The sequence below is a fragment of the Ipomoea nil genome, unplaced genomic scaffold, assembly GCF_001879475.1.
Source record: "Ipomoea nil cultivar Tokyo-kokei standard unplaced genomic scaffold, Asagao_1.1 scaffold0688, whole genome shotgun sequence".
Taxonomy (NCBI): domain Eukaryota; kingdom Viridiplantae; phylum Streptophyta; class Magnoliopsida; order Solanales; family Convolvulaceae; genus Ipomoea; species Ipomoea nil.
The window spans coordinates 2,631,973-2,703,734 of NW_017617116.1; the positions used below are offsets into that span (position 1 = coordinate 2,631,973).

Consider the following 71,762-nt stretch of genomic DNA (forward strand, 5'->3'; position numbering starts at 1 on the left):
ACCGTTGTCGTTTGTCCACCAATCTTAGTCGTCGTCAAGCATTTAATAATATGTCTGAATTAATGAACGAAAAAATAGAAAATGTGCGCAAAGCTAGAGCAGCAAACATGATTTGAACATATGACTTCCAAGGTAAAACACTATAGAAACACATTTCTAAAATTTGAGGTCCTGTGCTGGTGCACAGCTTGCATAGCCCAAAATTCGGCCCTGATAATAAATAACACATGAAAATTTCCGTACACTTAAAATATTAAAGATGATATAATATACTAAACATTAGTTTATAATAAGTAGAAAGTGACTCATGATTTTGTCAACTTAAAGACGTGGTTAGGTGTAATTATGTAACTCAATTCCACGTACCCCCTTTGAAAACTAAGCACATTATCTAACTTAATTGTTTAACACTAAAAATTTCCAAACTATTTGATTAGCATAGGATCACTATATTATAAATTTATAATACACATGAAATGATGATCAACCTAGTTAGGTCAAATGATAATGTTATTTCGTCTTATCTTGAATTGTTTCTATATTAAAAGTAAAAATCCAAATAATAAAAGTAAATAAAAATCCAAATAAAATATTGTATCAGTTACGGATTTAAATTTTGTAAAAGTTAATTGTGCCATGTTTCTCATTAAGAATTGAAAGATATGCTTTGTGCCTTCGTTTCAATTAAAAATTTAAAATAATAGTAAATTACAATTTTATATTTTGTATACGTTCAATATGCCACCTCACACGTGTGGTTTGAATATCTTTTGATGGACCAATTAAGACAAATTATATCATACATCTCGGAATCCACCTTGTAAGGTGTACGATGATACATATTTATTTTAGTATGTCTATTATATATATATTTTTTTTTATTACAAAAAAAAGGAGATACCCATACAATCTATGCCTACACTGAGGCTTGAAACCTAGACCTCCCACATAGGGGAGCAATCCAATACCAGTGGACCACAAGCCACCAGTAGTATGTCTATTATATTTAGATGAATCTATAACATACTAAAAATGTATTTACAATATATAAAAAAAATAAACATTTTAAGAGTTCATCTTACTCTGTGAATCCTGATTTATGATATAAGCATTGGTCAACTGATACACAGACATATTTTGGTGCCAATTTAAATAATTTGTTTTGTATCAATTACAATTTTAAATTGATAATGATATTATAACTTATATGCTATTTTTTAAAACTAAACATTTCATGTGACACCTATTCGTTAGGATTCTTCTTGTCATTATATATATGTATTTAAAAATTATAGAATTATTTGTAAATTTTAATATTTTAGGTTATTTGATTGACCATATTACATATAATTCCAGGGAAAAAAATACTAAATTATTTGTAATGTTATTATTTAAAGTTTAAATATAACGGAATGGGAAAAGAACAAAGGTGTGGTGCCAAATGGTCTCTTTAGAAGCGTGACGTGAAGGGATCTGAGTTGGCAATTTGGAGGGAAGTGGGCCCATAATGGTTCCAGCTGCCGTGTGAAGGATAGGCCCCATTCGCAAGTCGTAATTCAAGACTCTGATTTGGCTTAAGAACAATCACAGTAGTATAATTTTTTCAAGAATTTTTAAGAGCCAAGTATGAGAGAAAATAAGGGGTGAAAAAAAGAAAATATAAAAATACGGAAGCTTATTACAAAAGAAAAATAATGAAAAATATTGTCCTTATTACGAGCACGCGACCGTTGGGTGTGCTTTTGTGAGTAGCACGTGCAAATTTTCTTTTTATTTTCTTCTTTTCTTGGGTTTCACAAAAAACTATATTTATTGCAAATTTATTTCCATCTCTCATCTCTCCTCTCTATTTCATATCATCACTTTTCTCATCCATATCTTATAAAAAATCCACAAAAAATTACTATGGGCATCCCCAATAGGGGAATTTTACATGGTTTTAACAAGTGTGAGTGTATATGTGGAGGAGAGAAAAGGAAGAGGGAGAATATGTTGGGGTGTTGCAGGAGAACCTTGATTTTTTCAGAATTGTGGGTCCCGCTAAAACAAAAAACAGCTGCCTCAAGGTATCCCAAATAGGGGTTTTTGCATAGATTTTGGAACAGTGAACACTTTAATGCTTAATTTTTAACAAATGTAGAGGTTGATTTTTGTGAGGTTTTTCTTTCTTTCTTTTTTCCTGCAAATATAGATTTTTATTGAGACCCACTTGCAGAGCTAAAAAGTGGAAAAGCAGTCGCAGGTGCGCGCCAAGCGCACATGCTGCGCCTAGTTGGCGCGTACACTGCACGCGCCAGCTGGGTGCGTGAAACAGTGATTTGTTATTTTTTTTTAATTTTTTTTCGATGTCAGGTTTTTTTTGTTTTTTTTGTTTTTTGCTTTTTGCTTTTTTCTCTTCCCTCTACCCTATCTCTTCTACATGACTATGACAAAAACCAACTTAAAAACCTTACTATTGAGGGTGCTCTCGCTGCAGCATGAGCTACACAACGCCCGGTCAGGCGCGTGTACTACACGACCCATTGGGCGAGTTAAACTTAAGTTTTTTTTTTTTTTAAAAAAAAAAAAACTATTTTTCAGATATTGGTTTTTTTTTTCCTTTTTCTTTTGCCCTCCCATCTTCTATTTTCTAGTCACACTTGTAAAAATTTCTCAAAAACTACAACTATTGAGAATGCTCTAATGGGCTTGCTAGGACATGCCAGCGGACCCCATTTACCTATCCAATGGGAGACCGCCACCTAATTCTTCTACGTGGTAACTAGTCACTCCGCCAACGGCTATGTCACTCCATGCGCAACCCAATCTACACCTCTACGCGTATGTCACGGAGAGAACGAGTACCCTTGTTGTCGTCATGCTGACCAAATTTTTCCACTTCAATTTGAAAATAAAATCATAAATAATTTGCCTTTTAATTAATTAACAATTATATTTTTGAGGAAAATATATTTATACTTTACAATCTTTTAGGCTCATAAAATAATACAAGAGTTTGTGTTGCTATCAAAAAGTTTAAAATAAACTCAAACAATAAAATTTCTTTTAATATATAAAAATTTCAATTAAAAAACTCTTGATCTTAAGTTTAAACTATTAAAATCCTTTATGTTTAAGTTGGTGACTTTTGAAAGTGAAAATCAATCATAAATTATTTTGAACAAATAGAATAATCATATGAATAAACTAATTCATCACGTTTTATGTTTTTTTTTTCTAATTAAAATAAGAAAAAAAAAAGAGAGAAAAATGTTAAACAAAGATCTAGAGAAGAAAAGTAAGCGGTTCAGAGCATAAAAAAAGAGCATGTGAGAAACAACACTTAGGTACTAAATAGACAGATGAAAGTGGGAGGAAAAGAGACATAATTGTTTTTCGAATGGCAGCCGAACTCCAGAAAAGGGGATAAAGAAGGAAATGTCAACAGACAATTAATATATTCTTCACTGTCTTTCTTCAAATACATATTTATCTATTTATACATGATAATAAAACTACTCACCACCTTAAAGTGCATGTAACTACCTAAGAAAGTGGTCACCTCATGCACTACTACTACTACTATAATAATAATAATAATAATAATAATAATAATAATAATAATAATAATAATAATAATAATAATAATAATAATAATAATAATAATAATAATAATAATAATAATAATAATAATAATAATATTAATATTAATATTAATATTAATATTAATTGCAGCAACATTACATCATGGGTGTATCACACCCATTGCCCGACCCGACCCGTTTCAATTTTATTTCGTTTTCAGCACTACATTTTTGTCCACCAATTTAACAACACTAAAGTGACTAAACTATCAAACCAATACAACAATTTGCCTCGTTAAGTTGGTTAAGATATTGATGATGATTTTGACTAATTATTTCCAACATTTTGGCGCAATTCAACCATAAACAATTCACCAAACACGGACAACTAGTAATCTAGTACCCCATATTTCTTTTCTAAAATATAATTTAAACACAAATTATTTTATAAGATAATACTACACTTCTATTTTTTTTTTAGTTTTATTTTTATTACTTATTAATGTGCGTAACAAGTTTAGATTGATTCAGATAAATGGATTAGTTTTTTTTCCCCTTTTATTCTTCCAATATATCACCACTTGTGAGGAGTCCTCTCATTTTTTTTTTTTTAGATAGTTAATTTTGAGTCTATATCTTAACCCTGGCCCTTTTCTAGTAAATCTCATTTTCCAATTTTTTTGGACCCAACTGCCATATAGTGTGATGATATCTCGATTACTATTTTAAATGGAGACTTAAATTCTTGGACCGAAAATGTTTGAGAAAGTATAAAATATATAATACCTTATAAAAAATTATGAGTATGACCAGAAAAATTCACAACTAATATCTTATCTGAAGGTGTGCATTGGGTCTAATGCGAAAAGTAGTGAGATTGTACTAACATAAATCTCATTTTTTTGAATGACGAGAAAAACTTGTAAGTTTACACTTGATAAACTCTACTTCTATATAATAGTTATACGTGACTAATGCGAAAGGTAGCGGGTTCGTATAGTAGTAACATAAATCTCATTTTTCAATTCTCTACTACTCGAAAGTATGCACGATGTAAACTCTCATTCTCATGTATAATAGTTGCCCAACTACATGGGAGATAGGTAAATTGTACTAGAAAGACTATGCATATAGACTTGACCAAAAAAATATTAATCAGAACTAAACTTGTGAAATTCAGTTACAAGAATCATACTTCACTTCACTTAACTACTTGGCCCTGTTTGGTAAAAAATAGGCCTATAGGCCAATTTTGTCTTATTTGACCACTATTAATTGTTTGATTTAGTTAAAATATCAATATAAGTGTTTGGTTAATTAGCTTTTTGCAACTTCAAAATGCTAAAATTCAAAAAGCTACTCTAACCAACTTTTTCAATTAGCTTTTTCAGGAAAAAAAAAATTATACCAAACAACTATCAGCTAATTTACCAAACACTTTTCTACAACAACTAATGTTAACACAATCAGCTATCAGTTAACAGTCATTTACCAATCAGGGCCAAAACTCATTTTCTTAATAGGAATGAAGGATTACCTTGGCATATACCAAAAATCCTGAAGTGTAGGTGAAAATGGGATTAGACAGATTGATGGATTGAAGCTAAATCTCTAACAAGAGTTAGAATAACAGCACCCCATTATATATGCCATACATGACGAAGAAGATAAGAAAAGAATTGAAGGCCTCAGCTCATAGCTGAGGGTTTGAATTGGGTCACTCTTCTGGGAACTAAAAAAACATAAAAAGCTGAAACAACAAACGTAACGAAAGAAAGAACATAATATAGTGGGAACACACAAAAAAAAAAAAAAAAAAACAGTCAATTTGGTAATCAGATCCAAATACGAAAGTTTTGAAGTGTGATGTGTGATGTATGGTGCATGGGGTTGGGTTAACGTTATCTAATCTTAATGTAAAGCAGATCGATGTCCATCTATCATCAATCTAATCTAATCTAATATATATATAATCGAATCTAATCTAATCTCTTCTCTGCAAATTTACGTACGGACATACAATACATTCGTAGTACTTATGCTATACCCATTGGAAAAGGAATTGTATTGCCAACACTATAATCATTGTACTTATCACCATTTATGCAATGCTTTTATTTTCATCTCTTCCAATAATATATGTTTTAACTTTTAAGCAGGGTTGTTTTTGTACTATGAATCAATAATAATGGGAAGGTTTTGAACCTTAACCACTTTCAATAAGTTAATTTTTAAAAGAGTTAATTCCATTTTTTATTCTTCTTCTCCCAAAAGGTTGAATTTCCAATCCCAAGAGCCCCTCATACCCCGGTCCCACAGAGCATTTGGGAGGATGTAAGTCACGGTGACCCAATGATAGTCCACTTTAAGGTTTTTTTTTTTTTTTTTTATCATAACATCTACTTTTGATCAATGTATTATTGTGACATGACCATTTTTTATCTTTTATTAACAAAACAATTTAAATATTGATAAATACAAGGGTATTTCGGTTTTCAATTATGAATTTTTTTATAAAAAAAAGATAGACATAAAAATATAGTGGGTCAGCCTACTTTGTATTAAAAAAAAAAGATCGAAATGTATTTGTATTTAACGACATTTCAACGATTTTGTTAACAGACAACTAAAAATGATCATGCCACAATAATACTAAGACCAAATGATGATGTTCTAATAAAAAGAACTAAAAGTAAACCGTAACTTATAAATCTTGGACCAAATGGAATTAACTCTTTTTAAAAGTAATGAAGTTCGATATAAGTTGTTAAAATGTTTATGGCGACTCAAAATAAGGTTTAACTTGTCTTACTTTAATTAACATGTATACGAGTCAAATTTGTGATATAAATTGATTTGGATTGGATAATTCGGGTTAGACTCTCCAGGAATGAGGTTGTTAGGGTTATGCCTTCTACATTTTGGTGCAAATACCCCTTTTGATGTCATTATGTACTTTTAAGGAAAAAAAAAAAAAAAAAGGCAATTTCAGAAAGAATCATACTTATGAGAATTGCAAACATATAATGTAACAATTATAAGTGAAATCATTTATATGTAAATGTGCAATCAAAATTAAGATTTTATAAGTGCATTACACAATTACACATATCAAGGATTGCACTATGAACACTTTAAATTTGAAATATTTTATCAAATTATCAGTATATTATTTTTCTTATTTTACATTCCTTTGATCAACACATACTGAGAATCAATTTAATCTACGATTTTTACCTGGAAAAAAGTTCTCATTTGATATTTTCCTATACATATAGAATTATTAATATATGGCAGTTAAGTAAGCATAACATCTAATTTTGTCTGACGTATTTGAAATCGTCCAAAAGTCAAGCAACGCATTAATTTGTCAGTTATAGCGAAGAATTGGAGTGCTATTTGTTAATTGTAGTACAAGCAACGTGAATGGCTTTGGCAATTGGCATACAGAAATGGGGAATGTGGCCCATTTTAGTAGACAAAGAATGACCTACACCAACCCATGTGTAGCCCAACTATATTTTTCTCAATCTTCAATGTTGTTATACCACAATTATTATATCGTGCACAGGGCGCACAATAATCTCTTATTTCGTAGGTACATAATTGTATAATAGAATACATATAAATTCTTAATATAATACATATAAATTTTTAGAGCACACAATACATTGTACACCCTGATACACGATATAATTTGCCGTTATACCATGGACTAGGGTCCACCTTGCAATGTGGATCCAACTATAGTATTTGAAAGTTAATATTGTGTATTCGTATTTCATAGTATATAAATTGTAAACATTTAGTATGTAAATTATGAACATTTGAACTGAAGTTCACCTTGTAAGGTGGACCCGTGTCCACGGTATAATTTGCAGTGGTGGCAAGGGCTGTTAAAAAATAAATAAATAAATAAATAAAAATATGAAGACACTTCAAATAAGAAATGAGTAGGTAACAAGTAACATCCTACATTTCCCTTTAAAATGACAATATGCAATTCATCTGTAAAAGTATATGGTGTTAGAATATCAAATATTAAACTTTTGCAACTTCCATACAGATCCTAATATGCATAGAATACCACCAGTCTTTCCTCATCAGAAGATTACATAATTTTCAACAATACATTCTATGGTTAATGGTGGGGGCTATAAATAATGTGCCAACCAGCAACTTTCGTTTGCTCAGACGATCCCACAAGGCACAACCCAAAGCAAGTCAAACAAAACCACAGTGGACCTACTGTCCAAAATCATGAAGCTAAGAACAAACAAGTGAACAACTTCATCTATCTACATCACCGCTTTACTTGCCTCCGAACGTTGCCAACTGTACTCGTAGTTTGAGACATAGTTTTGACAATTCGAAGAGTAACTCGCACTGTTGACTTGTCGTTGATTCCGACTGCTTTGATGGTCTGGGGTCAGCTAGCAATTGTTGGAGTTGTGAACATAACACCAGTGCATCTTGATCATGTTGGCATGATTTCATGAGCAACTGGACTAATTTACAACTTTGCTCTTGTGGGAAAGATGGTTGAGTTGGAATGGGCGGAACTAAAAAAGGGTGTTGGAGTAGCTGTGGAATCCTCCATCTTTCATTTCTGTCCCATGCAAGACAATTCTTCATAAGATCAAGGAGCCATGGGTTGGAAACTGGTTCAAATGTTATTTCATGGTTCGGATCTGTTATAACCTTAAATTTTGCCCAGAATGTTCTGTGTTCTGAAAATGGTGTCCGACCATAAACCATTTGGTAAAGGATGCAACCAAGTGACCAAATGTCTGATGGACGACCACATTTTATGATGTTCCCATTTGCATCTGTCTCGTTGCACAAAAATGCTTCGGGAGACATGTAACTTAAAGTGCCCACCTGCACATATATTAACATGCAATAAGAAATATGGGCAGTAGACATGCATGATATCATTGACTAAGCTCCGGCTTCTATCTTAAATAAGCCAATCCTAAATATCACCAAAAAGGTTAAAGTAACTGCAGAATGACCGCCAAGGACCTTGTGGTCCAATCGCACCAAGTTGTTCCCTCATAGGGGAGGTTGTGGGTTCGAGCCTCAGTGGAGGCGATATTGGCTCTTTGTGCTTTATTTGGTTGAGAAAGTAGTTATGAACAGATACTACATTGTAATAGAGTCAATAGTATTCAAAAAAAAAAAAAAAAAACTGCAGAATGACCTGTGCATCCCTCTGAATGTTTGTGGTGTCACTCATTATAGCCTTGGCGATGCCAAAATCAATCAACTTCAGTGAACCTCTCACAAGCAGGAAGTTAGCTGGCTTTAGGTCTGAGTGCACAATCCGTTCTTCATGTATAGTGTTCACGGCAAGAAGTATTTGCTGCAACATGTTATAAAAGTATGAGTACATTTTAGATCTTTCCCATTACAGAAATAGAGGCTTACATGAGCCAATAGACTCGATAATAAAATGACCAGTCTTTCCTTGGTTATTAGATAGAAGGTCAAGCGGTATTGCCTTTATATCTCCAAAGGAAAGTTCTCCAAATTATTACCAACATGAGAAAAAGTGAGGGGAGTATAACAAGGAACTAATGATCATAGTAAATGAGCAACTGAATAACTGCAATATTAGAAAACAAAAGACTCTTACTTAGCTGGAATATACTACAATAGAAAACATAAATGGCTTTAACAAAATTTAAATCATAAACAGCTGACCACAATTAGCTACCATGTAAAGCAAAACGCCAAAAAGGGAGAGACATTAATATTGTTAAGAGTCCCACATTGATAAAATAAGAGAGAACATATGGGTTCATAAGGCCATGGGTTAGACTAGCTACCAGGTTGGCCCAATCTTAGTTTCTAACATATATTACAACCAAATGTCCTACATTGGGAATGCCCAACCAACTCCCCAATGTGCATATTGCACATTGGAGCTTATGTGGCATCCCAATGTCCTACCTTCAGTACATTGGGAATGCCTTTAAAGGGAGACATTAGTGTTTATGTCAGAAAAAAAGTTGTCTAATTTTGTTTCTCAAAGGTCAAGACAATTTAATTTTGACCAATGCTTTAAGACATATTTCTTTAACATTTAGAGTTGAATTATTGAAATAAGTAGTATTTATTAGCAGTTTCTTAATATCTTATTTTTAATTTTCAAAGGGTAAACTTAAAGAGTATCAAAATTTAAAATGGAAAATGACCAAGAAAACAGTAAACATGACCATCAAAATGGTATGAAGAAAGTAGTATATATGGTTGGAAAAGAACCTGCCAGTAAAATCTTAGCCAGTTTTCATCAATGGTTGCATTACAGTCATCTAGCTCCCTCCATTTCTGGGACAGCATGTGAGCCAAATCAATTTCTCCATATTCAAGAACCATGTATATAAAGCCATCTTCTTTGACCCTGCCGTCTTTATTACTCATGGAACCATTCATGACTTCCTGAAGCAAGTTCTTGTCTGTCACCTAAAAATTAGGGAAAGAATTCAGTAGCTATCTGAAGTACATAGCTATCTAAATTTGTAGCTTTCTAAAGCACTAAACCAGACCAAGCACTGAGAACAGATATGGAAGTGGCAAGTGGGGAGTCTTCTGCTCAGGACCTAGCACTTTGCATAGTGAAAGTCCACAGACAATGATATTGATGTCAAACCATTAAGTAAAGTAATCAAGCACACTTGTTACATGGCAGAACATTAGTTAAGACATCACAGTTTCTCTTGGCTAAGTTTACTAGATACTCTATTTCAGTCAGGTATAGAATGAAACTTGCTCTATTTTAATATATGTATACATAAAAACATTGGAATGTAGAGATAGTTCATTTTAATAACCCTAAGCTGACATATATGTGTTTTTGTATTTGGAAATTTCCGAAAAACAAGAAAAATGTGTTTTCAAATTCATTTGTTAAGTTGGAAAAATGGAAAACAATGCTAAAAAAAAAACATATTTTAAGTTTTCCATTTTTCCAGAGAAATGGAAAACCTTTCCAGTTACTAAACATTTGCCCCTCTGATGGTGAACTAAGTTGAGCCTTCTTGGTCCATGGTCAAGAGCTCAACCTCAATCCTTATTCTCTTGTATTCTTCAAATAATATGCACAAGTTAGGTACAAACACATGCTACAAACACAAGTTAGGTACAAACACATGCAACATTCTTCAAATAATATGCACAATTTAGGCATAAACACTTATATACTTAGTTTTGCTTAATCTTCTATTCTTCCAATAGCAGCTAATTTGAAAATTATCTTAGAGAAGCTTATGTCTCCCCAGCTATACAGATCCCTCCCACCCTACCCCTCAAAACCTAATAATAATAATAATAATAATAATAATAATAATAATAATAATAATAATAATAATAATAATAATAATAATAATAATAATAATAATAATAATAATAATAATAATAATAATAATAATTATTATTATTATTATTATTATTATTATTATTATTATTATTATTATTATTATTATTATTATTATTATTATTATTATTATTATTATAGAGAGAGAGAGAGAAAATTATGTCTTCCCACCTAAAAAAATAAAAAGAATGGCAAAAAAATAATATAAAACACTATCAGGCCTCACCATAAAAGCCTATCACATCAAAAAGTTTTTTAAGAGAATTAATCTAATTGGACAAGTGGACAATAGTTTACATTTACCTAGATACAAAAGAAAATTGACATAATAAATAACCCAATTATATATTTTGCGCATGAATCCAAAACAGCAATTGTATTTCTATTTGCTGATGGTCATGCTTTCTAATAACAGTCATAGTATTTTATTGTGAATTAATTTATTAAGATATTAAGCTCTGAATAGTATATGTGTAGGCATACTAATGTTTCTAAATTTATTCAATTATTATACATTTTGGAATGCTATGTCAATATACCTTTGGCCCCCCCTTAAAAAGTTTCTAGCTCCGCCCCTAAGTCTCTCAACTTAACTTAGTTACATATGCAGCTCTTCATGTGAAAAACAAAACGAAAAACAAAACAAAACAAAAACAAACAAACAACTTGGAAAACATTTTGTGCAGAGGAATAAGCAATGTATAAGATCCAATGCACCAGAATCTATAAACATTGACTTGTAGTGCATACCTCGTAGTCAATGAGTTGAATAATGTTGTTCTTCCCCTTCAATGTCTTTAAATACTCAATTTCTTGGCAAAACCCATAAGCAGTCGCATAATCTCGACCTTTAAGCTTGATTCTTTTCAAGGCATAAATTGTGCAATCTGATGAAATGACTTTATGGACCTCACTACTTCCACCACTACCTATCTTCCCAAGCCTCTGGTAAAGCTTTCCATTAACTTTGAAAAACAGATCAGGATCATAAGTTTTTCGTCTAGATGAAGATGTGACTTTACTGCTTGCAACTTTCTCTGGTTTCTCCAATTTGGAAGGCTCTGCTTTCAAGCCCAATGATGAAACTTTTGGCAAGGCATCCTCAGATTGCATATCTGCAACATCCCCTTTGGCAGAATTTCCATCAAGAGGGGAAGGACCATTGGAGGTGTCACCCAACTTAGGTATAGTGCTATGTTGCTCCTTACTTGGGATACAACTCTTAGCTTCCAGTTCAGTTTCAGCGCTAGAGTTAGGAGCTGTAAGGGCTTCCTGACCGGCTAATGCTACATTTTCATTCTTGGATGAAGGATGCAAAAGCTGCATAAAATCTTTTTGGGGCACCAGTTCATAATTCAGTTTAGACTCTCCTATGGGTTCCGCAACTAAATGAGAATTGCCCATTTTATGCGATTGTGAACAATAGGTTGTTGAATTAAGCATGGGAGCAGAAGTAGAGTTAATCAATGTTGTTGTGATGCAAGATGACCCATTAACTGAAGATTGAGTCATTGGGTGGCTAAAATCACTTTGTAGAAAGTTACTAAATTGATGAGGCTGATCAGAGACCGCCGCAGTTCTTTTATTCAGCAAAGAAATCCCAGCCTCAGACCTTAAATTACCATCCATATCTGAATGTGGAACATTTTGATTCCTCATGTCCTGACTAACAACAGTCGGAGCCTCTATTTGGCTGCTTGTGTACCATTCAGTTCCTGTCAATGCAAGTGAATTCATATGAGACAACAAATCATCCCTTTGAGTGGCCATTTGGCCATCAGCCCCTGCATGGAGAATTTTTTTTGCATGTTACACTTGCACTTACGCTAAGCCTCTTTTGCACCACATATAATCAATACTACAAATAAATTTTCAGTTATGTCTTGGGAGATAATATTTCATCATGCATTGAAGGATATGGAATTAATTATTTGAGAATTTTTGTGTTACCCTGAGATCTGGAATTGTAATCTGTGGCATAATGGACTTTCTTCTGACCCTCAACCAGTGGAATGTCCACACTTCTTGCAACTGTGGACTCAAGTGTAATATTGCTTTGACACCCCTCAAAGGACCTAATTTGATCACGCTGAGCATTCATTGATCTAAAATCCTGTTCATGTGTATTCACAGTCGAATTCCAACCAGAAGGTGGAGTGACTAATTCATCCTCATGGGTTTCTCTGACAACAGAGGCTGTGTTCTTTGGTTGTGAAATGCAACCCTGCAGTCTGTGACTAGCCAAAATATCATCATGTGCCTTCTTCATATCACACATAGGATCTACACTTTTGGTTGAGCTGTTTGAAACTTCCCTTCGAGGAAGCAGTTGTCTCCTAGGCCTTATATTATTTGATTGTATATTGCCTGTAAGTTGCTCAAAGTTAGATGTAGTTCCAAACCAAAATAATGGGGGGAAAACCCTACTATACAGATGTTACTTGATTACTCAATTTCCAGTAACATTCTTCTTTCTTCTAGGAACAATGTTCACTCTCACTCATATACATATAGCCAAAAAAAAATTTAATCTGAAGTGAGGTTTCTGAGTATAATATTTTTAATGAAAAAAACGTTCCACGGATCCAGGAATTAATGCCATAAGAAATCTACTCTCTTTGGACACAGTACAAACTTCGAGCATACTGTACAAATTCCCAATTTCTTTATTAAAAAAAAATAGAGAAAAAGAAACAGGAAAATCAAAAGTTTCTCAGCTCAGCAAAAAAATAGAAAATCAAAACCCCCCAAATAATTATCCCGGAGCCCTATAAATCTAATCATCTCAGTTGAAAATCAATTACATACCGTAAGAAGTGTCAGTAGTCTTACCTAGAGGCCGGTGGCGCTTGAAGGCGGCCTGAACGTCGCGGAGAAAGTCCGGCGGCGACGAGGAGGAGGAGGAGTAGGAGGAGCGAGTGACGTTGGCGGAGTCAGGGTTTATCGGACGGACAGGAACGCCGCTGGTAGCCGCTGCCGGTGGGACCGGGAGGTTAGCTTCCCTTTCCATGGCTTTTCATCTTATTAGTTTATTCACATCTCTCTGCAGACAAAGCTAATCGAATCTGAATCTGAAGAAGAAGAAGAAGAGAGAGAGAGAGGATAGCAACAGGAGAAATGTTTGAATGGCGGTGTTGGCGCTCCTCAATTCTCAAATCAGTAACAGTGGGCGCTTATGCTCCTTTTTTGTCTTTCTCAATAAAAAGCAAGAGACAGTAAGCAGTAGCCCATTTACTTATTTTGAAATTGGTATAACCTATAGTTATTGTGTGAATCGGGGTCCACACATAAATGACATTGTTTCGTGTAATTTTTTCACATGTCCTACTATAATATACGGAGTATATTTTTATAATTTATTCTAAAACATAATATACGTTATTTTAACTCATAACATATATTATCTTATCTTATAAGTTGCATTATTTTAACACATAAAGTACAATATTATAACATATAAAATACATTATTGTATCACATAATGTACATTTTTCTAACACATAACGTACATTATTCTAACTCAAAATGTACATTATTCTAACCCATAAAACTAAACGACATCATTTTGGACCGTGCTCCACACATAACCCATACGCCGTAAACAAAATAATAGGGAAAATTCTTTAAAAAAAAAAAAAAAAAAAAGACTAACGCTTTTGACCCCTTAATTGTTTTACTTTTGAAAATTTAGCACATATCAATTTATTTGAACAAATTTAATCTTTTAATTGTCTATACTATATCACATTTGATCCCTGATGTTATATAATTAAAAAAAATACTAATGTTTTCATGAGGGTTGTATTTGTCCATTCCTTTCAACCATTCAACTTTCGTCTCCTTCTCCTTCTCCTTACCTGCTTTTGCCAAAATTATGAGGAAGACTGTTTGGAGAAAGGCAATAGTGCAACCCACTATTAATGCATAAGGGATTTGTTGTTTCTCACACTTAACTTTTCCATTTCCTCTTTTAATCTCAGTAACAATCGGAGATCCATACACAATTATTTTAAAATTTGATGAAAGAATTGGTAACCCATTTTTTTTTTTTAATATAAGGTGATAAATCTTTATTAACACCATTACTTAGTATAGCCATAAACATGAGTATAAATCTATCATCAGCTAGACTTGCAATCAACCTTCTCTTCCAAGATTCCATCTTCCTAATGAAATGAATAATACTCCCTTTATCCCTAATTATACAAAAATTGATCCTCATAATCACTACATAAATTATCAGCTCAAATGTTTAGTAATCTAGTTATCTTGTGCTCTTGGAGGTATACCAATTCCAATTCTTATGCTTGCACCCACTATCTTCATATCTTCAACATAATGGATGCCAAAGGCGAGAAGGGATGCGACGGCGATGGAAGCGGTGGCACCAATAAAGAGTGATGCAACGAAAAAAACTTTGACTGACATGAGATTAGAACTGTCGACATAGCCTTTTCTAAAAGCAGATGTTAGTGTTTTAATTGCTCCAAAAAATCTCAACATATAATTGGCAATATTATTATGGCAAACTAAGATAGGGTTAGCTTGGTGTCGGTTTGTTTTACAGAAGACTGATTGATCAGATACAACAACAGGCGTACTGACACTGAAGATCTGTTTTAGGAAGATGTTTCCTTTTCACTGAACGCGGTATAAGAAGTCAGCTTTGGAAAGAATATCAGCGGATCGGTCTTGGAAAGGTATGGACCGAATCTTTAAGATTACATCCTTCACATATCGTACTACCATCTACAATCAAAGATATTTTTGGAGAGTGTTCTTGCTATGGAAGTATAAGTACCCTCATTCGGTCATGAATTAGGGTTACGTTTTTTGAGAAAAAAGAAACACTTCTAACTATACAGAAGATCACATCTTTGATTATCATGTCTCTTCTCAAGACAATTTGTTCTTGGTGATTATGATGAAGAACTTGAGAAGAGATATCGTTGCTTAAACGAAAGGACGCTAAGATCACACCGTTGTGGGAACAACATTGGACTACGTCACTTAAGTGGACTGCATCAGATTTAGCTCTCCAAGTGAAGGGACTTCATTGGACTTCTGTATGCACGGCTCTCCAACTTCAACAATCCATTAAACCTGTGTAGACTGGGTACGTACCTTGTGTGGGGCACTTGGGTGAGATTATTGTTTCTCAACCGTTGTACATTGGATTATGAGTTAGTGGATTGGACACCTCTGTGATCGTCCCCCAAATGTAGATACACACTGTATCGAACTGGGTAAACATCTTGTGTGTTGTTTTTGCTGTCTGCCTTAGTTTACTCTTTCTGCAAACAAATCAGTGATCTATCTATCTGACTGACATCATCGTTGAATCTGTCAGTCTAATCCATCAGTCATTTAACCCCATTAATATCCTTAAAGTGAGGAAATGCAAAATTACAGCAGAGATTCCCAATTCTAGTTGCCTGGTCTGCGTTATCGAAGTTGAAGCTTGTCGAAGTGACAAGATGGAGTCGAGGTCGAGGCCTACTTGGTCAGATGAGAAGATTGATTTCAAATTTAGTTACCAAAAGATAGATGTTACAATACTAAAGATGTTATGAAACGTAAACCTCTCATAACTAATAAACTAGTCTAAGTCAAACAATCTAACACCACACAATTATTAACCTATTACAATAATGAAATAATAATAAGAATAATAACATTATTAACACACCCCCTCAAGCACAAGGTGGGTGTAAAACTACGTTGAGGTTGTCCCGAAGAGCTGCAAAGCGTGGTCCTGACAGCGGTTTGGTGAAGATATTTGCAAGCTGATCCTTGGTAGACACAAAGTTAACGACGAAACCCCCGGAGGCAAATTTGTCCTGAACGAAGTGGTAGTCAATTTCAACGTGCTTTGTCCTGGCATGAAAGACCGGATTGGCGCAAAGATATGTAGCGCCGAGATTGTAGCACCACAGTGTAGAGGCTCTCCGGAATGCAACCCCAGCTCATGGAGTAGCGAAACCACCCAAGTTACCTCTGTCGAAACATTAGCCAAAGCCTTATATTCAGTCTCGGTTAAAGAACGTGCAATAGTGCGCTATTTCTGAGAGAGCCAAGAGATGACCTAATTATTTTCTCAGGTTACCTTCCGTGATCAATTTTGGCCCTTATTCCCTTTACTTTTCAAGTCTAAAACCCTCAACAAATAACTGCCAAGTCCCAATTGCGTGCGGGGTATTGGGAAATGTTAACTCCCCGATCACACTTTGCAGAGACTCCTTTTGCCAGAAGTGGCAATGCTGAAATTCTTACAACGGAGATTCATCCCTCGCGTTCCCTCCACACCCTCATACTACTTTCCGCACTCCTTTACTCAATCGCACGGTTCCAGTCACCGGCGGCGGCTGCACCATCTTCTCTGCCGTCCGGTGCCGCCGTCTTCTTTTGCTAGTGCTCCGCAATTTCTACCGCCGTTCCATGGAATTTCTTCCCCACGTTCTTTCTCCACTCGCGAGTCCGACTCCGCCGCAGGCTGTCCGCTCAAGGATGACAGCTTGACGGCTGCTCAACCCTTTGCGCGGCCAGACCCGTTTCTTGGCGGCGATGTGGATAGTAGCGGGAATATTGAAGATTTGTTTCTTCCCGTTAGCAAGATGATTTCGTTGGTAGATGGCTACCACGACCTCTCCGGGCTCCCTTGGTGAGTAGCAAAATGGACACTGCTTTAATTTTTGTCTTTTCAGTTTTAACCTTTTAAGTTCCCTAATCAAATTCCTCTTATTGTATTGTTATAAGAAATCTCTCGAAACTATAAACCATGTCTCATCATGACTCACAGAGGTTTTTTTTGCCTCAATTCATTTGTCTTGAATGGAAAATTGCCTGGAGATTTCCTCAGACTTTCTTTAATTTTTGAAATGTTTTAGCTATAATAAGATGTAATATGCCTTTATTTTATTTTATAAATACATTTTAGTACTTTACTTTTAGGGACTTTGGTATTGCATTTAGTCAGTAGTTATTTGATTTTGTAGGTGGGCGGTTATTGCTTCTGGGACATTGGCAATGAGGCTCGCATTATTTCCTTTTATAATATTGCTAATCCGCAAGATGACAAGGATTGGAGAGATACTTCCCAATTGTGAGGCTTTTTTCTCTATTATGATTGATCTTCATTCTTAATTATTTAGAACAAAATGCTCCTAAGGCAGGAGCAAGTGATTGGTGGGCTGTTTTACTTGCTTAGCTCTTATTGTTCAAAGGGAAAGACAAAAAAATGCAAAAGCTTGCAACTTTATAAATATTACTTCATAGACGTTGCTTTCGATTAACTGACTATGCTTAGGGTCTCTTGCAACATAATGGTAAAGAAATGAAAGTAAGGCAATGGTTTCACATGATTTTTTTCTCCATTCTTCAAGTGCCCTCTCCATTTGCACCCCCCAAGGCAGGAAAGAGTTACAAAGACCAAATTAAACTAATGTTGAGAAAGAGACGAGGAAGAACTTTCAAAGACCGACTTATAATCTTCCTGAAAGAGAAACGAGAAGCTGATTGCCCTTCATTTGTATGGTTCTTTGCAGCTATTCTCCAGGTGATATTTCTTTTACCTTAGTCTAGCATATTTTTTTCTCTTAGGTGATTGATTAATGAACCCGTTCTCTTAAGGCATAGTTGAGCTATTAATTGTTTATGGAATTATTTTCATTTTGTGTCTATATATTTATTTATCTACTTGAGAAACAAAAAACTTAGCAAATACTGTGAAGTATGGCTTAAAAGTAAATGCTTTTCGTCTGCTATTTCCATTGCAACATATTTAAATATTGTGAAATTTAAATACTTTGCGAGTCTGGCTGCTATTGCAACTAGCTATGGATTTGGAGATATACTTCTGATTAACATTATTTATCTGAACACCTAGATTTCTTGGACCAGATGACAAGGTATATAATATGATTCTTATGTTTTCTCACCTCAAAATGAAAAGAAATATGTATTAAGATTTAAGGAAGATAAATATGTTTTTACCTTTGAATTATGATCAGTTTGCAGAAAGTTGTTTTTGTTCACAATGATGATACTTTTGGATAACCAACAAATTCTAAGGCTATGTTTGCAAGCTTATAGCTTATTTAAAGCTATTAGCTCTGTTTGTAAATAGAGAAGAGATTAATTTCAGCTCTTGTTTTGAAATGCTATCCCCAATAGCGTTTCAAGAAATAAGCTTTGGGTTATTTTTTGTTCCTACTAATAACCTTGTGATTTTACAACAATGACACCCTTAGTCTGTCCCTCATTAAAATCTAATCTTTCTTGATACATTCTTGAAATAAAAAATTATCTTAAATTTTAGGTTTTTTAATTAAAAAAAGATTTTTATATAAATATTTTCAAAAGAAATAACATTACTTTTTTTTTTTTTTTAATGTAAAACATTTTGGAGCTGTGTGTATGTGTATATATATAGTGAATAAATACCATATAATACTAGTTATTTAGAATTATGAATTATGAATTAAAAATTATAATACCTTAAAAATAGATTGTTTAAATAGACTTTATTTTTCAAAAGCTAAGATAATGTATACTGGTTCATCATTGGATTGGTCATTCTTTTAAAAATAAAATTAACATATATAAAGATACCTTTTTATGTCTTTTACATATATTAGTTTATTCAACGACTAATTTTACCAAACATTTTTAAAACGATCAACTTTCAGCTTTTCAGCTTTTAGTTAGCTTTGCAGGCTTTCAACTAGGTATACTAAACAAAGCCTAAATGGGGATAAAAGGTGAGGAGGAATGGAAAGAGGTGACAATTATTTTGTCACTCTTGGATGTGGGGAAGGAAGGTTTCATCACATATAAACACGAGATCTGTAGAAAAACACATTAAATAGGAGGAGTTCAATAAAATATGAATTCTAAAGTATCTTCAGATGTTTGAGTTTGGGCTGGAGGTTTCCTTAAGTATGAAGTGTGGAACAGGATCAAAAGAAATACAATTGCTATGAGGGAAAGAGGGAAGTATATCTTGAATCTCAGTGTAGATGTTTTGTGCTTTGGAATTATTTTTATTGGATATAGTTTTATTTATTTATTGTAATTGCTTTTGTACTTTTATTCAACCTCCCTCAATGCAATTTGGTGAAATATACAATTAAGAAAAGAGAGAGACTTGAAGTTTAATGGTTTATGATTTTCTTTGAACAATCTGCAGCTAGCATTTTGATCAAAATTATGAAGCAGATTTATTCTTTTCCATCTGTAGTTGTAGTTACTTACTTACTTTATCATGTAGTGTTTCTGTACAGTGTTAATAATCTTTTTAAAAATGTTTTCTGCACTTAGTGTTTGGAGAAAAAGGTTGTTTTTCTTTTTAGTTTTTACCCTTTGTCATTTACACAAACCACCCTGGATGTTTGCTTTGGTTAATATCTTATGCAAACTGATTTTTCTATATGTAGTTAAGTGGTTAGCTTTATGGTTGAGAACTTGTATATTATTTGTCTTTGGTGTTGTTAGGAGTTAATAATTGAAAACTGTAATTACATCAAATATTTGACATATGATTGCATCCCCTCCTCCTTCTCCCTCTATAATTAGTTTGGACCAAACATTTATCACATATATTTTATCACTTTATTTTTTCAATATTCATGCACGCACACCAAGTAATACGTGTACAATTTATATCTACTCATATTAATTAATTAATACATATAGAATATGTATGTAAACATATTCAGTCAAAAAGTTTATGAACTTCTGTGTTTGGCAGGTGCCCTACTTTCTACTATGGCTCACAACTGTAAGAAGAATGTCACTTGATCATCATGATGGGTTTGATTGTGTAAGGCACGCTTATGTATATATGCATTGCTTGAGTAGATCTATGAATTATTGCGTATAGTCATATACTTCGCTGCCTTTTAAGTTCTATATTATAGTAGAAGTTATGCTTTAAATTCTGAAGCTTTTTGAAGTTTACATGTTACCTTTTGAGCAAATACTAATGGCTCAATATTCAACCTCTGCAGCAGCTTTTAGCTGTTGCTGTAGTCATTATTTAATCTGTTCTGGGCTGCTGTCTAGGTAGTTTCAGTTAGATGTTAGTTGACACTTGAAAGCTTGTCTTTTTGGTCTGGTAATGTTTTTCTTATGTCAGTTTTGAAACTTGTACAGGGAGGAATTCTATGGTTTCAGAATTTGTCGGAACTCCCAAATGGTACTTTAGGCTCCATCCTTCCTTTACTGGCTGCAGGCTTGTATTTTGCAAATGTTAAGGTATTTGTTGTTTTCTCCCACAATATGTCCACGACAATATTTAGAAATGAAATTTTAGTAACAGAATATTTAGAAAGTGATTTCAAAGTTCAATGGGCCAGTTAAGTAATTTGCAAACTTAACTGAATGGGTTCTTATTTTATTTTATATTTTTTTCTTTTGGCTTTGGTTTCTTCTGCTAGTTTGGGTTTACCTTGTTTGAATATATCTTTTGATGTCACTTGAATCTACCTTTTTCAGGTTTCCTATCAGAAGTCATCCATTCAAAAAATGAGCGAATTTGCCAAGGTCAACATATAATATTAACTTTTTTTTTTTTTTTTGGGGGGGGGGGGGGTGGGGGGTGGGGATTGCTATAGCTATGTATGCTAGTTGTGTATTTCTTGTGATTTTCTCCCAGTAAATTGCACAATTCCAATCTAATAATCGATTTCAGTTATTTGTCTAATTTTTGGAAGTATAGATAAACAAAGTATAGGCTGAATTCAATTCTACTGAAAATTAGATGTGCACTTAGAGAACATGAGATGTATCTATTAATTTTTGAAGTTTATTTAAACTTTTGAATTCAATCCTACAGAAAGCGAGCTGTGCAGTTGTAGAACTTGAGATGCATCCATTACTCCATCCCGTTTAATGTGTCTGGTAATTAACAAGGGTGGATACAAGCTGGCTGATTATTATTCAATTTTGTATGGATTATTAGCAAATAAAATTTACATATAATATATTTAAAACTGCATTAAAGGTTTTATTAAACACAGTCAGATTTAGAAATTATAAGAAAAAAAAAAAAAAGAACGAAAGAAGAGTTGGTTCGTTTTTCAGATAGCAAACATTACAGGTGAAATGGGATGGAGTGATATTATTCTTTCGTGGTAAATTGGGATGACATACTTACAAATCTATGCCTTGACACAGTGGTACAAGTTACATTTGGAAGTTATGACACTGCCAACAATGTTCATAGCATTCCATATTCCTCAGGTATCTATACATTCTTTCTCTATTTCTTATTGTCTTTGTTATTATTAATTCATTTGCTTGCGATTGGAATTCCCCCCTCCCCCACTACCCCAATGGCTGCTTGTGTTGTTGGCATGAAAAATGGAGTAAACTGTAAGCATAGGTTATGGGGGTAGGAGCAACTTAACCAACTTTTATGTGGATACTATGAGGGAAAGGGATAGAAAAGTTAATACCGATCATGATAGTTTTTTTTTTTTTTTTTAAAGATTTGAATTTGTATCAACTGTCTTGAATCTGCTATCAATTTCTTCATCCTATTGTTCCAGTGCTACCTAAGATCTTGAAATGACCCATTGTCTGACCTTTGATGGACTTGTATATGCTCTTTAAAGTCACAATGCAAGCTCTTGCCTTCTGATTTTTTTATTTTTTTTAAAATTATTTATTTATTTATTTTATTTCACCCCTCCAAATATTTTCATTGCTTCCTTCTCAAAATTATATTTTTATTGCTTCTCTTCCATGGGTTAGACACTCTGAATTTCACATGACAATGAAGTTTATTTCAGAAACTTCCAGTTTTAACTCATCTTGCATCAAAGCTGTCAACGGTTGAAGATTCTTTATGACAGCACTGTTCTTTCATCATTCCTTACCACGACATTAGACAGCTGTATTATCACCCAATGGAGCCACCAAGGCTTCTGCCTCTTCCAAGTTCTGGTAGAAAATAAATGTGGAGAAGAAATTGTGGCATAAACATGATTTCAAAAAAATAGTTTTCAAAGAGCAAATGTAAAAAGGAAAAAAACATGATTATTTTCCAATATCTAGTTATCTACTAGAAGTATGATGCCAATTTCAACTAGAAAAATAGATAGATAATATATAAAGAAAAAAAGAAAAACCTATGAAAAGATTGCTTGACCTAATTTTCTAAAATTATTTTGTTAACCATGGCATTGTAGGTTCGCAGAGATCACTGTACTGCCTTATTCACCTATAACTTAATTTTGACTACTGAAGAATTTTCTTAATGTTGTAATAAAAAAGTGGAAATTTTGGATTCAAGTGTTCAGTCCCAGTAAACTAATGCTTATTGAACTGCTAGAATGCTTAAAATATTAATTCTTGCTTGAGTTGGTCTATATGAAGCCATTATTTTTAACCATGATAGTTGCTGATTTCTTGATCATGCATAAGGCTACCTACTGTTTGCACACCTATATTTGCCAATGAATACAAATCATTGTTGCTAGCTATGAATTAGAATTAATAGAACATAACACTTGGCACATTTTCCATGTTTTGTGTTTGGTTTAGCATGCACTAACATTAAAACTGGGGTAAAGATTCTAATTGCAGTATTAATGTTAGGATTGTCAAATAATCCCAATATGGGGCTTCTTTCAGGCATCATTATATGCAGGGAAGTGAAAATGAGAATATGGAAGAAAAATATACAGTATCTGATATGTAACTATCTGAAGTACATTTTTCTCTGACGTATTTTTTGCCTTCTGTTCTTTAAAAAGATGCTGAGATGGTGAACTTTTGTACAGAGCTCATGTATTTGCTTTCTCTTTTGCAGGGGAGTTTAATATGTTGGGTTACGAATAGTTCATTTAGTCTTATTCAGGTATCTCTCATCTCTCATCTATGTATCACATATTCACATGGAAATAATTTCCCTTAAACTTCAAACATTGATCGAAACCTTGAGTCCTTGATTGAACTGAGGAAATTTTTTCCTTTGGTGCTACATCATCCTTAATTTTCATTCACAATGCCTCAATCCCCTATACTTTGCAACACTGGAGAAAAGTGAATGGAAGTTACGTATCTCTTAGTTTATGGCTACTTATTTAACAATTCAACCCTTTCCCCTTGCCATGCTCTCCCTTTATAGGAGCAAGGCATTCAATTCCATGCATTTAAAGACTCAGTTTCCCATCTCCTTATGGTCCTTGATGCCGGTCATGCAGCACATATTACTTAAACTAAATAATCCCAATTTAGTTAAGTGTCCGCCATATGGAGTTTAAATCTATATATTTAGCTATATTTCACACTAACGAGTTTTGAACTTCTTTAATTAACATGCCTTTCTTAACAATATCTATCTGGATATATTTAGGACTTGTACTAAACCATCTCTTTTCTATCTAAGAAGGCCTTCTACTTCCATATTATTGTTCTTCAAACCTGGGAATTCATAGACTTGTACTAAACCATCTACAAAATCCTGGTCATTAGATTTGACAATTTTATACTGGCTGTCAACATACTGCCATGCTCCTTGCGTCTGGGCTTTAAACTGTTGAAGTTAGGAACAATTTGTTTAGTATCTTTTCATGTATTGGTAACTGAATTCCTTTTATCTCTTTTTTTTACATTTTGATGTACAGCAAATAGCTTTAAGGAATCCATATGTTTGCAGAAAATTGGGTATACCTGACAGGGATGCTTCTGCATTAGCTGCAAAAGATAAAGATAACTCTACGGTGTGGGAAATGTATCTGCCAAGTGAGCTGCGTGAGATAGTTGCCCAGAATATATCATCTTCAGAAATGGTTAAAGTAAGTAGCTGTTCCTCTGCTCCATGGTTTGCACCCCCCCCCCCCCCCCCCCCCTCCCCCTCCTCCCACTTTTTTTTTTTTTTTTTTTTTTTTTTTTTTTTTTTCTTATTCAAATTTTAAGATTGGGAATTTAAACAGATTTCAACCAAACTCTTAGCAGAGGGTGAGAAAGATGTGGCTCTTCCACTACTGCGGTAACTTATATTTCTGAATATTGGTTTGGGCTTTATTCTGTTCATATTTTCACCATTTTGATGGCTGTAATGCATTTGTAAACATAAATTACAGACTTACTATTCATAAGGATCCCGAGAACATTAGAGCACTGGCTGTTTTGGGGCAGGCACTGTTGCATTATGGTTACTTAGTGGAAGCAACTGAATATTTAGAGCATGCTATATCCAAGGTTTGAAATTAATGCTATATCGTTAGTGTTCAGTTGTGCTTGTGAAATTTATATGCAAGTTTTTTCTCTTCTCCCGACCAAGTATTGAATTTTCTGCAAAATGTATTCAGCTGCTTCGAAATGGTAATCCAACGGGAGGTGACGACGTTGACCTTTTGATCCTATCATCTGAATGGGCAGGTGTAGCTTATATGCGGCAGGTAATGACAATCTCAGTATTTGACTCTGACTTCATCATTGAGTTAAAAATATGAACTGGTTCATATTAGAGACGTTAAATGGTGACTACCATACATTGATCAAAGAAATTTTTAAAAGCCGGAATGTTTTTGTGCTGCTGTTATATTGTTGGGAAAAGGGTCAAATAGGCGCATAAACTTTATACGAAAAGTCAATTAGGCCTTTGAACTTTTGTAGAGTGCAATTAAACACATGAACTCATCATTTTAGTGCATCTCACGCCTTCAGCAGGTTAACCACCCGGTAACCTTCGGTAAAAGCCTGTGGCAGCTGACTTTTCAATATTATTAATATTTGGTTTGCCACGTAAGCAAAGTAAACCGGGTGGTTAACCGGCTGAAGGGGTGAGATGCACTGAAATGGTGAGTTCAATTGCACTTTTTGAAAGTTGAAAGGCTTAATTGACTTTTCGTGTAAAGTTCATGGACCTATTTGACCCTTTTTCCTATATTGTTTAAACCTCCAATTCTAGTGTTATGGCATAATTATAAATAGGTTTTCTTGACTTGACACCATCCCATTCTTGTTTGCTCCTACATAAAGGGGTGTTTGGTAAATAGTTGTTAGCCGATTGGGTTAGTGGGTGTGACTAGTTGATAGCATTGGCTGACGGTAGCAAAATATTTGGTAAAATAGCTATTAGCTGATAGTTGATTACATGCAAAATGACTTTCTCAAAAAGCTTATTGAAAAAGCTGTTTTGAGTAGCTTTTTGAATTTTATGAACCTGGTTACCAAACAGAGCCAAAATCTCTTGTATATGAAAAGCTGAGTGTTTGAATTTGCAGCAAGGTATAAACCTGGTTTTACAACATAATTTCCTTTGTTTTTTCAGGGGAAATTTGACGAGGGTATGACACACCTTAAAAGAATAGCTACGATGAAGGAGCCCGAGGATCCAAATTCGAAAGCCAATTACTACGAGGGTTTGGTAGTATTCTCGAGGTATAGTTACATCAACGACTCATCATATCTTCAAGTGCAACAGAGTTTTGATAAATGAATACTGTAATTATCATTTAATCGAGGAGAAATCTGGGTTCTAAACCCACAAATGCTGTGTTTATAAAGGAAGTAATTTACTTTCAAAAAAGAAAAAATAAAGGAAGTAATTTGATTTGATATGATGATGATGTTGCAGTGGTTTGTGCAATGTGGGGCGTAAAGCTGAAGCTGCCAATTATTTGCGCATGGCAGCCGCTTATGATGATTCGTATAAAAGATTCCTAGAAGAATGCGAAGAGGATCTGTGTACAAAAGAAGATGAATTTGTCGACGACCTTGTCAATAGCCGGAGAGTTCATTATTGAGTTACCGTGATTTATATCCCCTCCCAAATGTTCTGTCGACTGGGAGTGACGGTTCTTGGGATTGAGGATTCAACATTTAGGGAGAAAGAAAGATTTTTTAATACCGTTTTTACGTGTATAATAGTAGCATAGGGAAACGTTACAATGCCAAAAAAGTGGTACATAAAAATGTCTTATTTCAAAAAATAGAAAGTAATGTATTTTGTTTTATTTATTTTCCTTTTTAATTTACTGCCCCGACAAAATTGTCACATGGATGTTTTCCTTATGAATCTTTGGGGCACAATTTGAAGAAGAAAAATGCTACAGTAAAAAAGTTGAGCTTTTTTTTTTACCGTTGATTTGAGAACTGTAATTGCGAAGCTAGTTAAAGTGGGAAGCTTTAATTTATTTTTGTGTAGTAATAGTGCTATGATTTTGAGACAAGGAACCAAATCAGCTTTTCTCCGTACCAAGCAATTTACAGCATTATTATATCACACAATTTTAGAAAACTAACATTATCTTGTCCGCAAAATGGTGAAATTCTCTTAACCTGACTCGACAGAATAGTGAGGGCAAATTATAAAGATTGGTGTATGATGTTCACAATGAGCCTATTCAATGCCCTAACATGATGGTGAAAGGATAAATTACGAGAATAAATGCATGGTGCTCAAAAGGATCTTACCCAGTGCCCCACACTCGACCTGACAAGATAGTGAATTGGTAAATCAGGAGGACCAGTACCTAGTGCTCACAAGGAGTTCATTACATTATGTGTAACTTCCACACTGCAGTTGTTAGGGTTTGACCCTGTGTTATTGCCTACAATCTATTATTTAAGAATCAATTGAACTGTCCGTGCGGGTGATAGATATATATATCATTATCTAAAACACTATCCAATTGTGACCTGTTTGTATGTATTGTATGAAAAAAGTTGTATACTAAAAATATTGTTGTGTGAGGTACATCATGCCGACAAATTTGTGAGAAAGTTTGGTGTGAGAGATTAGAGTCGCTTTCTAGTTTGTAGTATGTTATCAAGTTTGAACCCAGTTATCCCGTGGTTGATATGACATCTATTATAGGACTAATAATAATGGTTGTGTTGATTATATCCATAATTAAACCCAAATGGTACGTGATGATTGTATCAGTTTCCTACATTCCAAATAACAGAAGGGCCAACCCATGTGGTGTTGGATTTCCAAATCTTGATTCATGAACCAATAACATTCAATTCATACATTCCTATTCCTACAAAATAATAATAATACTATCTTAAAATAATAATAATAATAATAATAATAATATCTGACATGCCAATATTTATAGGGTATTCATGTTTCACAGTTTTTTTTTTTTTTTTTTTTTGGGAGATATTTTGGTCGATTTCCGAACAAGTCAAATAAATGAATAAATTTTCAGAAATTATTATTTTTAGATTAAATAGACCTTTAGTTTTTTTTTTTGGACTAATTAATGTTGTGACGAAAGTATATTACTTTAGAGTATATAATTATCATTTTTCTATTAGTAAACTGATACAGTGAATAGATTTGGCACGCAGCGCTAAAATTCAGGATCCATCTATACACCTTTGCCTCTTTTAGTTCACTCACTCTCTTCACCTCATTTCACCTCTCTTTTTGGTTCAATTTTTTTGGACCACAAGAAGTTTTAGATAGACTTTAACTATAAAAGATTATTTTAAACTAGTACTATATTGGCCGTGTTTGATAATATAATTAGCTTATCAATCAATTTTGACTTATTTGATCACTATTAGCTGTTTAACTTGGTTAAACAATAATATGAGGGTTTGATTAATTAGTTTTTGGTAATAGATTATTGCTCAAAAATGCTAAAATTTAAAGAAAGTCATTTTTCATGTAATCAATTATTAGCTAACAAGTTAATTTACCCAACACTTTTTTACAATTAGCTAATGTTATCAAGTAGTTAAATCCACTAACTCAATCATCAGTTAATTCCTGTTCAGACTTATCCAATTAAGGGGTAAAGTGGTGATCGTATTGATTTTTTCATACAAGAGAGAATTTTGAAATCCCCACCCCTCTTAAAGTATGAGAGTACATGGCCGCTCATACCAACCTGGTTAAATTTTTTTATTTATCTCCTCAATCAAAACCTAAAGAAAGATTATATTTATTTCTCAGTCCCATAAAAATCTGTGTTATATAACACACTACACCACCATTCAGATCTCTGATCTCTTCTTCTTCTTCCATGAAGAAATGGCCATAAACAAGAACTGCAAAAAGAACCCAAAACCCCAGACAAGATCTCACCATCTTCACAAGCCACACTCATGGGCAGTGGTGAGAAGCCTCTTCACCTGCAAACACCTGCAACCACACTTGGAGCAGCAGCCAAAGGAGCAGAGACACAGAAAGCCAAAACAGAAGCCCCCCCAAACCCTTGAAGAAATCAGCAAGGTGCGCAAGAAGATGGGGCCTCAACACCCTTCTAATTCTTCTTCTTCTTCCCCAACCTCCCCTTCCTCCATTGTTGGATCTCTCAGAGGCATGCCCTTCAGAAAGCTGTCTGGGTGCTATGAGTGCAGGATGGTGGTTGACCCTGTTCTTGGCCTCACCAGAGACCCTTCTCTCAGAACCACCGTCTGTTCTTGCCCTGTTTGTGGTCAGATCTTCATGAAACCTGACACCTTGGAGCTCCATCAGGCTGTCAGACATGCTGGTAATTAATCTTTTCTCTTTTTCATTCTGGGCTAAAGCCTAAGTTGATAGTGGATGGCACATTAATGGTTATATGCTCAACACGCCCCTCACCTGTGCGGTGGGCTCCAAGCAACACGTAGACCGTAGTCGCTACAAACCCATAACATTTTGTCTGACTTGATACCAAATTGAAACATGTACCCAGTAAAAACCTAAGCTGATAGTTGGATTGCATGACTATATGCTCAACAACTACAAGAGTAGCTTTTTGTTTCTTTTTTTCTCAAATTTCTAGCCAAAATGTTATCTTGATTGCTTGGAGGTGAGTGTTAGTTTCAATGGCTTTAATTATCTGGAATGACAGTGTCAGAACTGGGAGTAGAAGACACGAGCAGGAACGTTGTGGAGATCATATTCCAATCCAGCTGGCTCAAGAAACACAACCCAATCTGCACTATCGACAGAATCCTTAAAGTCCACAACACACCCAAAGTAATCTCGAGGTTTGAGGAGTACAGGGACGCCATTAAAGCAAAAGCCAACAAGCTTCCCAAAAAGCACCCACGTTGCGTGGCAGATGGGAATGAGCTCCTGAGGTTCCATTCCACCACCTTTATGTGTTCTCTGGGCTTAAATGGCTCTTCCAATCTCTGCAATTCAATCCCCAGTTGCAACGTGTGTGGGATCATCAAGAACGGGTTCAAGGGCGCCGGAGATATCGCCGGAAAAGGTATTCTGACGACGGCGACGAGTTGGAAGGCGCATGTTAGTAGTGGTGCTGCGGCGGATGAGGAGAAGAGGGCGATGTTGGTTTGCCGGGTGATCGCGGGGCGGGTGAAGAAGAGCTTGCAGGGGAGTTTGGAGGAGTATGACTCGGTGACTGGAGGCGCCGGCGCCGGCGCCGGAGGTTATGGTGATTTGGAAGAATTGTATGTGTTTAATCCTAAGGCTGTTTTGCCATGTTTCGTTGTAATTTATAGAGGGTTTTAGTACCTAGTATTCTGTTCTTATTAAATTTGTAATTATATTAAAATTATATTTATTACTCTCTAGTATTTAAAAAAAAAAAAAATCTTGTGACAAAAGTTGGAATTGTCCACGTCAAACATCCCTACATCATGTCCTGGACGATCAATTAAGCTATTCATGCGGGCAATTTTTTTTTCTTCGTGATCTTATTAGCCTATTAGGTATCCGTCTCCCTCGTTAGTACTTAGGTTTTCATACATACTGCCTATGCACGACTATCTCATGGAATTTTTTTGGAATAAGGTATAAATTGACCACTGAATGAAAATAAAAGTACAATTAGGCCACTGAACATCCTAAATATATGCAATTTCACCTGATAACAGGTTACCATTTATTTCGTCAAGTTGCCTGTTTACGTGGATGGCGAGTTGGCATTTTAATAATAATTTTTAATAATAAAATTTAAAAATAAAAATATAAAAATAAAACGTTGGGGTGGCCCCTCCCCCTCCTCCTTCGTCTCTGGTTGGAGATGAAGAGAAGCAACCACTGACGCTTTTTATTTTTTATTTTTATTTTTAAAGTTTATTATTAAAAATTATTTAAAATGTTAACTCACCTTCCACACAAGCATGCAACTTTATGAAATGAAGGGTAATCTGCTATTAGATGAAATTGCATACATTTGGAGTGTTTAGTGACTTAATTGTATTTTTTTTTTGTTCAATGACTTAATTGCATTCTCAAGTTACGTTCAGTGGCTAATTTGAACCTTATTCTAATATTCTTTTTAGCAAAACTCGAATCCTATACTATTATGGAGTGTTTAGTTGGTATGAATTGTAATTCATTTGTAATGAAATTCAACATAGGTGAAAAATACATTATTTGGTTGGAGAGAAATGAAAAGAAAAAGTGACCTTTTTGCCATTAATGATGATAATGATGATTATTATTACATAAGGACATTTTAATCTTTATATCACTTATTTCATTTCCATCCTTAATAATTCAATTTCTCTCTATCAAATAATGTAATTTAGCTTTTAAAAAAAATAATGTAATTTAAATTACTACTTTATTCCATCTTATTCTTTTTCTTACCAAATTACAATTCAATTCTTTACACTAATTCCTCCTCCCAATCAAACGTCCTGTTATTGAGGTAAGATTTTAACGTGTTTGATCGAGTCAAATGAGTTAACTCGCAAATTTTGTAGTAAACTTTAGCAGTTCTATGTAGATCTACATTCTAGGGCCCAGAGACAAAGGAATGGGAGTTCGACAGCAACGTTTTGTATCTCTTAGGATTTAAAGGGTGGGATTTCATATGAACAAAATTGTTGGGAGGTTGATTTGGACTACTCGTTGCCTCATCCATCGTTAGACATCATCCGTGACTTGTTTAATTATTAGAATTGAAGTTGAGCGATATATATATATATATATATATATATATATATATATATATATATATATATATATATATATATAGAAAAACGCTCATATGTGGTCATGTCATTAGGTGTGGTCGTGTGGTTGTATCTGTGTCGTTGAATCAGTTTAATCTAAAGGCAGTGGTAATTCTGAGAATTTTCGCGCGTTTTAGTAAGTGGGGGTGTTATGGTAATTACAGTGACCATTTATAGCGGGCGGGTTCCAGAATACACCAATAGTGTTGACAACATACACCAATAGTGCAATAAAACACACCACAGTGAAACACACCAATGGTGTATTCCCGTGTTATGCTAATTACAGTGGCCATTTATAGCGATCGGGTTCCAGAATACACCAACAGTGTTGACAACATGCACCAATAGTGTAATAAAACACACAACAATGTGATTTTCCTTATTCCGGTGTTTTATGACAAGTTTACCCTTATAGTTCGCTGGGTAGTAGAATGTGCGCGAAAATACTGGAAAAAATCTTGATTAATATGATTCATTAGATCTATCTAATCTAATGGTCTATAATTGACCATATGACCACACCTAACAACATGGCCACATGTGATCACTCCTCTATATATATATATATATATATATATATATATATATATATATATATATAGAAGAAGCATGGGCATGCGTGGATCAGCCTACGTTGTTAGTTTCCAAATACCTAATAACAATTTCGGTGCTTCATTTCAAAAAAAAAAAAAAAAATGCAAATTTGATAGTGTGGGTTTCATTTTAAATTTGTTTATTTTGTGATAATTCTCTCTATTATATTTAAAAGGAATAAGGTTCAAATTGGCCACTAAACGTAATACGAAAATGTAATTAGGCCACTGAACGGAGAAAAAGTGCAATTAGGCCACTGAACACACAAAAAATGTGCAATTTCACCTGGTACCAGGTTACCCTCAATTTTAGCAGATTATCTGCTTACGTGGCAGCTGAGTTGACATTTTTAATAATTTTTTAATAATTTTTAATAAATTTTAATAATAATTTTTTATATATAAAAAATAAAAACCACTGTTTTTTGTTATTTATTTATTTATTTTTTATTTTTTAAATTTATTATTAAAATTAATTATTAAAATTTATTAAAAATTCTTTAAAAATTATTAAAAATGCCAACTCAGCTGCCAAGTAAGCAGGTAACCTGCTAAAATTGATGGTAACCTGCTATCCGGTGAAATTGCATACGTTTGGAGAGTTCAATGGCCTAATTGCACGTTTTACAGTGTTCAGTGACCTAATTACACTTTTTTTTTCGTTCAGTGGCCTAATTTCATTTTCAGATTACGTTCAGTGGCCAATTTGAACCTTATTCATATTTAAAAATGTATATCTAACGTCATGACTTTATTATGATAGTACAGAGTATTTATTTTGTAAATATTACAAATTACAAGCCCATCATGACAGTGGGAGAACAACTGAGGCCCAAAATTAACGTCGTTATGATTTTGATTCGTATTGGCTGGGCCCTGGGCCCTGGGGGTTATCTTCCTGGATCTGGATACACACGGCCCGCTTCTGCACGGCAAATTATGCTGTGCATCCGTATGCACCATGCATGGTGCATACGGATATGGTGCATACGGATACAAAAACGACGTCGTTTTAATAAAACGCGCGTCTCCCCTTAAAAAAAAAATCAGGTTCGATTCCCAACAACAACATATGAACTAAAATTCCATAATCGATGAACTATAATTTCAGAATCTAATCTATGAACTAAAAATTCCAGAATGAATGAACTAAAATTCCATAATCTATAAACTAAAATTTCAGAATCGATAAACTACAATTCCATAATCGATGAACTATAATTCCATAATCAATGAACTATAATTCCATAATCTATGAACTAAAATTCCAGAATGAATGAACAATATAATGTTGTTGTTGGGAATCGAACCTGAATTTTTTTTTAAAAAGAAATGCACGTTTTTTAATAAAACGACGTCGTCGTATGCACCATGCATGGTGCATACGGATGCACAGCATAACTATCCCTTCTGCACCCGTAATTAATTTCTGTTTTTATTTTTATTTTTATTTTATTTATATGGAACATTTTGAAATGAAAGTTTGTCAACCTTCGACAGTGGGGCCCAAAACAGAGTGTTTTGCGGCTGCAGTTAGAAGATTCCCTCCCGCCCTCCGCTTGGCTGGGCGGCTGGCTCACAAGCTGAAGCTCTTGCGTCGTCGCCATTCCCATCGCTGCATTTAAACCTCTCACGTCCATTCATATTTTATTCTCGACTTATCTTTTTTTCACTGAATTATAACTTATTCAGTTTTGTGAAATTAGTATGGTATTTTTATTTTTATTTTTATATAAAGAGAAAAAAGAGAAAAATACCACATTATCACCGCCTCCTTCCTTCACGTCGTCCACCGCCGGATCCGCCGCAACACTGCAACAGCTTCTGCCATACTGAGCCTCATTGACGGTGATCTTACGCCCCTCTATGCTCTCTCCGTTCATCCCCTCGATCGCATCTCTCATCTCATGGATTGCTAGCTAATCTTCGAAACTCACGAATCCCAAACCTCTAGATCTCCCACTCTCGCGATAATTCATAATCTTCGATCCAGCCGGAGTATCTCCCCCAGCTGAGAGAAAGTACCACCGAAGGTGCTTTCAGATACTCGAATTTAACTACAGACATACATATTTATTGTAAGCGGTTGTCCCTTTCTCGTCTCTCTCTTTCTATACTCCGGTATCTATCAGCTTTTCTTTGTCCTTTTTCTCGTAAAGTGCATTAAATTTATTAGTTTCCAAGTTAACTAAACAATAGAGAATCATGTGGTTGGTTCTGATGTGAATCCTGGGAGCTAATCTCTCTTTTAACTGCTGCAACTTTTGCTTTAGAAATCTATTATGCTTTCTGAACTTTTGAGTTTTCTCCGATTTGCTGAAATGCTTTGTTAGTGGGGTACACAGTTTTCTTTCCATCACAAATCTTTTAGTTTGGCACTTTGCTTAGAAGGCCCACTTTCAACTTCACAGGGCCACTCTTTAGTTCTTAATGCTAAAATAATACAAACATTTTGAACATATATGGACACCTCAGCTTTGAAGGGAACAAATTTTTCTACACTATTCTCTTTTATTTCACTTTTGTCTGTTATGTTCTTCTTTTTGCTAATTTAACTTTTTTGTATCAATAAAATTTTTAATTTTAATTAAATTAGATAAAGAAAATGAGCCAAAAGAGTATATGATATTGAACATCTACAGTATTACTGCATTAGAATAAGTTACCAACTTTCTGTGCACTGTTCATGATGCATATGTACATTTTGTTGATTGAAGCTGCAGTAAATTTTCAACTGCAGCAACTGAAGATCAAGTTGCTTGAGAAAGGCAACCATGGACCAAGGGGATAATGAATCAGAGCTTAGAAGAAGTGGATCTTTTGCACGGACTAGCAGTTCCTGTTCAATGCGGAGGAATTCTCGTACCTTATCATTTTCTTTTTCACCACAGCTGGAAAATGACGATGGAAGCGAATCAGTATCAGAAGCAGGAGATATTGGGGATAGGGCACTTTGCAGCAATAGGTACAGTGGGAGTGGTAGGCTAGTTTTATCTGCTGAAAGTGCTGCAGAAAGTGGAATGGTTGTGCCCATTGCAGAGGAAGGTATCTGCTCCCATGATCCAGTTTCTAATAATAATGTTTCTCCTGTATCACCATCTATTCTGGATATTGTATCACCTGTATCTAATGATGCATTCATAAAATCTGGAGACAAAATGAATGTGAGTTGTTACCTTTTCTTTTTGTTTTTAAACACACCCGTTCTTGTAATTAGTTGGATTGATTAAAGATAACTTTATGAAACTGCATGTCCGTTTAGTTGTTCTGAAGAAGTGTGATTTGCATGCAGGATTCTGAAAAGGAGGTGCCATGGTGGTTGGAATATTTTTCAAGCCTTTTGTTTCTCGCTGTTTTTGGAATATTAGGGGTAAACCCCTACATAATTGACCTTGTTAATATGTTTATTTAAAACTGCATTTTTTCCCATTCTATGGAATCATTATTTTGTTTTGTATACTGCTGCAATCGTCCACCCTCATCATGTAGCTGCTCTGTTCCTTGCCAACTTTGAACAGCAACATTGCTACTTCCAATAGGTCCAAAAGTCTGTTGCCCTGTGAAAACTGTTGTCTTGCGATTTATAATAATTTCACTCTAATTAAATGATTATTAAATATTTTTTGGATAAGTAATTTATTAAATCTGATATAGTCTATTATTAGAAACTATAGGACACTATGTAGGAAGGCTTAATTTATTTATCCTTTCCAAATATAAAGTGGTTCAGTAACATAATAGGTTACTTGTTAGAATTTTCATTGCATAATCCTGTTTGGAGAAGAACTTGGTTTAGTAGTCTATCAAAGATGCAAGAATTGTAGGATTAATCAGTTTATGTCTTCCAGGCATTAGAATACACAACATTTTCTTGAGAACTTTACTGTTCTAATTTTCTATTTGTATGTAGTCCAGGTGGGTATATTACATTCGTACATCCAGAATTTCTAGCTTTAATGGTGGTCTGTTTGATGAATTTGCTTACTCGGTCTCTGTGTTGGTTATTTATTGTGTACACTCCAGAAGTCATCCATTCCAGTTACATATTATCTGCAGGTTTTACTAAGGTATGGTCTTCAAAAATTGTTTGGACCAGGAAATGTTGGTGCCACAAGTGATCAAAGCTATATGTATCTTGACCTTCCTTCTAATATGGTAACCTCTACGCTAACGTATCCTTTGGAAATCATATTATGTACTAATTTATTGCTTAATATAAACAAATCACTTGCATGAATAGGAAGTGTATGTTGGTATCTTTATGCATAGACAAAAAAAAAGAGTAGAGAATCTTCATTAACTGAAATTGCATACATAGTTTACTTTGAACTTGGAATCAGGGTCTAGACGTAAGACAATGTTTTACTATTCGATTGATAATATGATAACTTCTTTGCTCTTTTGTTTGTTTCATGTGTTCTCATTTATGTCTTTGTCAATTCCATAGGTTGGTTCATTTTTAATGGGTTGGTTTGGGGTGGGTTTCAAAGGAGAGATTTCCAAAATTTCAGATCAGTTGGCCATGGGATTGACAACTGGTTTTCTGGGAAGCCTGACTACTTTTAGTGGTTGGAATCAGAAGATGCTTGAACTCAGCATTGAAGGTCGATGGGTTTTTGCAGTACTTGGCATTATTATAGGTATAGAATTATTATTTTTTGAACAAAGTTGAGTTGTGTTGACATTGCTGCATCTACTAGCTTCTCTTCTTTATTCAGTTATAAGATCAAGTCAACATTGACAACCATATATCTTCTTTAATTTAGTTTCTGCTATGGTTGATGAAGCTTGTGATTCTTGCAGGCTTGTTTCTTGTAGCCTACTCCATTATTTTTGGAATTGAGACTGCAAAGGGTGTTCGATGGATTGTTAGAAAAACAGCTACGAGTAAAAATTCCAGCTCTGAAAGCTCTTGGAAGACGAACAGTTTCAAACGCCGTTTGGTAGTTTCAGTAGCATTGCTACTTATTCTTGGTGCTCTATGGAGTACATGTATAGCACTGGAGGCACATGAATTCAAAAGAGGCAACATTAAAGCCCAGCTGTGGCTGGCTTGTCTCGTTGGACCATTTGGTGTCTGGATCAGATGGTTCTTAGCACGGTTAAATGGGCGTGGTTTGGGGAAATCTGGGTTGTTGAAATGGGTACCCTTTGGAACCTTGATTGCCAATGTCTCTGCAGCCTGTGTCATGGCAGCACTAGCAACCTTGAAGAAAGCGGTAAACTTCAAATGTTGCACACACAGACACACTCTTATCATTCTTAAACGAGCGACTCAAACCCCTTCCATTTGAATTAACACGTGAACTTGAATTCACTTTCGAGGTGTGTTGTGTGATGCAGGTGAAAACCAAGGATTGTGATACGGTTGTGGCGGGAATTCAGTTTGGGCTGCTGGGTTGTCTTAGTACTGTGTCTACCTTTGTTGCTGAATTTCATGCCATGAGAGAGAGCAAATACCCATGGAGGGCATATGCATATGCCTCAGCTACAATACTTATATCTTTCATATTTGGGACTCTAGTGTACTCTGTACCAGTGTGGACAAAGGGATATAAGTAGATGATAGATGATTATTTGTAGAAATTACACAAGATAATAGAGGTAGGTAGGTAGGTAAGTAGTAGAACGGCTAACTGAAGTGCAGTTTACTGAATTTGTGGTGTTCCTTTATTGATTCCACGCCATATCCTACTCCTTGTAATCTACATTCATGCTAAATATTATGGAAGAATAATGGATTCCAAATGCTTGTGTTTGGTGTTCTTCATTTGCTGGGTGGGGTTTTGAGTGAGTTAGACTGCAAACTGCAAATGATGTGACCATATGGGATTGGAATTATTGTCAAGGAAGTATACTTCTCATCTCGATTCTCAAATAATGTTAATTCCACATATTTCTGGTCTCAAACTTGAGACTTAACTTTTTAGAAAGCAACACTGATGCCAAAAGGTCAATAGACAGCTTATAAGAAGAGTAGTCGGCTAGACGGCGAAAGTGATCCTTTCGTGGCTGAGGCTCTTGCAGCCAAGGAAGCCTTGGCATGGCTAAAAGAGCAAAACCATAGTAACATTATTCTAGAGTCTTGTAATGCTGATTATTGTCTGTCGATTGCTATAGTGACATTGGGAGTTTTAATGTGTGGCTCATGAGTTAGCTCGGGCAACCAGTTCTATGTCTGTCTCAGGAGTGTGGACTGTTATCCCACTTGCGGAGTGTGGACTATTATCCCACTTGCTTATATTTCTGATTTATTAAGTCATTAGTGGAACTTTCTGCTTTGATTTCAAAAAAATAATAGCAAAGGGCCGCAATAATTCAACCATTAAAATAAAAAAGAGCATATTTAGTATAAGTTTATCAAGGAATGGAATACAAACAAGGCCAGTGTTTTATTAGACAAATGAAATATAATAAGGAGCTGAGGGACTTCAATTCATTACTGAGGAAGCTTGTTGAGCTTGCAATAAGCATAATCCTTGTACTTTTTGGTCTTATGTTTTGGTGGATTATTCTCATCAATAAGCTTTGGAATGGGCCCAACTTCAAATTCAGGTGGTGGCTCCAAGAAGACAGGCCAGGATATTCTTGTCTTTTCCTTGTCCACTGTTGTCCTGTGGTACACACTTTTATACTTCCCATTACTCAAAATCTGCAAAAATTATAAAACACAACTTCATCAATTTCATGTTCAAATAAAGTTTGTAACTTTTACTTTCTACTTTGTTGGTAATACCATACACTTAAGTACAATCCCCAAACCATAAACTATATGTTTAAAATTTTCCAAATATTTGTAATAAACTTTAAAAACTACTACACATATATGTAATATTCTAGTGCATACAATGCAACTAGCGGAAGGACATGCAGAGTACCTCAATTTGGTCACCGATATGGATGATGAGGGCATTTGGAATATACTTAACATCGTACCAATGCTCGTCCTTGAAAACTTGGAGCCCTTGGACCTCGTTGGGTACAAGAATGGTGATTGCTGACATGTCGGTGTGGGCCACCACTCCCAAGGCCAAATCTGGTCGAGGACATGGCGGGTAATAGTTGATTTTCAGCAAGTGAATTATATCTTCACCTCCTGCCGCTTCCTTTAACTCATGAGCCTCGAGGCCAAGACCGATGGATAAGCTCCTAAACAGTCTATCCCCCACTTCAAGTAGTTTCTTCGCGTACTCCTCATTTGCTTCCCTACAATATAATGTCAATTTTTGCCACCACACAACACAAACGTTTGTACCATGTAAAAATAGGTAAAAGCATGCATGGATGAAATAAGAATATATGTATATACCTATAAGAAGGAGGGTTTTTAGGCCAGAATTTGTAGTTAACCGCAGAAGGTGGCCAAATCCTATGAAACAAGTGGTCAACCCAACCCCTCTTCCCATCCACATCTTTTTGCAAACTGGTCCCATACCCCTCAATGCTCCCGCCGGCGGGGTCCTTAGCCACCGCCTCCTTCTCCGCCTGAGGGAGCTCGAAAAACTCCTTCCCCACCCTCTGCAACTCCCGGATCACCTCGTCGGGTATGCCGTGGTTCACCACCTGAAAGATCCCCCACCCTCTGCTCGCCTCCGCTATCATCTCCACCACCTTCTCCTCCTCCGGATCGCTCATGTCGATCACCGGCACTTCAAGAACCACGCCCTGGAGGGTCGTCGCCGCCGGCTGCTCCTTCTCCGACCGGATGTACTCCGCCGGGATAGTGTCCGCCGTCATCTTTGATAGGGAATTCGCCACGGCTTGCACTCTCTCCACCTCCATTTTTTTTTACTAATTTGTTTTAGGAAGATGGAGAAGAAGAGTATCAGATCGGAGGAGATCGAATTATTTCCTTTACAATTCTAGTTTAATTTGTGTGTGGAAATGTGGAATAATTCATGCCACCTTTGCTTGGTCCCCCTTTATAGAGTGAAATAATTCTACTATATTTTAGTTATTACTTTCGTGTGCATTACTATTTCGTGTGCATTACTTTATTATTATTATAATATATGATATGTTTTATTAATTATTTGTGGATTTCGTGTGCATTATTATTATTATTATTATTATTATTATTATTATTATTATTATTATTATTATGATGTTAAAAAAAGAAGAAGAGATTTTTGTAGCGTAAGAGCTGAGTTAGTTAGGATGGGTGGTAGGAAGTTTCAAAACAACGTGTGTAACTGTGGTTCACTGGATAGCTGCTACCTACTTACTAGGAAACAGAGACTTAGGTTACGTACTTGGCCTTTAATTTGCATGCTTCACAGTTCAAACTAACCATCAAACAAACTACCAGCCACTACGTTGCCAAACACGAAAAACAACTCTAGAAGCTTTGTTATTTGCGGAATAAGTTTGGAATGGAGTAGCGTTTCCTAAAAAAGATTTATTTCTTTGTTTGTTAATACGAGTAATTTTTATTTTCAAGAACAATGTTCTTGGAAGGGGAACAGCTATTACTGGCCCCTCCCATGGTATTAAGATATTTATGATGAGTTCTCAGGAATAAGTTAATTTTCTTCAAACATGTTGTTAGTAGCTTAGAGTAGTTAGTAAGCGAACTGTTAATGTAACTGTAAAATCAGAGGTTTAAACCTTGTAAAGTGTGCGCCAGGCTTTCACTTGAATAAGAGTCGAATTCTGCATGTGACTCGGGTCGAGTCTAAATTAATCTCACATATTGTGGTGAAGATACTAAATGTCTATGAAAAAAAAAAAGAAGAAGCTATTGGTGTATGAACAAATCTATTATTTTGTATTTCATGCTATGCTTTATTGTATTAAGGAAATCTTTTAAGCATGTCCGGTCCTATCATTCTTTAGGCTCGGGGCATAATAACAAAAATGGACCCTATATGAAATTAATATATATTTTTATAATAAAAATTTAAATTAAATAAGGAAGCAATACTAATGTCAAATAACTTAAATAACATTTATAAAGAACCAATAACGCCTCCACTGAGGCTTAAACTCATAATCTTCCAAATGGAAGTCCAACCCGAATACCATTAAACCACATAGTCTTGGTTATAGACAATGACATTATTATTATAATAAATAATAAAGTAATTATTAATAAAAATTTATAAAACAAAACTTACAAGTAAGAGCATAGAATAAAATCTTAATTATTAAAAACAATAGATCAAAACATTCAAACGTGATAAAAGATATTTATAATAAAATATGAAACATAATTAATTAGATAAAATAGATTGAATAAAAAACATGTAATAAATCACACATCTTATATATTGATATCATATTTATAAATACTCTTTTTTTAGTTAGATCACTTTCAAGTTTTTCTAGATTAATTTGAATGCAATGACTCACAATAGAACTTCTAAACTACATTGACTAGATAATTAATAAAAAAAATTAAATTATCTTTTAAAATATTTCTCATAACTAAATCACAAAATATATTACATATACATAACTAATTATAAAGTTCACAAAATAGCAAATATTCTAAATATAAGTAGTAAATTAGTCGAATAATAGATTCAAAATTTGATATGAATTACAAATCAATCTATATTATAAAATCTCACTATAATTATTGAAAGACAAAAAAAATCACAAAGTTACAAATTAAATTTAAAAAACTACAAATTAGAAATAAATAAATTGTAGGAAAATGTATATAAAGGTTTGATCCCTCATGAGAATACAAATTACAAGTCCTACCAACTCAACCAAGTCAAATCTTTAGATAACAAAATTCTTAAGTTCATTTAGTAATAGTAGAGAGGGAATTTTTTTCTTAAATTCATTTACTAAATAGTAGAGAGGGAAATTTTTATGTAAAACTACGTGAGGAGGAATTGATCCCTTACCATGCAAATTAAAACCATTTGTCCTACTAACTCAGCCAACTAAGAGATCATTAAAATAAATGTATACTAAATAATTATATATACAATAAATTTATAGTATATATAACATGTAATGGTATAGGGTGGTGGGCTCCTTCCAAGCATGGGGCCCTGGACAAGGGCCCAACCTGCACTTGCCCAGGGCTAGGCCTGTCTTTAAGGCTATCTAAATAGGAGCCACTGACGATGTACAAACAAATCTATATACTCCTTTGCATGTTATAAAAAGTATTATACATAATACACGACTTACTATTATATCAATCTTACTATCTCAGCTTTGTCAAAGTAACTTGAAACCTAAAAAGATTGTGCCAAACTACCTACATCACCATGAACTTTAGCTTGCACAAGTGGAAGAGTATGCATATACATGGCTGATAATTATTCTCTTTTAATTTGGTACATAAAACAATCCATGTGTTAAGTTGACATGCCTAGCTAGAATTAGCATGCACAAGAACTCCGAGGGAACTGAAACACGGAAAAATATAAACACCTTTCAGCCATTTAATAACCACAGCCCACAATAATATAATATTAATTACCTCTTATTGATACGTTAAGTTAACCCTACAATACCTATGTGGGAGCAAATCTGTCTAGTGCTTTCATAATTGGTTGTTGTAAAGTATATTGGTTTCATCAAACTTTAATTTGCCTAATTCAAATTAAAAGGTAAAATGTATTATCAAACAACTTGCTTAATTCAAATAAGCGTTTAAGTTATTTGAAAAAAAAAAATCAAGTTAATGATAATTTGTTGAGTTGACATTCTGTATATATTATGATTTTTGATTGATATAATAATTTTGTATTTGTCGAGGAACGAGGATGAAGGTCCTCATCCATATATGGCGATAGGATGAGAAGAACTTTGTGCTCCGTCTTCGTGGACAGCCACAAGTGTCGTCACTCTTGGACAATTATGGATAGTCCAACTGCATCATGCATAGTCATGACTATCTACAAAATAGTCTTCCTTTAATTTGGACGATTATGGTGGTTGTCCCCAACCGCATCATGCATTTTTTTTTATTTGAATACAAAATTAAAATAGTACATGTGACGTTTATGTGGACAAATAAAATTATACATGAAAGTTACATCAACATAACATGCATACAATATTAACATGTAATTTATAGGTAAAAAGAGTCAATTACATTTTTTTTTTTGAGTTTAAATGTTTATATGAAGTTTTTTCTACCTTGGCAATGCAATTAAATTTTCTCAAATAATTAGAGGGTTATTTAGCTCTTCTCCCTTTTGAAATTGAACATTTAACCTAAGTATATGCAACACCGTCATTGGGAGAGTTGCCTTTTGAAAGGAGTCTTACCAAAACTCTATTGGGTTACTTTTATTCAACATAATGCAATACTAGTTTATAGGGTAAAAATAAAAGGTTAACTTTTTTTTTTTTCCCCTTTGTTTATAAAGTTCATAAATTAAAGTGTACGCATGGTAATTGGTCTAGGTACTTTAATAGCAAAATATGAAATTTATTTCGTTTAGTGCGTAATAGGCCGCAAATTATGCTGTGCAACCGTGTGCACCATGTATGGTGCATATGGTTGCAAAAATGACGTGGTTTTGACTAAAAACGCGCGTCCCATTTAAAAAAAAAAAATCAGGTTCGATTCCTGGCAATAGCATTTTTTTGTGCATAATTTGAATTATATATTTACAAATTCATAACTATATATCCACAAATTCATAACTATATATCCATAGTGAATGAATAACACAAAATCCAGAATGAAAGAACTAAATATCCACAATGAATGAACTAAATATCCATAAATTCATAACTATATATCCACAAATTCATAATTATATATTCACAAAAATGATGTTAAGGGGAATCATAACTATTTTTTTTTTTTTTAAATGAGACGTGCATTTTTAGCCAAAACGACATCGTTTTGCAACCGTGTGCACCATGCACAACATAACTATTGGTAATAGGCTCATAGCAAATACACGAGGAGTCATACCCAAATCCAAATGAATTGGACTATAAAGAACACAAAATTGAAAGCTGCCTAACACCCATAATCCATTTTGTTCAATGGTGGGTTGGGCTATATCTAAGAGTCAGAAATGGCTTAAAAAGATTAGATGGTTCCAAACTTCAAATACAAAAATGCATTATTGATTTGTACTTAACGTCGGTGGCAATTTAGATTGTTAAAAATGCATTGACCCAATCTGGTTCTCATTGTTACACTCACCCTTTTATTACTCCACTACTTGGAAGGCAAATTATACATGGATCATGATCTATCTTCTATTGTGGATCATATCATAGTTCAAAATGACATTCAAATTATGTCTTAGTTAATATATTGAGGGTGTTTGGTAAATAGCTGTTAACTGATTGGGTTAGTAGGTTTAACTAGTTGATAGCATTAGCTGATTGTTAAAAAATGTTTTACAAATTAGCTGTTAGCTGATAGCTAATTTAATGCAAAATGACTTTCTCAAAAAGCTAATCGAAAAAGCTACTTTGAGCAGTTTTTTGAATTTTACCATTTTAGAACAATAAATTGTTACAAAAAACTAATTAATCAAACACTCATATTGATTGAGAGGTTAACAATATTTTTAAATTCTAATACAAATTACATTTAAATTTAGAAATATTTAAATAAACTTAGGATCGGGATAGGAATAGCAGTGGCAGGTTATACGGGTTGGCCAACGGGTTACACGGGCCAACCCGTATAACCTAGATACCCTTTACGGGCTAAATGGACAGGCTTATTCGATTTAGGTCGGAAAATTATACGACCAGACCCACCTAAAATTGAGCTAAACGGGTCAAACTCCAGGGTATGGGCCTCTGGAAGTTGTTATTTGAGAGTTTTTATTTTGAATACTATTGACTTTGTTACAATGCAGTATCTGTTTATAACTACTTTGTATACCTATTGAAGCACATACCGCCTCCATTGAGGCTTGAACCCACAACCTCCCATATGGGAGTGCTGTCATTTGAGAGTTTACGGTGAAAACTGCTATTTATATACTTATTTTTTTAAAAAAAGGAAACAACAAACTTTTTTTTTTTTTTTTTTTTTTTATAAAACTAAATGTTCAATATAAGAAGGAACTGAATTGATGAACCAAACAGAATGACCCTACTGTGAAAGAGTTGCTCTATCCAACACATGAACACACTTATTCTCTGATCTAGGAATATATTTAAAGGACACTACTTCAAAGTGTCTTCGAAGCTCTCTATACTTATTTCATTTGCTTTGAATTTAACTTAGATTTTAACTTTTACAAATTTTTTGAAATAAAAAATTATAATTAATTTGAAGAATCTAATTTCTTAATGCACTAACTTATAATCATCAAAATCTATCAATTTATAGTTATTTCTATCAATTATAATCTTACACTGTATGAATGGATATAGTCGAAATACAAAAATATGTGAAACTTGCTAAATGCTACAAAAATAATCTCTAAGTTGCTGTTGGACTCATGATCGAATAGAAATCCCATCTTCTCACTAGTCAGCATATATTAGCATTTAGCAATATGGAGTATGGGCCACAAGAAAAGAACATTTTTTTTTTTGAATGCTGCTTACTCCATTACAATCTGTCTCCACTGAGGCTCAAACTCACAACTTCTTATGTGGAAGTCCAACCCGGGTGCCATTAGACCACAAAGGTCTTGGCAAACCACAAGAATCATTATTTTCAATATAATATATAAAGGCGTCTAATTCATGGGATAGAAGTAAATTTGTTGTTAGACATGCTAAACTGTCTGTTATTGAACTCTCCCCTCTATTCACACCACTTATTAAGGTCAAAGAAATATCAACATTAAGTTTTTTTTTTTTTTTTTTTTTTTTTAAAGATATCTGATCTGTGGGCGCAAAACTATCTAGAAATGACATTATATTGTACGACCATTCATTAACAATGAAATAAAGATAATGACATGGGACATACAATAAAATTCTCGTCGATTTCCAAAACCTGTGGTCCTTTCCATATCATTGTACTCACAATTCGTAAACAATTGCGAAACATGGAGGATGATGGTGGTGATGATCTTAACAGCCATATATCATTGGATAATCGGCTTACCCTCTTCATAATCAAGTTTAATAATGTTTCTTTCCCATATACCTCCAATTCCAGATATGGGACCATATAGATCGAATCCACACACTATGATCAAATGACAATTCAGATCGTCCAAGATGAGTGAAAAGTAAGCACATAACGACGTACACCAAATGATCTGAGCTCCAAATTAATGTCTGTACCTTATTTTTGTTGATTAATTAAGGTGATGTGACTTACACACATATACTGGTCTTATTTGACAATTAGCGGTTAGCTGTTAGCGAATTTATTAATGGTTAGTAATAACAGATTGTATTAGCAATTTTGATCGGTGGATTGTTTTAGTTACTTATAGATGGATGTTTGATAAAATTAGTTATTTAATACTAGTTGTTATCATGCAAAAAGACTTATAAGATATGCGAAAAAAAAAAAACTTCGTAGGAGAAATTAGGCTCTTGATACCATAATAGATTATGAACCCAGCTGATATTATTGATGTAAAACAATCAACTTTAAATAGCATACAAGGGAGAGAAGATAATAGGTAGTTAGCAGGTTGTTGTAACAACCAGTCTCTACATAAAAGGAATGCAACTAGAACTAATCATATACAAAAGATGTCAGCCACAGATATCCTTAACATGTATGTATGTATGTATGTATTAATGTATTATTATTATTATTATTATTATTATTATTATTATTATTATTATTAACTAATTGAAAAAGCTGCTCCAAGTAGCTATTTTAGTTTAAACTTGTTGGGGTAAAAATTTGATTTTAAAAACTATTTACCAATCAAACACTTATATTAGTTATTTGATCAACTTAAACTACTAAAGTCAATCAAAAAGTTAAATACTTAAATGTTATGTCAAAACATCATTTACCAATTAAACAAGATCATTGATCAAGTTAAACTACTAAACTCAATAAAAAAGCTAGTGTACTTAATCTTAGGAACTCTACGGTTAACATATATTATGTAATTCTGTTAATAAATTATGTATCTATTACAATTAACATATTATATATTTACATCTAATATATTATGTTTTAACAGTTAATATATTATATACATGCAGTTAACGTATTATGTATCTTCAATTTATTTATAGGATGTGAACCTTTATCCATGATATAATTTTTCAACCAAGCCAAATGAGAAAGGAATGAAAATAAAGAAATATACTATTAGTCGTGTACTATTGTTTTAAACATATGTAAAAGTTTAGATGAGACCAATGGCAAGTTGAATCTTAAGCCCTCTTAACACTAAGTTAAAATGTCGATCCTTACAAAAGTGTTCCATCATCAAAGTATCAAACTCTGTTGGCATTACGTTAATTGAAAGGTCATTTTTTACAAATAAATAAATAAACAAAGGTATAATTGCCCTTCTTTTTGTATGAAATTTATAGTCACTTTTTGAGCTTGTGTACTCAGTAAATTTCGTTCTTATCACACAAGAAAAATAAATTACACTAGAAAGATTTTTTGTAATTAGCTTCACTGAAAAAGTATTAACAAAATCAAACTCATGACTTTTTGCTACGAAAATTATGTTCCACCCACTCGATCATCCTTTCGGAAAAATATATAATACAATCATGTCGGGTTAAGGTGTGAATGCCCTTGAGGTGAGGGATGTTTTCTTTTGTGGTCAAGAAATTAGAAAAGTTAATATGGGGTAGATTCAGAAATTTTCAAGGCGAAAGATTGAAAACCAACGAGCTGAGATGTTTAAAAAAAAAAATGCACTAAACTAAGCTTTTAGTAACTCATCAATTAATCTCAGCTCATTGGCCATTAATTAGTTATTCTGCAATAATTGTTTTAAGATGAAGTCGTGACTAACACAAGTTCACAGGTCACGAGCCAGCTAGGAACACATGTTTGGTCTTAATTAATTAACGTAATAATTAATAAACGCGCCTTTAACTAGCTCCTTTGGATCTATGCCAAAACAAATCATTGGATTTTATATCTTTTTAAAGTTCTTTTTATTTATAAAACTTCCTATTTAATTTCAATTGGTTCTGACAAATGACAATTTCAGAGCAAGGACTCAAATTCAATGGTTTTAATATACTAAATTTAATATTACTTTCAATAATATATAAATATAAATATAAGTTACATTTATAAATAAATATCTTCATTTTACAATTTCTACGACATGTTTTTATATTTGAAAAATGTTATATAAAATTTTTCTTTATTCACAACGCTTTCAAACACATCCATTTCAATAAAAGTAACCAAACAATCATTCATCAAGTTATCTCTCATTCGATTGCATAATCTACTATTCACTATCTCTATTTTAACAAATTTGACACGGATCATCATAGCGCAAAAAACAATTAGCTCCCGTGTGACCAAAACGGTTACAAATTTGACACGGATCATCATAACGCCAAACACAATTGGCTCCCGTAAACCTTTACAAATTTGACACGGATCATCAATGTCACGTCGTTGACCTGACCGCTTCTAATACGGTGTATCTTGGTTTGATGCCATCGGCTACTGCTACGAAGTGAGGAACATGGATGTTGGAAAAGAAAACCCTAGCTAACTGATACCAGATGAGAATATAATTGTGTTGTATTCAATAATAATGTCTGAGAGTACAGGGAGCGAATATATAGAGATGCTAGATAGAATCCTAGTATAACACGAATAATATAGTCCTAGTCTAATATGGATAATAGAGTCTTAATAAAATAAACATAGTTCCACGTACCACTGTCAAATGGCAGTAATTTCAAATGTAGAATAAATAGTTTTTGTTTGGTAGGCTTATTATAAATTTATGATTATATTTAGAATTAATTTTATTTTTGGTCCTAGATTTATAAATGACAGTCAACTTTTAATCTTTTTTTAATAGAACATCATCATTTGGTCCTAGTATTATTGTGGAATGACCATTTTTAGTCATTCGTTAACAAAATCGTTGAAATGTCGTTAAATATAAAGACATTTCAATCATTTTTTTATACAAAGTAGGTTGAACCGTTATTTTTTTATGTTTATTTTTTATTTTTGAAAAAATCCATAATTGAAGACCAAAATGCACTTGTATTTAACGATATTTAAACTGTTTCGTTGATAAGGGATAAAAAATGGTCATGCCACAATGATACTAGGACCAAAAGTGGATGTTCTAATAAAAAAGGTCTTAAAGTGGATTGCCACATATAAATCTAAGACAAAAAATGTAATTAACTCTCATATTTATTCCTTCAAAACTGTCATATTTATTGTTTTTATATTTTGTCAATAAAAAAACAATATATAGTATATTTATACTCTCTATTCATTACCAGGACTATGTGGTCTAATGGTATCCGGGTTGGACTTCCATTTGGAAGATTATGAGTTCGAGCCTCAGTGGAGTCGTTATTGGTTCTTTGTGTTTCAGTAGGTTGAGAAAGTATATGAACAGATACTACAATGTAATAGAACCAGATCAAATCAACTCATCATTCTTCGCCTATTTTCTTTAATATTTTTTTTATAAAATTATTAATTTTGGATATTTGATAGTACTTTTAAGAGTTTTTTGCACTTTTGGTCCCACGACTATAGTGGCACTATCAGAATTGATCCACGACTTTCAGATCTTGCAATTTTAGTCCACGACTATTATTTTTTTGGCAAAAATGGTCCTTCCGGCCATTTTTCCGTCAAAATTCCACCGGAGTAAAATTTCTTCATTTTTAAGAGGGCTAAATTTGACATTTCCCTTAACAATTCTTCCTAGATAAAAAACAATTCTTTATTGCAAAATATGGCAGCCAACAATCAGTAATACAAGTCTCTTAAACATGTCAACTTTAGCCTTCTTAAAAATGAAGAAATTTTACTCCGGTGAAATTTTGACGGAAAAGTGGTCGGAAGGACCATTTTTGCCAAAAAAACAATAATCGTGGACTAAAATTGCAAAGTCTGAAAGTCGTGGATCAATTCTGATAGTGCCACTATAGTCGTGGGACTAAAAGTGCAAAAAACTCGTACTTTTAATGTAGTTTTCAAATATATAAATTTTATATACTAATACTAAACTTAAAATTAAAAAAAAAATTGAATTCTAAATAACTTTAGTCAAATTTAACATAATAACCAGACACATAAAATGTGATGAATTAAGTAATTTTTTTAAAAAAATTATCTGAAATTTCTGACATAAAAAAACTCAAAGGTAGCGTATAAAAGTCTTTTTTTTTCTTTACTTTTCTTTTTATGCATATGTGATCCAGTATTGTGAAATTAATTTGAATTCAGCTTGGGTGGGCTCTCGTAATTGTATTAGCTATCCGCTTACAGACTACCCCAAATTGATGGGTTAAATTTTTAAGAATGACCATCTTCTCAATTTAATACGGGGTAATTTTTAAAGGTGGATAAAAGAAATCATGAATTTAAAATGAGTGTGTTTAATCAAGACTTTTGCAAATTTTTAAAAACTTTTATGCACTTTAAAAGTTCAAAAGTATTCTATTCAAACTTCATTTCTAACCTTTAAATAATTTTTAAATGTCAGGTGTTATTTGATTCATACTTTGAAAGAATCTTTAATTTAAAAGTATGATAATACTAAATTAATACTTTTAATAGTTTTAATTTAAAAGTGTAGTGGCATTTAATTTATACTTTTAAACAAAATTTTAAAAATTTATTGATATTTAAAAAGTAATGAATTTTTATAAAATTTTTTACATTATGACTTTTGTAAACTTCTTTCCTTCACTTTAGTATAAATTGAAATCAATCACCTAAACTCTACACTTTTTTCTTCCTAGTTAAACACTACAATATTTTCAACAACATATATTATTCAATTCTCAAGAGATTATAAAGTTGAGTGGTCCAGTCAACTATTGTTTCAGCTATATATTTCAGCAAGTATGTCCTTTTTTTTTTTTTTTTTTTTTTTTTTTTTTTTTGAATTTAAATTTTATATTTGGGCTGTAAAAGACAATCCCTATTTCCTTGTACTTCTCTGTGTATAAAATATGTTGCTTTGATTGAGATGTTTAGATGATTCTGCTGAATTGTGAGCTCCCATTGGAGCAGCAATGTCAATTGGGTTTGTTCACCAGCCAGGGTAGTCATGGCGGCAAATTATATCGTAAATCATGTCTACTTTGTATGGTGGATTCAATTACATAAAAATAATATGTAAGGACATAAAAATTTTAAATACATAAAAATAATATTATAGTCTTTCAAAAAATAAATAAAATATTATAGTATAATTTATGTATTTACAATAATGAATTTATATATTTATAATATCCAGTAATTTCATAACACAAGTTTAATTTACATAGAAAACATACACTTGATATAAGACATAGCTATATAATTAAAATAATACAAGAATGACAGCCAATATAATTTCAGTCATGTAAAAAGTAAATTTTATTATTTTGATAAAATAAGTAAAGGAAAATTTACAAGAATAATAATATATGTACAATAGCTATGTAGTACATTCCAACAATATGATATAAGCAATGACATGCAGTGTACTATTTTGTACTACACACATCCAATTAAATATATTTTTAATGTACTTATCGTTGATGAATTATTGAATGGGCATTGGATGGGAAGTTTGAATTAAGTATTTAGGATGTTGAAGAATATGTTTACTTTAACACATTACTATAATATTGATATTGGTGTATTTTTAGTTAAAATTAACTTAAGTTAGGAAATGTTCTGTGTTTTATTTTGTTAGTTTTCTAGTCTTAGAAGGTATCGAAGATTTCCATATCAAGGAAATTAAAGATTTATAGAAGCAAATAAGATTATAGAAGTTTTCTATTTGATTATAGAAAGCAAAGAAGATCAAGATTTCCTGTAGAATTGTAGAAAGCAAAGAAGATCAAGATTTCCTGTTGAATTGTAGAAAGCAAAGAAGACAAAGGAGATTCAAGAAGTATATAAATCAAAGAAGATTATGGAGGTTTCATATTCACTCTTGGAAGAAAAAATCTTGAAGATATTTCATGAAAGTTTTCTATCCACTCTTGAAGGAGAAGATCTTAATTGCAAAGGAAGGAAAAATTAACAAGGTTGTTATGATCCATTGATTAAGATCTTTCTATATATATCCATTGATAAGGAGACATTGAAAAGGTAATGGCCCTGTTTGGTAAAAAATTGGCATATAGGCCAATTTTGGCTTATTTGACCACCATTAATTGTTTGATTTAGTTAAAATATCAATATAAATGTTTGGTTAATTAGCTTTTTGCAATTCCAAAATGCTAAAATTCAAAAAGCTACTCCAAGCAACTTTTTCAATTAGCTTTTTGATAAAAGAAATTATACCAAACAGCTATCAGCTAACAGCTAATTTACCAAACACTTTTCTACAATCAGCTAATGTTATCAACTATTTATACCCACTAATTAACACAATCAGCTAACAGCCATTTTACCAAACAGGGCCAATAAGTAATAACTCAGGTATCACGTGACTATATATCTTTCAAGAAGAAACCATCCCTAGAGTCAATTGGTAAGATACTCAAAATTAAGTTGAAGTCAGACTAGAAAATACGTCAATTAAGTTTCCTTCTATATTTCTTTTTATACTTGAACATTTTAGTATTCAATCATCTAAATATATCTCTAGAGATGCTTTAAGAAACGATAGGAACGGAATTCTATTATTCTAACAAGAGATTAAATAGTATATCATCAAGGACTTTTTTGCATAATGCAACAGAGACTATAATTTAACATTGAAGAAATTGATTACCAATTGAGGAGTTCACCTCTTCAACAAGAGTAGCATCTTAAGGCAAGAATGATCTTGCAGCACAAGGGAGTCATATTCTTAATTCCCAAGTCTTTACATAAAGAGCAGTGGCAAATATTTAGATTATATACTTGCTTGAATAAGTTTGAGAATTTTTATGGCTAGTGCTTTGTGTATTCAACCCTGTTAAAATCTTGGTTTATTGATTTTGTGGCAAATTATTGTGTGGACCACGGTCCAAAACGACGTCATTTTTATGTTAAAAATTTTCTTGCTCCGCTTGCATGTTAGAATAATGAATATTATGTTGGGAATTCCGTTGGTGAAAACAAATAATAATCCTATAAAAATAAGATTATTATTTTATGTAGGAAGAGGGAAGGAAAGATGAAGAGATTGGCTAGTGTTTGGTGTTGGGTTTTTAGCAAGAGTCAAGCGATCACTCTTTCCTTAAAACCTTATTTGCCACCTCCCAAAAGTGCTAGGAGCGTTGTGGCCTAGGCTTCCCAGGATAAAACGATTCAATGTTTGAGCACCCAAACAAGGAATCCAGCTGATGGGGAATATACACCGGCCATACGGGTCGACCTTCTGACCCGGCTGTCCTGCCCGGTCGTGTACGCAAACGAGCACTTGCCCGTTTGCCCGATCAGTCCCTTAGCAGGGGCGCCTCCGGAAGGCCCCCGAGCTCTCGACCGGGAACCGGGATGTATAGCCGCCCGGGATATGAGCCTGACAGCCGCAGAAGCCTCGCACCACGTGGACGGTCGCATGCCTGCCTCCCCTCCACCCGGTGCATGCGCGCCACGTGTCCGACATGCCGGGGGACCGGGTGCAGCTCCCTAGGACCCTTATAAATACTGCATTAAATGCTAGAGAGAAGGACTTTTGGATTAGGTAACTTACTAGATTAGAGAGGATCTTGGTCATCATATACGATCGGTTTGTCTGTAACTCTATTGTAACCTACACGTATTAATACACAGCGATTTTATCCACATCATTTGGCGCCGTCCGTGGGGACCGGTACAAAATCCGTGCGTTACTACCGATCCTCCTCACATGTATCCCTTCATGGACTTCCTCAACGCCGGCGGGGACGCCGACGACACCCAGCCTGACCTACGGGCCCATCTGAATGCCCGGATAGACCTGAACCAGCCGCCAGAAGGGGCATTCCAGCCTCCAGAGCCGGTCAACATGGGACCAATGGAAGCCGCTTACAGGGATATCCCGATGCAAGCTACGCATCAAGCTCCGGGATTCTTCCCGGGGATTATGGACCCGGCGTACCAGTGGTGGGCCAACGCTCCGCATTTTTACCCCCCGGCATACCCGCAGCCGCAGATGCCCGGGGTATACCCTCCGCAAATGTACAGCCCAGTCCACAACTACCGGATCGTTCCCCCTGCCTTCGGCCTGGGGGCGAGCGAGCATGACGGGGCACAGTCACATCAAGAACCGCCGAACGCCCCTCCTGAGGCCCCGCAGAACCAGCGCCGCCCGGCCCGCTCGCGTCTCGGTTCGATCGACCGTTCAGCAGAATATGCTCCCCGAACAAGTGCCTTCGACAGGCTGCAGCCGGCGGGTTCCCCCCGGCGAAATCGTCCGGGCGGTAGAAGGGCGTCCCTCGACAGGTCGGCATCCAGCCGTGGCGCGGACTCGGACGAAGTCAGCTCTTCCCGGAGTCACCACCGTCGCGACACCCAGCTGAATACGACGGCTGGCGTCCCGCGCGAGGTCATGGAACAGGTCGGACAGGAGTTCAACCGCTGGAAGCAGGAACAAACGGCACAAGTCCCGAGTCTCGACACCGCGCTATTGCGAACGCCGTTCTCCAGTGAAATCATGCAGCAGCAGTACCCGATCGACCTCCGGGTCCCAGGGGCAAGGGAATATTCGGGAAAAACGGACCCAGAAGAGCACGTCAACTCCTTCTACGGAAACATGATAATGCTGGGCGTGTCTGACGCTGTTATCTGCCGTGCGTTTTTATCAACGCTCTCGGGAAGAGCGGCCGAGTGGTTCAAGTCCCTTGAACCGGGCTCCATAACGTGCTTTGCCGACTTATCAACCAAATTTATCCGATGCTTCGCAACGTCTCGGACCGTTCGGAAGCACTTCACGCACCTTGAAGCCGCCAAGCAGCTAGAAGGAGAATCGTTAACCGACTTCCTGGTCAAATGGAAGAATGCCATCGGCGAAGTCGAGCCAATGGACGACAGGACAGCCATCAACGTCCTACACTACTCCCTACGAGCGGGGACCCTGTATCAGGACTTCATAGTCCACCCGCCACAATCGTACGACGAAGCCATTCGAAGCGAGGAGACCGTCAACAAGCCCCCCGGGACCTGTCCAGGCTCACCCGCCCGGTAACGGAGGTCCTCGATTATGCCCAAGGTTGCAATCTGATCCAGCTACCCGAGCCCGGGCGTGACGGCCGGGACACCTCCAAGTTTTGCGCATACCACCGCAACCGGGGGCACACCACGGACGAGTGTCAGGTCCTGAAGGAGGTGATCGAAGACCTCCTCAAGGAGGGTGAGCTGACCCAGTTCACCGAGAAGAAGGACAAAGGGAAGAGATGGAGGAAGTTCTTCAAGCGATCCGGCCGGGACAAGAAGGACAAGGACCAGGATCCCGAAGGAGAATCCCGCCCCAGTGGCTCCAAGCAGGTGATACACGTGATTTTCGGCGGCCCGGAGGGCGGTGACAGTACAGAGGAGCGGCATAGGTGGAGCCAGAGCCTACACGTCGGACTAGTAGACGAAGCTCGACCGGATAAGCGATCAAAAGCCGAACCCATCGCCTTCACGGACGATGACCTGCCCCGGAATACTGATCATGGGACCGAAGCCCTGATTGTCACGCTTGACATAAGCGGCGTGGATGTTCGAAGAGTGATGGTAGACACCGGCAGTAGCGTGAACGTCCTGTACTTAGACGTTTTCAAGAAGTTGAAGCTTGACGGGAAGAAGCTGACCCCGGTCCACACCCAGTTATCTGGTTTCACGGGGGCCACTATCGAACCGGAGGGTATGATCCGATTGCCTGTCGAGGTAGGAACCTACCCCAGGGTGTCAAAAGCAGACATGGAATTCATCGTGGTAAACCTCGCCTGCGTCCACAACGTGATCTTGGGCCGACCGGGAATCGCGCAAATCGGAGCGATCATCTCAATGCCGCACCTGTGTATGAAGTTCCAAACGCCGGCCGGGGTCGGCGTGCTGAGGGGTGACATCCGGTCAGCCCGGAAGTGCTACGTCAAGGCAGTCCAAAGGAGTGAAGCTGGTTCATCCAGAGTAATGCCATAGCGGGCGAGAACAGGCCCTCGGCTAGGAGCAGCCCGAGCCAGCGGAGGAGGTCGAAGAAATCCGGTTATCAGACCAGTTCCCCGAGAGGACCGTCCGTATAGGCGTAGCCCTAACGGCCGACCTGAGAAGCTCAATCATAGAGGTCCTGAGGGAGTATGCGGACGTCTTTGCTTGGGGACCACAAGACATGCCCAGAATATCCCGGTCCACAATATGCCACCGCTTGACGGTGGACCCCGCCGTACGGCCGGTCAAACAGAAGCAGCGACATCTATCGATCGACAGAAGAGATTTTGTCCGGCAGGAGGTCAAAACGCTGAATTCAATCGGGCATATCAGGGGAGTCTCCTACCCGGACTGGGTAGCCAACGTGGTTGTAGTTCCTAAACCGCCGACGTGGCGCATGTGCATCGACTACACAGACCTCAACTGGGCGTGCCCGCTTGACCCTTACCCCCTGCCAAGCATCCACCAAATGGTTGATGAAACCGCGGGATCCGAACTTATGAGTTTCATGGACGCCTTTAAAGGTTACCACCAGATCATGATGGCGGGAGAAGACGAGGCGAAAACATCCTTCGTCACACCGGACGGCCTGTATTGCTACAAGGTGATGCCCTTCGGCCTGCGCAATGCCGGGGCCACCTACCAGAGGATGATCAACATGCTGTTCGAAGACCTGCTCGGCAAGACCATGGAGGCTTACATAGATGACATGCTCGTCAAAAGTCTCAGCCGGGAAGACCACGCCGGCGACCTCCGGTCTTACTTTGAAATTTTGCATCACCATCGGATGAGGCTCAACCCGGCCAAATGCACATTCGCGGTTCAGACCGGGAAGTTTTTAGGCTTCATGATGACAAAAAGGGGCATCGAACCGAATCCGGCCAAGGTCAAGGCGATATTGGACATGCAACCTCCCGCTACAGTCCGGGAGGTACAGCAGCTGACCGGGAGACTAGCCGAACTCAGCCGTTTCCTCTCTAAACTCGCCGAGCGGGCGTTGCCCTTCTTCAAAACGCTGAGGAAGATAAGCGCCTTCAAGTGGGATCAAGAATGCCAGGACGCGTTCGAGCAACTGAAGGAGTATCTCATGTCCCCGGTCGTGCTATCGAAACCAGAGCCCGGTGAAGACCTGGACGTCTACTTGGGGGCATCCGACCGAGCGGTCAGCGCGGTCCTTTGCCGAACTGACGAGAACAACATCCAGAGACCAGTGTATTATGTCAGCCACGCCCTAAACGGGGCGGAAACGAGGTACTCCAGGTTGGAAAAGGTCGTGTTTGCCCTGTACATGGCCGCCAAAAAGCTCACCCCGTACTTTCAAGGCCGAACAGTCCGAGTACTCACCGACCAACCCATTGGGTCTGTCCTCCGGAGCTCCAGCTCATCCGGCTGACTAGTCAAGTGGGCCTTAATGCTAACGCAGTTCGCCCTAGAATACAAACCCCGACCGGCGATCAAAGGCCAAGCGCTAGCAGACTTCGTAGTGGAATGTACGGCCAGGGAAGCTAGCACGATGATACAGCCGAGCCCGGACGACGCGTGGTGGGAACTGGAAACCGACGGCTCAAGCAACAAAAGAAGAGCGGGCGGAGGTGTAGTCATCACTAGCCCAGAAGGGTTCAAGTTGTACCACGCCCTGATCTTTTCTTTCTCCCCCACCAACAACGAGGCTGAATACGAAGCGTTCATCGCCGGCCTCCGATATGTCAAGAAGCTCGGGGCACAGTACGTCCGGGCTAGAACGGACTCCGCTTTGGTGGTCGGGCAAGTTCTAGGAAACTTCGAAGCAAACGGAGACCGGCTGGTGCAGTATAGGAACCAGGTGTTGGCGATCCTTGCGGAGTTCAAAGGCCACACGGTCGAGCACGTCCCCCGGGCGGATAATGTGGACGCGGACGTCCTATCCAAACTCGCTCAAGAAGCCCCCGAACACATTTCCAGAATAGCCCGTATTGAAGAAATGACCCATGCCGCCATTGACGCCCTGGAAGTCGCCCCGGTAGCCCCGACGGAAGAAGATTGGATCGCAGACCTGATGCAATACTTAACCGACAACCGACTCCCCGACGACACAGAGAGAGCCAGAAAGGTTAAGCTGAGAGCGCCCCGCTTCCAGGTGGTGGACGGCCGCCTTTACCGGCGATCATACGGCGGCCCGCTGATGAGGTGACTCAACGGATTCGAGGCCGATCTAGTAATGACCGAGCTCCACTCGGGGATTTGCTCGGCGCACCAGGGCGGCAAGGCTTTGGCAAGAAGGATTATGCTCATAGGGTACTACTGGCCATCAATACAACTCGACTGCAAGAGGGTGGCCCGGGAGTGCGAGGCGTGCCAAGTCTTCGCCAAAGTTCCAGGTTGACCGGCCACCTTTTACCAGCCCGTCAGCACGGCCATCCCGTTCGCCAGGTGGGGCGTCGACATAGTCGGCCCTTTCACCCGGTTGGCCGGTAGGAAAAGGTTCATCATTGTAGCGATCGACTACTTCTCGAAATGGGTCGAGGCAGAACCCCTGGCGACCATCACGTCGTAGCAGTGCGCCAGGTTCCTGTGGCGCAATGTGATCTCCCGTTTCGGGGTTCCCGTGCAGCTGGTCACGGACAACGGAAAGCAATTCGAGGGAAGTTACTTCGCAAACTTCCTCGCAACGATTGGAACAAAAGCAGTAAAGTCATCGGTCGCCTACCCTCAAGGTAACGGTCAAGTCGAGAACGCTAACCGGACTATCCTAGAGGGCCTTAAGAAGAAGTTGTACTCAGCGGGTCGAAGTTGGGCGGACGAGCTGCCATACATACTCTGGGCTTACAGGACGACCCCCCGTGAAGCAACGAAAGAGACCCCCTTCGCCCTGGTCTACGGCGCGGAGGCCAGGTTACCGGTTGAAGCTTGGGTACCGACCGCTCGAGAGAAAGAGTTCGACCCGGATAACAATGATGAGGTGATGGCAGTAGAGCTGGACACCGTCGACGAGAGGCGGGAACAAGTCGCAAAAAGGATAATCGAATACCAGAAGAAGGCGAAAGCGTACCACGATGCCCGAGTCCGTCCGAGATACTTCCAAGTGGGAGACTTCGTCTTAAGGAAGAGAGAAGCCAGTCGCCCGATGGAGGGGGGGAAGCTGTCCCAGAGCTGGGAAGGCCCTTACGTGGTGTCGGCGGTCATTCGCCCGGGAACCTACAAGCTGCAGGCGACGACCGGGAAAACCGTGGACAGAGTGTGGAATTCAGAGAACCTCACGCTCTTTCATCATTAGCCAAGTTCCCTGACTCTCCCATGTTTTTCCCTAAGCCGTGTAATGTTTTCCCTTAGATCATGTAATCTCGTCCTAGCCGGATAACGTTGTACCGGAAGGATAACCTTTCCATGAAATGAAGCGTTTTTACTTATATTTTGAGAAGTACGTGTCGAACGTTGCCCAACGAAAGTGTCCATAAAGCCCGGGTCCGTCCCGGCAAGGTCGTTAGGCCATCAAGCCCTACGAGGGTAGGCGAAGCCCGGGTCCGTCCCGGCAAGGTCGTTAGGCCATCAAGCCCTACGAGGGTAGGCGAAGCCCGGGTCCGTCCCGGCAAGGTCGTTAGGCCATTAAGCCCTACGAGGGTAGGCGAAGCCCGGGTCCGTCCCGGCAAGGTCGTTAGGCCATCAAGCCCTACGAGGGTAGGCGAAGCCCGGGTCCGTCCCGGCAAGGTCGTTAGGCCATCAAGCCCTACGAGGGTAGGCGAAGCCCAGGTCCGTCTCGGCAAGGTCGTTAGGCCATCAAGCCCTGCGAGGGTAGGTGAAGCCAGGGTCCGTCCCGGCCGGATCCGTCCCGGTCTCGTCGAGTTGGTGGTACACTCGAAAGTGGCCGTCGACGTTCGGCCGTGAGCCCGGATCCGTCCCGGTCTCGTCGAGTTGATGGTACACTCGAAAGTGGCCATCGACGCTTGGCCGCGAGCCCGGATCCTTCCCGGTCTCGTGGAGTTGGTGGTACACTCGAAAGTGGCCATCGACGCTTGGCCGCGAGCCCGGATCCGTCCCGGTCTCGTCGAGTTGGTGGTACACTCGAAAGTGGCCATCGACGCTTGGCCGCGAGCCCAGATCCGTCCCGGTCTCGTGGAGTTAGCGGTACACTCGAAAGTGGCCATCGACGCTTGGCCGCGAGCCCGGATCCGTCCCGGTCTCGTGGAGTTGGCGGTACACTCGAAAGTGGCCGTCGACGTTTGGCCGCGAGCCTGGATCCGTTCCGGTCTCGTGGAGTTGGCGGTACACTCGAAAGTGGCCATCGACGCTTGGCCGCGAGCCCGGATCCGTCTCGGTCTCGTCGAGTTGGTGGTACACTCGAAAGTGGCCGTCAACGCTTGGCAGCGAGACCGGATCTGTCCCGGCCTCGTCAAGGCGGTGTTCCACCCGATTGCGAGCCCGGGTCCGTCCCGGCCTCGTCAAGTTGGTGGTAAGCACTAGGGGTAAAGGGGATACTAGAGACAACAGAAAAGCAGTTTAAAAAGTTGTTCAAAGAGTTGTTCTTGACCCGACACAAAGGGGTCGGGTTCCCTGGAAGTTGGCCCGGCACAAATGCGGGGCCGGGCTCCCGCTCTAGTAGTCTAGGCTTCGGGAGGAGCCTGCGAGTACGGCTCGTTGGAAGAAGGCTGACCGGCGGTTGGGGGACTGTCAAACGGCTCAGGGCCGGGATCGGGCACCTCGGCGGGCAGAACTCCTAAGACCAGGGCCAGGTCGTCGTCCTCGAGCGACTGGGCCAGAGCGTCCCGGTCCTCCTTTTGAGCTCGGCGCTGGCCAGAGCTAAAGGCTCACTTGGCCAGGGTCCAAGCCAGCTCTTCGCCGACCGGGTTCTTCAGAAAGTGGCGGAAAAAAGCCTCGCCTTCGGCCCGGTCGCGACATACCCGGGCAGCAAGCTCCTCCGGGTTGTCCAGCAGTTTCTGGGCTTCCGTCGCCCGGTTCTCCGCCTTGGCCAGCCGATCGTTGGCAGATCGTAATTTCCGGCGCGCCTCCTTGGCCTCCTTCTCGAGGCGTTCGGAACAGAGTCACCAGGGTGCGAGTCATCTGCAATGAAAAGGCTAGTAAGTTTTGGTGAACGGCCGGCGGGAGAAAATGAAGGGGGAATCGAGGCCCATACCTGCACGACGTCGGCCGCTCCCTGCTCCCCGATCTCATTTAACGTCTGCACCTTCCCGTCATCCCCGGCCGGGATAATGTCGATCAGTCGGTTGAGCTTGGCCGCGGGATGCTCCCCGCTCAGCAGGACATTAATGACCGGGGTCTCGGCGGAAGGGCTGGCCCGCCTGCTGCGCTTCAGAAGATGAACGTCCTCCGCATCGTCGTCCATCTCCCTCTCCTTTCCCTTCCGGGTGCTAGTCCGGATGACTTGCAAGTCCGGCTCGGAGTCGACGGGGTGGGTCGAGGTGACGCCGAGGGAAAGACCGGTAGGAACCGCCGAATCCGCCGAAGAGGGACCGACCGCAACATTCTTCTTGCCACCAAGCGCAATCTTAGGCCGGGGACCGGTCGCAGGTGCTGGTGCGGCGATGAAAGCCTTGTCGAAACCCATATCTGAAAAAGAAATGCAAAAGGTCAGATGAACGGCCGAGTGAGACCGGGCAAAAGAAACGTGCGCAAATAAGATGCGAAACCTCCGGGCATGGCCAAAGGATGAGGAGGCCGCCGGGCAATAGTGATCTGAATCCGCCTAGGCTCGTACTTTCCCGGAAGATCGTACCGGGGGGGCTCGAGGCGGGCCGCGTTAAACGCCTCGGGAGTCTTGTAAGTGTGGTAGTCGTAGAACTCGGACGAAATTTTTACAGCGGCATCGGCAAGCTCAGGGGTCTCGTCCGGAGTAACCTGTTCCAGGTAATGGCTAGGCCATTCCCGCGGGACCGGCAGGTCACAGACGTACTTGACAGAGAACAACCTTTTCTTCCACCCGCGGTTGTTGTCCGGTAGACCGAGTATCTTGCACCGGTGCCCGTGCGATTGAGTTTGGAGGAACCCGGACCCGTACCGAGGAGCCAGCGGCCGTACCGAGTAGATGTAGTCGAACAGCTCCATCGTGCAGTCGAGACCGTGCCGAGCGCAGACCTGCGGGAAGCACGCAATGATGCGATGGGCGTTCGGGGTGATCTGCCCGGGGAGGACCCCGTAGTGCTTGAGGAACATAAGCAGGAACGGGCTAAACGGGAAGGTCAACGGGGCCCTCAGAGAGTCGAAGTGGAGCCCGAGCCACCTCCCTGTGGTCCGATCGGCGATGTTACCAAGCGCCCGGTCGACGTTGATGACGACCTTCCCGCCCGTTAAGGCGTTGATCTCCTTCGCGTCAGCCCGGCTGAGGTTGCTCATTTGCCGCCGGACGGATTCGCTGTTCAGAAAAACCAACTTTCGACCGGAGGTGGACGCAGCGGGGGCAGAGATTGGCGCTGGGGCCGGGTCTCGGAGATTTTCGGCAAGGCGATCGCGTTAAGAAGGAGATAGGTCGGGGCGTAGCGCTCCGAAAATTGCTCGGGGGGACTTCCCCGAGCCGGTTGCGGTGCTAAAGATCACCCGCGGCGACTTCCCCGGGCGTGATGACCCGGCCGCGGGAGGGCTTAACACTTGGACGTCGCTGGATCCGCTCCCGTCGCCATCCTCGTCGGGGCCTCCGGATAAGAAGCCGCTCCGCCCTTCGGACCCGCTCGGGAGGTCTTGACCAGTTGGGGCGCTCGGAGAACGGGGCGCGGTATAGCGATCGATGAATTCGCCCGTGCTGGTGGTCCCTCGTGAAGAGCCGGTCGCCGTGTCGGACTCGCCCCCGGCCGCGTAGTCTCGACCGGACATGTTCTGACTATCCGAGCTAGACATCTTCTCCTTTAAAGAGAAAATGAGGGGGGGTGTTTCAGTGTGGGATCCCGGTTCAGGTCCTAACCTACGCCTAGGCGAGAGTTATTGAACTACGAGTGTAGCTGCAGAAAGGGAGAGGCTTACCGATCAGAAGGCTTGTGGGTAGTGACCGCTTGCAGTTCCGAATACAGAAGCAGAAACGACCGGGAGGCTCTGGAGTTCGTCGAGGAAGCGAAAAAGCTCACAATGGGCCCCTAAGTCCCTTTTTATAGAAGCAAGAAAAGGCGGGAAAAGAGAAGCTTCTGCAGCACGCCAGACCCGGATCCCAAGACCATCAGATGGCCGACACGTGGCAGGCTGCACCCCACGCGCGTCTCCACCTCAGCCTGCTCCGAGGGACCCGTCCGTCCAGTACCCCCATAAGAGGAGAAGGCAGCCCGCACCCCTCCTTCAGGCGTCGTCGGGCTCCGGGCTGGGGGGACTATATGATGGGGAATATACACCGGCCATACGGGTCGACCTTCTGACCCGGCTGTCCTGCCCGGTCGTGTACGCAAACGGGCACTTGCCCGTTTGCCCGATCAGTCCCTTAGCAGGGGCGCCTCCGGAAGGCCCCCGAGCTCTCGACCGGGAACCGAGATGTATAGCCGCCCGGGATATGAGCCTGACAGCCGCAGAAGCCTCGCACCACGTGGACGGTCGCATGCCTGCCTCCCCTCTACCCGGTGCATGCGCGCCACGTGTCCGACATGCCGGGGGACCGGGCGTAGCTCCCTAGGACCCTTATAAATACTGCATTAAATGCTAGAGAGAAGGACTTTTGGATTAGGTAACTTACTAGATTAGAGAGGATCCCGGTCATCATATACGATCGGTCTGTCTGTAACTCTATTGTAACCTACACGTATTAATACACAGCGATTTTATCCACATCACCAGCGAATATGAGCAAGATTATGAACACAGTAGACTTAAGAAAGAGTAGAAGCTGAGAGTTTTGAGGTTGAAAAATTATATTTTCTTGTTGTGTAAAATTCTACTGCCCAACTCTTTTTTATATAGGGGTTGAGGGTTGAATAGCTTTTAATTTAGGCATTTAAGGGCACCCCTACAACTCCTGTAACAGCAACCATTAACATGAATTTTAATTCAAAATTTAAAATTGAAATTAATTCAAAGAATTAATCCCGTAACAGCTGAATTAAATCCCAACAGTTACAAACAGGAACTTCAGTTCGACCATGGCAAGGCCGAACTTTCGGCCACTTGGCCGAAACTAAAGCCTCTCTTGGCCGAAACTTGCAAGTTTTGGCCAAGGCCTCAGGTGGCCAAAACTTGTAAGTTTGGGCCAAGGCATCACCCAGTTCGGCATAGCAGTGCACGAACTCTCGTGTTTGTGCTTGGCCGGACCATCAGTGGCTCTCTGTGTTGGCAAAATGATACCGAAGTTTGGCATAACTTAGTCCGCAAGTCAGTCAATTTCCGGACGATATTTGTGCCCGCGCACACAATTTGAGGTTTGACTCATTTCACTAGTAATGGAATAACACATCGTTTTGGGGTTGGAAGGAAGGGCGGGGGAGGAATAGAATCACTACACTAGCACGACCAAGGATACTAAATTGGAAAATGAAAAATATTCTTAATCCATATTCCTAATATTCATTATTCTTTTTTTTTTATTATTATTAAAAAGATTCAATAAATGACCAATAGATAAAGAGAAATTTTACCATTCGACCATATCCGCAATTTTTCGATATCGTTTCTAGTTAGAATTTGATTTGCAAATCCTCCACCCCCGCGCGAGAGAGCCTCTATACTATACAATTCTACATGCTCTAAAAGAGCTCTTGTATAAACAGGGTGACAAATCCTCTTTCCAAATCAATGTGGGACAAAAGCTCACTTTTTCCCTTCATTTTTCCAACTCAAATGGGTCTACTTTGAGAATCAATATCTCATTCACCTATTATCCGTTTTGAGCGTACAATATATCGATATCTTCGTCTCACTACGAACAATCCGAATCCACTTTGACCCGACTCATTTCGGAAGTGGACCCTACTGATAATTGTACCACAAAATAGCCACTTAACATGTCATTTTATGCCATTTTAAGCTATTTTTTCCAACATATTATGGGGTAGGATAATGTATTTTATGAGTTAGAATAATGCACTTTATGTGTTAGAATAATGGAATTTCTGGGGTAAGTTAATGTATTTTATGAGTTAGAATAATGTACATTATGTGTTAGAATAATGTATTTTATAAGTTAGAATAATGCATATTGTACTTTCTGTTAAAATAATGAAAATTATGTGGTAAAATAATGTATTTTATGACATAGAATAATGTACTTAAAATAATGTCCTTTATGTGTGTTTTTAGACTATGGTCTACACAATTGTGTGAATCAAGGTTCACAATGATTGCAATTTTGTTTATGCATTTTTATCTCATGATTAATTATTATCCGTAATCAAGTACTTCGTCCTACTTTTTTGAAAGTTTTAATAGTGGTATATTAATGGATAAACTGAATAATAGAGTCAGGAGGGACAGAGTCCCAGTACATAGATTGTTCCTGATCGAAAGCTAACGAAGCTAAAGTATGAGCATGAAAATTAAGAGTTCTAGAAACATAACTTAAGGAACAATTTGTAAATAACGATATGGCTGTCCTACATTGGTCCACAATGATCCCAAAGTAAGAATAGTTAGCCGTTGAGCTTGAGTGTAGAGCATTCCGTAACTCCAAGCAATCTGTTAAAATATCCACCTCCATGATATCCCGATCCCTGAGCCAAGATAGCGCCTCCTTGCATGCTAGCGCCTCGGCCATAACAGCCGAGAAGCACCCGAGAGCTTTCCACTTGTTGCAGCGACGAAGGCGCCGTGGTGAGAGAGGAGCACCACCCCGTACATAGCTTCTCCGGTGTGCGGTCTGTAGCTTGCATCGACGTAGCACCGTGGTGTCTCACTGCCATTTGCTACGGCCATCACGGTAGGCGGCGGTGTGCATGCCGGTTGACTTGATCGCTGGTAGGCGTGCATGGCCGCCACTGCCCGCTGCCATGTCTGGTAAGGCCGTGGTAGGGCATGCTCCCATACCGCGACATTGCGGGCATTCCAAATATTGTATAGCACAGCTGCAGCTAAACCACATTGATCCTTTGTCAAGACATTAAAAATTCCAATAAATCATGTCGATAACGAATGTGTAATTATATTGGTAACAGGCAACCCCGACATATTCCATATTAATTTTGAGTAATCACACAAGATTAACGCATGCATGGCATTTTCCTGCACCATTCGACACATTGGGCAAACTGGGTCAACCTCGACACGTCTTATAATTAAATTATCTGTAGTAGGGAGAATATCACAAACTGCTCTCCACAAGAAGGTTTTTCATTTGGGTGGCACCTTTAGTTTCCACAAAGTAACCCATTTATCAAAAGCACCGGGGTTATGTTCATAATCTCCCTTAATTTGCCTATAGGCATTCTTAACTGAATATACCCCATTTGTCTCCCCCTTCCAATACCATGTGTCCTCATAATCTGGGCTAACAGGAATCATAGTAATACGAGCCACATCCTCAGGGATAAATAAATCTGCTAAAATATATGAGGGTCCCAGGTATTGGTTTGCTGGTCAATCAAACCTGCTACATGGGCATTTCGTAATTCTTGCGGCATTATTGTTTGGACTAACGGACTGGGATTATCTGGTAGCCAGGGATGACCCCATATCAATGTTTTAGCGCCATTCCCAATCCGCCTTCTTACCCCCGAACAAACCATTCCATGTGCAGCCATTATACTTCTCCAACAAAAACTCGGGCAATTCCCTATAGTGGCATCAATAAAAGAAGTATTAGGATAATATCGCGCCTTATATATTCTTGCTGCTAAAGTACTGGGATTCGTAAGGAAACGCCATGCCTGTTTCCCTAGCATAGCCAAATTAAAAGCTCGTAGATCTTTAAATCCCAAGCCCCATACTTCTTAGGGATGCATAATTTATCCCAAGGCTTCCAATGTATCTTCCTTTCAGCACCAGTTCCCCACCAATACCTATTCATGGTTCTCTCAATAGATGTGCAAACCGTCTCAGGTAGCAAAAATACACTCATGGAAAATGTTGGCATAGATTGAGCCACACTTTTCAAGAGTACCTCCTTACCAGCCTGAGTGAGCAACTTTTTACTCCACGAACCAATTCTTTGTCTGAACTTGTCCTCCACATACGAAAAAACAGCCCTCTTATTCCTACCTACAAAAGATGGTAAGCCCAAATACTTCCCAAAATTAGCAGCCTGGTTCACCCCAAGACACGCTGCCACCTCCCCCCTTATTCCATCATGAGTGTTCCTGCTAAAACATATACTGGACTTGTCATAATTCACTTTTGACCAGATAACTTTTCATACCGTTGCAAACACTGTCTGATTACACCTGCTTCCTCGATATTAGCTTTGAAGAACAGCAGATTGTCATCTACAAAAAAAAAGATGGGAAACTGGGGGTACACCTCTTGCCACCCTACAACCATGTATAGCGCCCTCTATCTGCGCCTTCTGTAATAGCATGGAAAGTCCTTCTGCACATATAATAAACAAATAGGGAGATAGGGGATCCCCTTGTCTGAGCCCGCGGGTAGGTGTTACCTGTCCTCCAGCCACGCCATTCACCATTATCTTATAGTTTACGGTTGTGACACAGAGCATAATAAGTTTCACCCAGCGCTGATCAAACCCTATGGCACACAACATTTTTTGCAGAAAAGGCCATTCCATCCTGTCATACGCCTTTGACATGTCAAGCTTTAGGGCACTCCATCCTGTTAACCCATATTGCTTTCTATCCGTGATTAGGCGCCCTGGAATAAACGCACTCTGGGATTCCGAGATCAGCTCCCCCATAAGTGGTTTCATCCTATTTGTTATCATTTTGGCCATTACCCTGTATATAACATTACTGAGAGCAATCACTCTCATATCCGCCACCGTTTCCGGCACATTCTTCTTGGGGATTAGTACAATATTAGTATCATTTATGCCCTCAGGAAAATTGCATGAATTCAAACAGGTTGTTATAAACTCAGACACATCCCCCTCTACTACATCCCAGAAATACTGATAAAAGCCTGGATTCATTTCATCGGCCCAGGTGCTTTGTCAAGATACATGGAGCTAATTGCCTCTTTCACATCTTCTGGTCCATTTTGGACAAAATAAAGATTCATTTTGATCATGTGATATTCGTGGCATAAAATCATCAAATAAAGCATCATCACAAGCAGAATTCTCAGTTGCATAAATATTCCAAAAATAATCTAGTATGACAGAGCACATATTATTCCCTTCCACCCACATGCCAGCATTATTCTTAATTCTACTCACAATATTCTTTTTTTTTTTTTTTTTTTTTTTTTTTTACGAGTAGAAGCATACATGTGGTAGAATCTCGTATTCACGTCTGCACCACGAAGCCAATGCTGCTTCGCTCGCTGTCTCCAGAATACATCCTCCTGCGCTTCCAGCTGGGCTAAGAGCACATCGATCTGGTGAAACTCGGCCAATGCGGCCGGGTCCCTCCTATTCCTGATAATCTCCTGTCTCTTTTTCAACTGCCCAATTCGCTCTTCAAATTTATGAAAGCTCTCACCGCCCCACCTCATCAACCTCTCCCCACACTGCTGCTGACAATTTAGCAACCCCTCAACCCTCCCACCCTACCAGGCCGATACCACCACATCCCTACACCCCTCATCATGGAGTCATGCCATCTCAAACCTAAAACCCCTCGCAACCCTTCCCCTACGCATGCATGGCGCATCCATACTAAGGAAGAGAGCCGAGTGATCCGAGGGTCGAGCTATAATATTTATTCTCTACCTCCACATTCTCATTCAGACCACACCAATCAGCTGTGTCTAAAATCTTAATTATCCTAATAGAAATAAAACACACAGATGGACATCAATATAATTTTGAGGATAATCATAGCGCTGGTAATTTAAGCTTATTGTTTTTTAAATACAATATTTCATGGCACAAATAGATTGTATCCTAACACGAACAGTACTCGCTTTAGGTCACAGAATTGATCTAAGATTAAAATTATTTAATGAATTAATTTTATTTTGGTCCTATAACCGTCTATATGTTCCAGGGTTGTACAAATCGGTCTAGGCGCCCGCCTAGGCACTTGGCGCCTCTAGACCATGACGATTTCTCCCCTAAGCACCCGCCTAGGTTACCGGCCGCCTAGGCGTCTGCCTAGCGCCTAATTCGGCCGATTTGGCCGCCTAGCATCTAAGTTAGTCGAGTTAACTCGTCCATTTCAGTCGAGTTAACCCGATCGGCTCGGCCTATTTTTTTATTATGTGTGTGTGTGTGCGCGCGCGCGCACGCATACATATATATAATATGACATATATACACTCGTAGACTAGTTTGATACTTTGAATCTTTGGATGATTGAAATATTTGAGTATTTTTAATTTTTAATATTGTTTTAATGTTTTTTTTTTTTTTGAAAACCATTGTTTTGATGTTATGACTTATGAATTATCATTAATTGATTTATTTGAATGTTTTATTTGATTAAATGTTGAAAACAACCTCATTAAAATTTTCAAACTGCAAGTCTACCACTGTTTTTTTGGCGCCCGCCTAGATTCCGCCTAGGCGCCGCCTAGACTGCCTAGGCCTAGGCGCTGTTCGGGCGCCCGACTAACACCTAGCGCCTACTGCAACCATAATATGTTCTAATTAAAAAAAAAAAAACTAAAAATGAATTATCACTTATAAATGGTTTGGAACAATACTCGCTTTGGTTCACTTAGTGATATTTATTCAGTACACATCTTTAAATAATGATTGCAAGTTTTTCTCATCACTAAAAAATGGGAAAACACCTTGCAAAGAGCGAGTAATATAATACTACATTACTCATATTCTACTTCATTTTATGCTTTCTGCTAAAAAATAATGTAACCACTGTTTTTATTCATTCATTTTTCTTTATTTAATAAAATTTGTATACGTAATGAGAGTTGTACTCCATGGGACTATATCTCTCATTTTCCAAAAGGGAATGTGTAGTCAGATCTAGCACCAAAAACTGAAGCCATAGAACATGACGCATCGACACATACACTAATAACTAATATAATTAATAATTAATGCTCCCTATTGTGTGACATCTACAACAAAATACTAAAATACAACATTTATATACATTATATTATGAAAATATCTCAATTTTAATTCTGTCATATTTAGTTCATTAAGGCATGGATTAGTTCCAAATGGCATTCCATCTAGGTTTCGTTAATTCTTAATACTTATATTCATTACACGACTCTGATGTAACAAGACAGCAAGCTAAAAACAGACCATATATTGCCGCAAAAGAGCTCGGCGAGTGGTTAAAGTTTGATTTTTGTATTTAAAAGTCACATGTTTAATTTTTACCAACATTCTATTAATTAAATTAATCGCAAAGTGTTTCTCATACAATTTTACTAACAAATATATCTTAAATTGAAATTTTTTTATTTCCTCCCACTAAAATTATTACATAACTTTTTCACCACATGTGATTCTTTTTTTAAATACTCTTTTATTTTTCTTCTTTACCTAAATTGTTTGATCATATTACGAGTTATTAAAGAATTCATATAATTGCTTTAAAAAAAAAAAGAAATCATGAAATAATCAAATACAAAAATAAATTATTGATATGCCATATAATAGGATATACCATTACTCTTTTTATTTATATAACTTATTAACAGATTATTTCATGCTTTCTTTTCGCGCTTAGAGCATGCATGCTTGTTTTGATGAAAAAACTTTTTCTTAGATTTGAGAAAAGAATGAAATTTTTCTGTGTTTGGTTCATGAAAAAAAATAAATAAATTCACAAGAATATGTTTTCCTTAATTTTGAGGAAACAGTTTTTCAATGGGAGGGGTGATATTTTTGTTTTTCATAGAAGTTGAGAAGAAGGTATCACATGGTTAGACAATATTGTTGTTGTTACTTTTATTATCAATATTATTGTGTAGAGGCTTTTTAGTCTTTATATTTATTATTCCTTAATCTTTTCAACCCGAACCAAATAAGTGAACAACAGAATCAATATTTTCAGTAATTTCTTTTCCACCAACCAAACAATGACATCAATATAATTTTATTTTATTTTTTTTATTTTTTTTTTATGTAGATGTTCTTATAGGTTACGCATTAACTTCTACTTTGGTACCATGTCAACGGAACATCCTAATATTGTAGTGTGTCTCTAGAAGAGTAATGATTACGATTGAAAATTTAGGGGTGAGGTAAATCAACCTAGTTGTCTGGTTTGTCTGTAATTGATCGGCTCAAATCAAGAATGTGCCGCTCTTGT

At 37.7% G+C, this 71,762-nt stretch overlaps 5 protein-coding genes across 11 annotated transcripts; 3 read left to right on the forward strand and 2 right to left on the reverse strand.

Annotated features, from left to right (window-relative positions):
* Nucleotides 1–7,597: 7,597 nt before the first annotated feature.
* Nucleotides 7,598–14,122, reverse strand: LOC109175255 (MAP kinase kinase MKK1/SSP32). Of its 4 annotated transcripts, XM_019324488.1 has the most exons (7): nt 13,774–14,122; nt 12,892–13,308; nt 11,692–12,725; nt 9,831–10,031; nt 8,767–8,928; nt 8,265–8,444; nt 8,080–8,172 (listed from the first exon to the last, which is right to left on the reverse strand). In XM_019324488.1, exons 1-7 carry the CDS (start codon nt 13,949–13,951, stop codon nt 8,167–8,169), a joined length of 2,178 nt encoding a protein of 725 aa, XP_019180033.1. In that variant the 5' UTR covers nt 13,952–14,122; the 3' UTR covers nt 8,080–8,166. The 4 variants fall into 4 exon arrangements, with proteins under 4 accessions (XP_019180031.1, XP_019180032.1, XP_019180033.1 ...); XM_019324486.1 differs by having other exon boundaries at nt 7,598–8,444; nt 13,774–14,121; XM_019324487.1 differs by having other exon boundaries at nt 7,598–8,444; nt 11,692–12,656; nt 13,774–14,119.
* Nucleotides 14,123–17,116: 2,994 nt separating this feature from the next.
* On the forward strand, nt 17,117–26,909 carry LOC109175994 (ALBINO3-like protein 2, chloroplastic). Its single transcript, XM_019325395.1, has 14 exons — nt 17,117–17,602; nt 17,937–18,043; nt 18,324–18,496; nt 20,690–20,761; nt 21,094–21,195; nt 21,436–21,483; nt 22,117–22,182; nt 23,756–23,803; nt 24,573–24,743; nt 24,882–24,937; nt 25,032–25,149; nt 25,260–25,349; nt 26,225–26,334; nt 26,531–26,909. Exons 1-14 carry the CDS (start codon nt 17,199–17,201, stop codon nt 26,697–26,699), a joined length of 1,734 nt encoding a protein of 577 aa, XP_019180940.1. The 5' UTR covers nt 17,117–17,198; the 3' UTR covers nt 26,700–26,909.
* A 1,921-nt stretch (nt 26,910–28,830) lies between these two features.
* Nucleotides 28,831–30,434, forward strand: LOC109175997. The gene is made up of 2 exons (XM_019325400.1): nt 28,831–29,405; nt 29,751–30,434. Exons 1-2 carry the CDS (start codon nt 28,943–28,945, stop codon nt 30,374–30,376), a joined length of 1,089 nt encoding a protein of 362 aa, XP_019180945.1. The 5' UTR covers nt 28,831–28,942; the 3' UTR covers nt 30,377–30,434.
* A 3,707-nt stretch (nt 30,435–34,141) lies between these two features.
* LOC109175996 (fluoride export protein 2-like) lies at nt 34,142–52,314 on the forward strand. 4 transcript variants are annotated; one of them, XM_019325397.1, is made up of 7 exons: nt 34,142–34,459; nt 35,144–35,590; nt 35,719–35,796; nt 36,483–36,581; nt 36,874–37,066; nt 37,230–37,645; nt 37,770–38,152. In XM_019325397.1, exons 2-7 carry the CDS (start codon nt 35,201–35,203, stop codon nt 37,986–37,988), a joined length of 1,395 nt encoding a protein of 464 aa, XP_019180942.1. In that variant the 5' UTR covers nt 34,142–34,459; nt 35,144–35,200; the 3' UTR covers nt 37,989–38,152. The 4 variants fall into 4 exon arrangements, with proteins under 4 accessions (XP_019180942.1, XP_019180941.1, XP_019180943.1 ...); XM_019325396.1 differs by lacking the exon at nt 34,142–34,459 and adding an exon at nt 52,304–52,314 and having other exon boundaries at nt 35,128–35,590; nt 37,770–38,005; XM_019325399.1 differs by lacking the exon at nt 34,142–34,459 and having other exon boundaries at nt 35,137–35,237; nt 35,318–35,590.
* On the reverse strand, nt 38,747–40,328 carry LOC109175998 (flavonol synthase/flavanone 3-hydroxylase-like). Its single transcript, XM_019325401.1, has 3 exons — nt 39,736–40,328; nt 39,305–39,632; nt 38,747–39,078 (listed from the first exon to the last, which is right to left on the reverse strand). Exons 1-3 carry the CDS (start codon nt 40,206–40,208, stop codon nt 38,866–38,868), a joined length of 1,014 nt encoding a protein of 337 aa, XP_019180946.1. The 5' UTR covers nt 40,209–40,328; the 3' UTR covers nt 38,747–38,865.
* Nucleotides 52,315–71,762: the final 19,448 nt, after the last annotated feature.

Excerpts from the sequence above, each read along its gene's own strand:
- LOC109175998 (XM_019325401.1), bottom strand. The coding sequence starts at position 40,208 with ATGGAGGTGGAGAGAGTGCAAGCCGTGGCGAATTCCCTATCAAAGATG. Across the intron at positions 39,633-39,735 it reads AAAAACCCTCCTTCTTATAG|GGAAGCAAATGAGGAGTACG; the intron begins GTATATACATAT and ends ATTATATTGTAG. Across the intron at positions 39,079-39,304 it reads ATATCGGTGACCAAATTGAG|ATTTTGAGTAATGGGAAGTA; the intron begins GTACTCTGCATG and ends TAATTTTTGCAG.
- LOC109175996 (XM_019325397.1), top strand. The coding sequence starts at position 35,201 with ATGGACCAAGGGGATAATGAATCAGAGCTTAGAAGAAGTGGATCTTTT. Across the intron at positions 35,591-35,718 it reads AATCTGGAGACAAAATGAAT|GATTCTGAAAAGGAGGTGCC; the intron begins GTGAGTTGTTAC and ends ATTTGCATGCAG. Across the intron at positions 37,646-37,769 it reads TAGCAACCTTGAAGAAAGCG|GTGAAAACCAAGGATTGTGA; the intron begins GTAAACTTCAAA and ends TGTGTGATGCAG.
- LOC109175994 (XM_019325395.1), top strand. The coding sequence starts at position 17,199 with ATGCTGAAATTCTTACAACGGAGATTCATCCCTCGCGTTCCCTCCACA. Across the intron at positions 18,497-20,689 it reads TCTTTGCAGCTATTCTCCAG|GTGCCCTACTTTCTACTATG; the intron begins GTGATATTTCTT and ends TGTGTTTGGCAG. Across the intron at positions 23,804-24,572 it reads GTTCATTTAGTCTTATTCAG|CAAATAGCTTTAAGGAATCC; the intron begins GTATCTCTCATC and ends TTTGATGTACAG.
- LOC109175255 (XM_019324486.1), bottom strand. The coding sequence starts at position 13,951 with ATGGAAAGGGAAGCTAACCTCCCGGTCCCACCGGCAGCGGCTACCAGC. Across the intron at positions 13,309-13,773 it reads CAAGCGCCACCGGCCTCTAG|GCAATATACAATCAAATAAT; the intron begins GTAAGACTACTG and ends AGCAACTTACAG. Across the intron at positions 8,445-8,766 it reads ACATTCAGAGGGATGCACAG|GTGGGCACTTTAAGTTACAT; the intron begins GTCATTCTGCAG and ends ATATATGTGCAG.
- LOC109175997 (XM_019325400.1), top strand. The coding sequence starts at position 28,943 with ATGGCCATAAACAAGAACTGCAAAAAGAACCCAAAACCCCAGACAAGA. Across the intron at positions 29,406-29,750 it reads TCAGGCTGTCAGACATGCTG|TGTCAGAACTGGGAGTAGAA; the intron begins GTAATTAATCTT and ends CTGGAATGACAG.